Raw genomic sequence first — 52,619 nt, 5'->3', positions numbered from 1 at the left:
AAAAAATAACAGATAATATAAAATAAAGCATTTCATAGAGCATATAATAAAACAAGTCATAAACCAATCATTTATGCATAAAATCATGTATATTTCACAATCATGAATCATGAATCATTCTTGTCATGTATTCATGTCAAGTTTCAAAATATTGCTCCCAGATATTCATGCTAAGATCACTATTATACCCGTAACAGGGTCATGTTTCTTAATCAACAGAGTTCTTAATTCATATGCCAACTTTATACCCGCTGGTAGGGCCATGTTTCGTGTAGATGCTAGCTCCGGATGTCGACCTTCCCGAAAGAATTCGTTCATAGTTATCTGAGAGCCTTTGAAATCTTTATATTTTTTTTCTTAAAGCATACATATACATAGATAGAAACATAATAAAATTCATGCTTCATAATCGTGCTATTTTCATAAGATATATTCATGAAATCAATGCTCATAATAAAACATGCTTTTTCATATCACACATGCTAATCGTTATTTTATGAAAAATATGATTTCATCAACAATAATTTTTTGCATGAAAAACATGATTATTTAAAAATAAACAAGAAACGTAAGATCCACTTAGCTCGTTCATCTTAGATCTTCAGACTTCGTTAGAAGAATCAGCTAATCCTATTTAAAATATCAAATCATCATCAATTTCTATTCTATGAATATAATAAGATTAAATCATAAGAAAAGATGACTGTTGACCGGATGTGTCAGACCATCCAGATATCAAGGCAATTCAGGATCTTTGTTCTGAGGGTCAGATTTAAGTGACTTGATCAAGAAATCGTAGAGCACAGATCAGATCAAAATCAAGATCAATCAATAGGATTCATTAATAATAAATTTGAAAGATACTTGATATGGCCAAATGAGGTTGACATACAGCACGAATATCAAAACAACTTTGGATCATCTTGTTAGAATTAATATGAGCCCCTAAAAGATGAAGGCATGACTCGGTATAGGATTTATAGACCTTCTTAGAGAGAGAAAGTCGGTTATGAGAGAGAAAGTAGAGAGAGAATCTTCGTATCCTTCAAAAGTGACAATCATGATTAAGATCATCAGAGGTCATATCAGGATGACTTAATATGGATTAACTATGATCGATGTTATCAATTTCGAAGAAGGATCGAATCGGAATCCAATCTACTGCACGAATTTCGAAGCAATCTCAGATCATCATATTTTCATCTTAAGTTTATTCTAGGGTCTATAAAGCAATCAAAGAGAGAGAATGATTCTAGAGAGACAAAATCCATAAAAAGAGATAAAAGATCTAGAGAAAAAAAATAGAGAGAGAATTTAGAGAGAGAAACTGGAGAGAGAAGGTAAAGAGACAAGAGAGGAAAGAGAAAGAAAATTCTCTCTTTTTTTTCTATTTTTCTTCTTCTTCTTCTTTCTTTTTCTTTTTCTTTTCTTTTCTTTTCTTTTTCTTTTTCTTTTTCTTTTTCTTTTCTTCTCTTCCCGTGGTCTTCCCTGGCCGAAACAGGGGATCGACAGGTCCCCTCCTTTTGACCGGCCGTCCGGGCCGCAGCCAGTACGGCAAAGGCCGACGGCAGGGGGCAACCCTTTTGAGTTCGAAGAGGCCAAGGCCGATGATTGGCAGTGATCACTGACATCAAAAAATCAAAGAGATGAAGAGACCAAACAAGGGGTCCCTTCTCCGACAAAATCCGACGACACCTGTCGCTGGCAGTCATGCCCACAGGCACGAGAAAGAAGGGAGAGGAGAGAGGAAGAGGAAGGAGGGACTACCTCGAGCTCCGATGACCATGCCGGTGAGAAATCGCGGTGAGCACGAGTCGAGGGGCCGCGGCTTCAATCGGAGAAATCGGAGAGGAAGAGAGAAAGGAAGACCGGTGGGGGGTTCTTAGGAAAGGGGAAGGCCCTTTTATAGAGAGCCCTAGGACCTCTGGTGGTCCTAGGACTCCCGATCCCATCGAGGCTCATCGGAGAAGAAGACTCCTATCGGGAGTCTTCTTCCCGATTTCTCTCTTCTTTTTTTTTGATAGGCTTCTGGGCTGGACTTAAGACCCAAAGACCGATTATTACGTTCTACCCATCTTAAAAAAAGTTTCATCCTCGAAACTTAACGTACCCTTATTTTCAAATAAGTGTGGATATCTCATCTTCATATCATCTTCAAGCTCTCAAGTGGCCTCTCTCTCCTCATGATTACTCCAATGAATCTTCACATAGGGAATGATGTGTCGTCTTAGCACTTGCTCTTTTCGATCAACAATTCGGAGGAAAAACTCTTCATAAGTTAAGTCTTCATGAACTTGCAATGGCTCATACTTTACCATATTATTTGGATCAGGTACAAATTTTCTCAGTGGTGAAACATGAAAGACATTATGCACTTTAGATAAATCCGATGGTAAGGAAAGTTCGTAAGCAACATCTCCTACTCGGCTCAAAATTTCAAAAGGTTCAATATATTACGGACTCTGCTTGTCATGTCTCCCAAACCTTATGACACTTTTTGTAGGTGATACTTTTAGAAAAATATGATCACCAACCTGAAATTTTAATTCTCTTCTTTTTCTATCTGCCCAACTCTTTTGTCTATCCTGTACTGCCTTGAGTTTTTCCTTGATCAGATAGATTTTCTCTCTAGCATCTTTTTATTATTAGTAAAATCTTTCCTTATTTACGACTAACGTATTTCATAATATCTTTTGATTTAAAGAATTAATATTTCTAATCAATTCAGACCACCATGCTTTTGCTGCGCACTCTGATCTCAACTTATCAAATTATCTAAGTCTATCAAAAATAAAAATATCTTTGTATGTTAAATCAATCAAAGATAAATCCAACTTTCAGATTTCATATAAAATTTAGGATAAAATTTAAGATTTTCTTGTCATTACTATCTCTTAGGTATAGCACATCAAAATTAAATCTTCATCCACCTTCTATGTTTGAACTTATTATATAAGCTTCACCACTCCTCAAGAATCCAATATGTCTAGAATTAATTTGAGTTAACCTTCGATTTATCTTACAATCATTTAGACAACTTCCAAACCTACCTTTCTTTGCAAAAAAATTAATATCAAAATCAGCAAAGTTATCATGTCCTTTATCCATATAAGTTTAGCATTCTAATGTCATCAAATATACCCAACATAACATATCAATACCTCCCACTTCATTCCAAGGTCAACACTTCTCGTACTCAGATCAATCCTGCTGATTGAAATCCAAGATATAACTCGTAAATTCTATTATAGACATCATATGCCACTTATACATAAATTTCATCATAATACCTATTGATTCGAAATCAAATTATTGAATCCTTTCTTTTATATCTATCATGTTCCTCATGATCTTGACCTCAAGTTCAAATATCACTAAAGCCACAATCTCGAATAATGATAACCTTAAGCTCAAATACCACTTAAGTCATATTCTCTAGTGATCATAACCTAACTCTAATGATTATAACCTTAAGCTCTGATATTATTCTATCATATCCTAATCACTTATATCATAGTCCCCAAATGATCGTAACCTAAGTTCTGATACCATAAAATATCAAAACCCAAATTCAGGATATAAAACGGCCATGCTCTCGAGGGATGGAGCCCACGATAACACGAAGCCAATCCATTATAATCATCTAAAATCCATCAAATAAAAGAATCAATTTCTTTATTCATCAGATAATTAAACCAATATTAGTTCAAAGCATCTAAATCCAAAATCAAATACAAATCTATATTTCAAAATCCATAATTATTTACTATAAGTTCGTGATCATCATATATCTAAATCTCATCTACAAAATTTTCAAACTTGCATCGCAGATCTCCAAATCTGAATTTCTTTTGCCGGTCCTAACCTTATTCCTCTGTTCAAACAAAAAAAAAATAAAAAGAATATGAGCTATACTAGTCCAGTAAGTAGAACTTGCGCTTCCTTATCGGATCAAGCATAAGATTTTCATGATAATGTAATATTTAAAAAATAACAGATAATACAAAATAAAGTATTTTATAGAGCATATAATAAAATAAGTTATAAACCAATCATACATGCATAAAATCATGTATATTTCACAATCATGAATCATAAATCATTCTTGTCATGTATTCATGTCAAGTTTCAAAATATTGCTCTCAGATATTCGTGCTAAGGTCACTATTATACCTATGACATGGCCATGTTTCTTAATCGATAGAGTTCTTAATTCATGTGCCAACTTTATACCCACTGTCAGAGTCATGTTTCATGTGGATGCTAGTTTCGGATGTCGACCTTCCCGAAGGGATTCATTCATAGCTATCTGAGAGCCTTTGAAATCTTTATATCTTTTTTCTTAAAGCATACATATACATAGATAAAAAAATAATAAAATTTATGCTTCATAATCGTGCTATTTTCATAAGATATATTCATGAAATCAATGCTCATAATAAAACATACTTTTTCATATCACACATGCTGATCCTTATTTTATAAAAAATATGATTTCATCAACAATAGTTCTTTGCATGAAAAATATGATTATTTAAAAATAAATAAGGAGCGTAAGGTCCACTTACCTCGTTCATCTTAGATCTTCAGACTTCGTTAGAAGAATCAGCTAATCCTATTTAAAATATCAAATCATCATCATTTTTTATTCCATGAATATAATAAGATTAAATCATAAGAAAAGAGGACTGTTGATCGAATGTGTCGAACCATCCAGATACCAAGGCAATTCAGGATCTTTGGTCTGAGGATCAGATTTAAGTAACTTGATCAAAAAATCGTAGAGCACAGATTAGATCAAAATCAAGATCAATCAATAGGATTCATTAATAATAGATTTGAAAGATATTTGATATGGCCAAATTAGGTTGACATACAGCATGGATATTAAAGCAACTTTGGATCATCTTGTTAGAGTCAATATGAGTCCCTAAAAGATAAAGACATAACTTGGTATAGGATTTATAGACCTTCTTAGAGAGAGAAAGTCAGTCATGAGAGAGAAAGTAGAGAGAGAATCTTCGTATCCTTCAAAAGTGACAATCATGATTGAGATCATCAGAGGTCATATCAAGATGACTTAATATGGATTAATCATGATCAATGTTATTAATTTTGAATAAGGATCGGATCGGGATCCAATCTACTGCACGAATTTTGGAGCAATCTCAGGTCATCATATTTTCATCTCAAATTTATCCTAGGGTCTATAAAGCAATCAGAGAGAGAGAATGACCCTAAAGAGACAAAATCAATAAAAAAAATAAAAGATCTAGAGAGAGAAAATAGATAGAGAATTTAGAGAGAGAAACTGGAGAGAGAAGGTAAAGAGAGGAGAGAGGAAAGAGAGAGAAAATTCTCTTTTTTTTATTTTTCTTTTTCTTATTCTTCTTCTTTTTCTTTTTTTTTCTTTTTTTTTCTTTTTCTTTTTCTTTTTCTTTTTCTTTTTCTTTTCTTCTCTTCCTGTGGTCTTCCCTGGCCGAAACTGGGGACCGACAGCTCCCCTCCTTTTGACCGACCGTTCGGGCCGCAGCCGGCACGGCGAAGGCCAGCAGTAGGGGGCAACCCTCTCGAGTTCGGAGAGGCCAAGGTCGGCGGTCGGCAGTGATCGCTGACGTCAAAAAATCAAAGAGAAGAAGAGACCAAACAGGGGGTCCCTTCTCTGACGAAATCCGACAACACCTGTCGCCGGCAGTCGTGCCCACAGGCACGAGAAAGAAGGGAGAGGAGAGAGGAAAAGGAAGGAGGGACTACCTCGAGCTCCGATGACCACGCCGGCGAGAAATTGTGGTGAGCACGAGTCGAGAGGCCGCGGCTTCAATCAGAGAAATCGGAGAGGAAGAGAAAAAGGAAGATCGGTGGGGGGTTCTTAGGAAGGGGGAAGGCCTTTTTATAGAGAGCCCTAGGACCTCTGGTGGTCCTAGGACTTCTGATCCTATCGAGGCTCATCGAAGAAGAAGATTCCTATCGGAAGTCTTCTTCTCGATTTTTCTCTTCTTTTTTTTTGGATGGGCTTCTGGGCTGGGTTTAAGACCCAAAGACTGATTATTACATTCTACCCATCTTAAAAAAAATTTCGTCCTCGAAATTTAACATACCTTTATTTTCAAATAAGTGTGGATATCTCATCTTCATATCATCTTCAAGCTCTCAAGTGGCCTCTCTCTCCTTATGATTACTCCAATGAATCTTCACATATGGAATGATGCGTCGTCTTAGCACTTGCTCTTTTCGATCAACAATTCGGAAGGAAAACTCTTCATAAGTTAAATCTTCATGAACTTGCAATTGCTCATACTTTACTATATTATTTGGATCAGGTACAAATTTTCTTAGTGGTGAAACATGAAAGACATTGTGCACTTTAGATAAATCCGATGGTAAGGGGAGTTCGTAAGCAACATCTCCTACTCGGCTCAAAATTTCAAAAGGTTCAATATATCGTGGACTCGGCTTGCCATGTCTCCTAAACCTTATGACACTTTTTGTAGGTGATACTTTTAGAAAAATATGATCACCAACCTAAAATTTTAATTCTCTTCTTTTTCTATCTGTCCGACTCTTCTGTCTATCCTGTACTGCCTTGAGTCTTTTCTTGATCAGATAAATTTTCTCTCTAGCATACTTTTATTATCAGTAAAATCCTTCCTTATTTACAACTAACATATCTCATACTATCTTTTGATTTAAAAAATTAATATTTCTAATCAATTCAGACCACCACACTTTTGCTGCGCACTCTGATCTCAACTTATCAAATTATCTAACTCTATCAAAAATAAAAATATCTTTGTATGTTAAATCAATCAAAGATAGATCAAACTTTCAGATTTCATATAAAATTTAAGATAGAATTTAAGATTTCCTTGTTATTACTATCTCTTAGGCATAGCACATCAAAATTAAATCTTCATCCACCTTTTATATTTGAACTTATTACATAAGCTTCATCACTCCTCAAGAATCCAATATATCTAGAATTAATTTGAGTTAACCTTCGATTTACCTTACAATCATTTACACAACTTCCAAACCTACCTTTCTTTGCAAAAAAATTAATATCAAAATCAGCAAAATTATCATGTCCTTTATCCATATAAGTTTAGCATTCTAATGTCATCAAATATACCCAACATAACATATCAATACCTCCCACTTTATTCCAGGGTCAACATTTTTCGTACTCAGATCAATCCTGCTAATTGAAATCCAAGATATAACTCGTCAATTCTATTATCGACATCATATGCCACTTATGCATAAATTTCATCATAATACCTATTGATTCGAAATCAAATTATTGAATCCTTTCTTTTATATCTATCATGTTCCTCATGATCTTGGCCTCAAGTTCAAATATCACTAAAATCACAATCTCGAATAATGATAACCTTAAGTTCAAATATCACTTAAGTCATATTCTCTAGTGATCATAACCTAACTCTAATGATTATAACCTTAAGCTCTGATATTATTCTATCATATCCTAATCACTTATATCATAGTCCCCAAATGATCATAACCTAAGCTCTGATATCATAAAATGTCACACCCCAAATTCGGGACATAACATGACCATGCTCCCGAGGGATGGAGCCTACTTTAACACGAAGCCAATCCATCATAATCATCTAAAATCCATCAAATAAAAGATTTAATTTCTTTATTCATCAGATAATTAAACCAATATTGATTCAAAGCATCTAAATCCAAAATCAAATACAAATCCATATCTCAAAATCCATAGTTATTTACTATAAGTTCATGATCATCATATATCTAAACCTTATCTACAAAATTTTCAAGCTTGCATCGCAGATCTCTAAATCTGAATTTTTTTTGTCGGTCCTAACCTTATTCCTCTGTTCAAACAAAAAGAAAATAAAAAGAATATGAGCTACATTAGCCCAGTAAGTAGAATTTGTACTTCCTTATCAGATCAAGCATAAGTTTTTCATGATAATGCAATATTTAAAAAATAATAAATAATATAAAATAAAGTATTTCATAGAGCATATAATAAAACAAGTCATAAACCAATCATGCATGCATAAAATCATGTATATTTCACATTCATGAATCATAAATCATTCTTGTCATGTATTCATGTCAAGTTTCAAAATATTGCTCTCAGATATTCATGCTGAGGTCACTATTATATCCGTGACAAGGCCATATTTCTTAATCGACAGAGTTTTTAATTCATGTGCCAACTTTATACCCGCTGACAGGGCCATGTTTCGTGGGGATGCTAGCTCCAGATGTCGACCTTCCCAAAGGGATTCATTCATAGCTATCTGAGAACCTTTGAAATTCTTATATCTTTTTTCTTAAAGCATGCATATACATAGATGAAAAAATAATAAAATTCATGCTTCATAATCGTGCTATTTTCATAAGATATATTCATGAAATCAATGCTAATAATAAAACATGCTTTTTCATATCACACATGCTGATCTTTATTTTATGAAAAATATGATTTCATCAACAATAGTTCTTTGCATGAAAAATATGATTATTTAAAAATAAATAAGGAGCATGAGATCCACTTACCTCGTTCATCTTAGATCTTCAGACTTCGCTAGAAGAATCAGCTAATCCTATTTAAAATATCAAATCATCATCAATTTCTATTCTATGAATATAATAAGATTAAATTATAAGGAAGAGGACTGTTGATCGGATGTGTCGGACCATCCAGATACCAAGGCAATTCAGGATCTTTAGTCTGAGGGTCAGATTTAAGTGATTTGATCAAGAAATCGTAGAGCACAGATCAGATCAAAATCAAGATCAATCAATAGGATTCATTAATAATAGATTTGAAAGATACTTGATATGGCCAAATTAGGTTGACATACAGCACGGATATCAAAGCAACTTCGGATCATCTTGTTAGAGTCAATATGAGCCCCTAAAAGATGAAGGCATGACTCAGTACAGGATTTATAGACCTTCTTAGAGAGAAAAAGTCGGTCATGAGAGAGAAAGTAGAGAGAGAAAGTGAAGAGAGAATCTTCGTATCTTTCAAAAGTGACAATCATATTTGAAATCATCAGAGGTCATATCAGGATGACTTAATATGGATTAACCATGATCGATGTTATCAATTTCGAATAAGGATCGGATCGGGATCCAATCTACTGCACGAATTTCGAAGCAATCTCAGATCATCATATTTTCATCTCAAGTTTATCCTAAGATCTATAAAGCAATCAAAGAGAGAGAATGACCCTAGAGAGACAAAATCCATAAAAAGAAATAAAAGGTCTAGAGAAAAAAAATAGAGAGAGAATTTAGAGAGAGAAACTAGAGAGAGAAGGTAAAGAGAGGAGAGAGGAAAGAGAAAGAAAATTCTCTTTTTTTTTCTATTTTTCTTTTTCTTCTACTTCTTCTTCTTCTTCTCTTTTTTTTTTGTTTTGTTTTGTTTTTTTTTCTTTTTCTTTTTCTTTTTCTTTTCTTCTCTTCCCGTGGTCTTCCCTGGCCGAAACAGGGGACCGACAGGTCTCCTCCTTTTGACCGACCGTCCGGGTCGCAGCCGGCACGGCGAAGGCCAGCGGCAGGGGGGTCAACCCTCTCAAGTTCGGAGAGGCCAAGGCTGACGGTCGGCAATGATCGCCGACGCCGAAAAATCAAAGAGAAGAAGAGACCAAACAAAGGGTCCCTTCTCCGACGAAATCCAACGACACTTATCGCCGGCAGTCATGCCCACAGGCACAGAAAAAAAGAGAGAGGAGAGAGGAAGAGAAAGGAGGGACTACCTCGAGCTTCGATGACTACACCGGTGAGAAATCGCGGTGAGCACGAGTCGAGGGGCCGCAGCTTCAATCGGAGAAATCGGGGAGGAAGAGAGGGAGGAAGACCGATGAGAGGTTCTTAGGAAGGAGAAAGGCCTTTTTATAGAGAGTCCTAAGACCTCTGGTAGTCCTGGGACTCCCGATTTCTCTCTTCTTTTTTTTTTTTTTTTTTTTGATGGGCTTTTGGGCTGGGCTTAAGGCCCGAAGACCGATTATTACACTATATGGCTTGGTGCATCAGCAAGTAACCATAGGAGATTGTTGCCCATCGTACAGCTCACCAACTTTACTTGTCTCTAAGAAGGTCTCGCTCTGGGCAGGTTCAATTCATCTACAATACACGGCTCAACGAAGAGGTTAGAAGCGTTCTCAAGATGATTCTTTCCTTATCATCCAGTTAAGCATCATACTGATACCCCTTTTATGAGTGTAGTTGTCGACTAGCACTAATCCTCTCCCTTTCCAAAATCTCATGCATCTTGAAGTTGTTCAAAATTCTAGATCAAACAAAACAGATCAATCAGAATTTGCATGTGGAAAGACACTACTCTCTGCTAATGTTGCCATTTCAATATGCATTGGATTATATGTACCCAGTTTCCATGAAGATGGACATCAAAGACCTGAATTTTTGGCACCAAATGTAAAATTCGATTGGTAGCGCTGCACCCATTTAAACTACATCTGTTCATCAACATTTTGCAATATAGAGCCCTTTGGGATATCCAGATCCTGGAAAAAAATAAAACAGATTAGTTAATCAAGAAAACCTCAACATGGAAATAAAATAGTTAAACATGATATATGCATGAGTGCCCGCACTGTTTTTAGCCAGTATGAAGTATGAGTTGCTGAACCACATCAAGGAAGCAGATTTCAGGAGAGCAATAAGATTCGGATATGACACACCATCTGAAGTTACTGAACTATTACCAGCATCTCATCATGGTTTGATAGGAGTCCCATTTTACGACTCCCATCTTCTTGAATTAAAATTTGAAAAATTCGGATATGATACATGAACTGTAGTTTTTGAATTAATCGTAATGTCTCATCATGGTTCAGTACGAGTCCCCACCTCCATTTTTTGTTTTTCTTCAAAAGATTCTGCATATACCAAAGTCCTTTTTTTTGTTAGAAAACAGAGGGCATTGAATTACGATAAAACATATATTGGAAAATTCAATTTTCCAAAAAAAAAATAATTTTCAGGATAGTTTCCAAGCAACCGAACAGTCCATAAAAGAGGAGAATTAAAATTCAAAGTTGGCACAATTTCAAATGCAGTACCTTAAAATTCTAGAAGCAAAACATTGACAACCTTGAAGGAAGGGAAGTTGCACAGAGAGCGAGAAGGGTGGGAGAAAAAGGAGGGGGACATGGGATGATAAATAAGAGAATTTGACTAGTAGGTGACAATGCAGTTCGCAGATTTAGTGTTCAACAGGTGTCTGTGTGCTACAACATAAACTAAAGTCTATTATGAAGAGCTCAGAGTATCCAACAATGTCTGTGAGATTAGAAGGCCTGATCTATTGGGGTCGACAAAGAGCATACTCATTTCAGAAAGGTTAGAAACCAAAACAACGCATACTGAATATGTTTCCCACATTACTCTGTATATGAACTTCCCGCATTACCAGCAGCACATATACAACAACAATGTGTTATTAACATGGAAGCACAATTGCATGTCCCACAGTATTGGAATGCTCAAACATAATTGGATGACAAGTTACTTGAATCCTTGCTTTAGCAGTTCAAAAAGTCACACCTTGCAAGGTAGCTTATCAACCATAAAAATCATTTAAATAGTTTGTATTAGTCTCTGAAGCTGTGAACTATGGACAGAAATGAAGCTTGGAAGAAAGATGTGGTGGGATATGGATGTAGAAAAGATTCATATTTGCTGGAATGGGTGGCAGTAACTTTCATTTCTTCCATATATCAAAACAGCCTGATTTGCATCCACTGAATCAAGCTATCCTATAAGCAGAAACATACTAAACCAACAAACACTTGTTGGTGAATAAGTTTTGCAAAAACTTCATGTACCAACAAGCCACCCAAGACTGTTTTCTCTATGGAATCCACTCACTAAATGTAGTCGTGTGCATTGCCTTTAGAATCTTATAATGGATGATCCAGATTGCAACATTACAGATCAAAATGGCCCTCAACCATCCACATCAGATCTCTGGAGCAGGATTAGTATGAATTGTAAGATTGGGATTTGAATTCTAACATCTGGATCATAGATCATACGATCCTTTGGATTGTAAGATCCAAAACCAGATCATGTTTTGCATGCATGGATTCTCACAAAGCCTTTCTGTGTGAGGGTCCAACTCCTATTTTCCATTAAAAACAAAAACAGTTCAATTGCTATATCTTCATACCTTCTCTCTCTTACTCTCATGTCGATTCAGTGGTGCAAACTTAAATAACTAAAACAAAGCACAAACATTGCATATATCAGAATCCAATAAATTCTAATATGTAATGCATTTTTTTCCAACATGCCTATATGCATTTTCCCCATCTCAAGGTCTTCTTATTTTTTAGCATGTGTTTGTTAATCAGAAAGATTCAATTCCTTGCACTAGCATGTATTATTTATTCAAATATATCTCAGTCCTTCTTTTTCTTGGAAGAATATAAGTGCATGCTTACATCTGCAAATTTCTGCAATATACATATATAATCATGTGTGTATGTATGCATGTCATCACAAGGCTGAAATGTTGTCACCAAATTCATGCGGGGACCTTCAGGGTCATAATGGGAGCAACCTTATCATTGCACCAAGGCCCGCCTTCTGGTAATTCATATATCATATGATTAGATTATAAAGTGTTCTAAAAAAAAGTCAATAGGTAAACTTTCATAGTGTTCTAAACTTTTGATCGATTTGGTCCAGAACTAACTAGGCATTTTGAATGGCTTTCTACCTCAGTTGTTGGACTTACAATTGGGCGAGCGCTCATTAGCTTATATAGGTAGATGTAAAGTACTATTCTGGAGGGACTAGAATAGTTTGAGAGCAGCCACTGGCAAGTGGCCCAGACCTTTTCATGATTGGGAAATGCCCTGTCTTATGAGATCTGTAAACAAATCTGATAGGATAGTTTTGCAGAATAGAAAGAAAATTTGCTGTTGCTGCAGCCCAGAGGGGATGATTCTTTGTGCTTCCAACTTGTTCTGCTGCTACCTACTAACCACATGAAACAAGTGGAGCTCTTGGTCTGGCTTCAGCTCATGGATGGTTGTGGCTTGTGGGACCTGAATGGTACCCTTAATATGTCACTCTAGTGTAGCTTCTATAGAACCAGATCAGGCACAAGGAGTAGACGAGCAGTGCAGGCATGGGCTTGCATGGATTATGAGATGGAGACAGTCATACACCAATAGAAACAGCATTGTTAAGTCTTTTACTTTTTTGAAGGATCATATTAGTAAACATTGATGGGAAAAAATGTATAGATAGTTTGATTTGTCATAGCAAAAGAGCCAGTATTTGTTTGCCTTGTATTCATGCGTGCGAGCGAGTCTGGATATCATGAAAGACATTTATACACATATTAACAACTTATATCTACAATCATCATATCAGGCTTCATAAACTGAATTTCAGTTTATGATTGGCCATCAACCTGGTGTTGACTGTCCAACTTTTTTTCTGTGCTTGGAATCAGTGTTATGAAGCTGCAAGAATATATACATAAAATGTGTGACAGACTTCTATAATTTTTCCTATAAGAGAGAGACTAAAATATACCCCAATGACTTTGTTGTCTCCTTCGACTTTGTAATACATTATTAGGACGGGACCACCTAATTGTGGCTATCAATTTGTTTAACTCTGAAGGTGCTCAAGCAATGAATAATTTTTCACTGGAAAGGTAGTCATATCTATTTTAAACAGAAGTTTAGTTGCAACCAACAGAAATGATAGAAAACATAAACTATACTAAATTGGATGAAGAGTGATTGATTGGTTCTTTGGAGTTATTCTATTACCAATCATCATTAATTATTTCATTCAGTGCAAAATCGGAACCAGGGGGAATGTCTTTCCTATTAGGATTAGTGGATTACCTAATAGAGCATGTGCCCTTCTGATCATCTGAATTTTTATGGGTCTCCACACATTAGATTGGGCAAGTACTAGCCTCCCAAGCCTCACCAAATTTGCAGCCCATAAAAAATATAGTTGTAGAAGATCTTATTACATGCAATGAGGTCTCTCCATGTGCTTCATATAGTTTATTACCTCCGCATCAAATGAATAGTGAAGAGTACCAACATCATCCATTGAGGACCACATGACATTTGATTCCTCTCCTTGTTCTGACCCGACAACCGCCCACTGTCATCAATTTGACACATAAGAAAAAGATATTTAATGACCATTCATGGACGGTTCATCTTTGTAAAGGATTGAAATGCCCTTAATGATGCAAAGGAACAAATTATAAAACAAAGACCATACCCAACAAAGATGCACTTAAAGAATATGCAATTTACAGGTTCATGATTTGGTCATAGTTAGTTCATCAAAAAACAAAAAAGATTTGGTCATAGTTAGCCATTGGAAGTTGTGCTGTAACAAGAAACTGTTTTGTTGTGGAATGAGACTCTAGCTCTTGTTAGATTATGACGCCAAGGATGAAACTATGAGACATTAACATTGTTGAAGGTGAATTCAGTGGCCTTCAGATTTAGCAGGGGCCAGAAGCCCTCTCTGTTGCTCAAAAAGGTTTTTAAAAAAAAAAAAAACTCAAAAAACCTTCAAGTCTAGCAGTGAACTGCTCTTTAAGTTCCTAGAGATTAGCCTTGTTCCCATCTCTTGGCACATTCGAGGTTTGGCAGTCAAGTCCATCTAAACAATTTAAAAACTTTACAGCAAGTAATTAGTCAAGCCGACTTAGTGGGAGTTACATTGTACAATAGTGGTTTTGGGATTTCATGCTCCAACTCCTCCTTGTCCCTCCAACAAAATTCAAATTCCATGTCCACATGTACATTAAAAACTTCTAAGCGAAACAAAGGTGTACATGTATAACAAGTCATACAATGTACATCAAACACATTCTGAAAAATTATGTAACATGTATAGATGCATCTATCCACGAATATGTGAACTAAGAACTTGGGTCAGCCTCGTGCATCAGTTCACAGAGAGACATAAATACGTATCACAGAGATACAATTACTAGGAACCACATGCGTCAACCTCGTTCCAGAGACAATATGTAGCAAAGATAATTCCACTTGTGGGGACTAGCCAACTATCACGCATCTAGACATCCAAAACATTATATAAACCCTTACCTCTCTTAATCCAACCCAAGCACCAGCACCGTTCCCTCTATTGTAACATCCTCTAACCAAAGAAAGATGAAGGGAGAGCCCCAAGTCTCAGAGAAGGTGAAGCTTCTTATTGCTGTACTGGCACTCCAGTTCTGCTATGCAGGATTTCACATTGTTTCTAGAGCTGCACTCAATATTGGTGTGAGCAAAGTTGTGTTTCCAGTGTATAGGAACATCCTTGCTTTGGTCTTGTTGGCCCCTTTTGCTTACTTTCTAGAGAAGTAAGTCATTTCCTTCTTGGGCTTCTAATTTATTTGAGATTACTCACTAGTTTGAGATCCTTTTTTCGTCCTTTATTTTATTCAGGAAAGACAGGCCGCCTCTCAGCTTTTCTTTGCTTGTTCAGTTCTTTCTTCTTGCATTATGTGGGTAAGCTTAACAGAGTCTTCATCAACTAAAAGCAAAACCAATCTTTTGGTGCCTCCATTCTTGTTTCCAGGTTTCGAATTTATTCAATATATAACTATTTTTAGCGCTTGTTCATTTCAGGATAACTGCAAACCAAGGATTTTATCTCCTGGGTTTGTATTATTTATCTCCAACTTATGCTTCTGCCATACAGAATTCGGTTCCAGCAATCACCTTTGCTATGGCAGCTGCTCTAAGGTAAATTATAGGCACTTCCTAGCCCAATACTGATAATAGCCATCCCCTCATACAGTCTTGTTGGCCATTCTCTCTCTCTTTCTCACACACACAGGCTTGAGCAACTCAATATTAAAAGGAGATATGGGCTGGCAAAGGTGGTAGGAACAGTTGTTAGTATTGGAGGCGCCACCATTATTTCTCTCTACAAGGGCCCTCCTCTGCTACATCACTCCATCAAACTAGGAGCCATTTCATCTGTCGACCCAATACTTAACTGGACATTGGGCTGTGTTTATATCCTTGGGAATTGCATTGCTTGGTCTGGTTGGATGGTGCTTCAGGTTAGGCCCTCTTGAACTCATATTTCCATTCATGCATCCATATATTTACACAAGTTTCAATGTGAATTCCTGACAGTTAATTTCAACATCTGTCAATAGTTTCCCTGTAAACTTTCCTCTGTAAATACTTTATTCTAACAAAATGGGTGGCTCTGCTTCCCTTTACATCAAAAAAAAAAAAAAAGGACAGTTAGTTTCATCATACTGCTTATCAACTTCACTTAATACAATAGGTTCCTGTGCTAAAGAAGTACCCAGCAAGGCTCTCGCTCACCACATTCACCTGCTTCTTTGGGCTGATTCAATTCATAATAATAGCAGCCTTCACAGAGAATGACATGGAGAGGTGGAAAGTCCATTCGGGAGAAGAGCTCCTCACAATTCTCTATGCAGTAATGCCACTATATGCTCATCTTCACATTTTCCTCTTAATATGAACCGTCCTGCCCCTATCAGATGCTTATACTTCACTGTTTATAGGGTCTTGTGGCATCAGGGGTTGCCTTCTCTCTTCAGATATGGTGTATAGACCGAGGAGGACCTCTTTTTGCTGCAGTATTCCAACCAGTTCAGACAGTTGTGGTGGCCATCATGGCAGCCATTATGTTTGGTGATCAGCTATACTCAGGAGGGTATGGATGGATTGATTGAAATTAAAAGAAGAATAATAAAAACACATTATATGATTAAATAATATTGCAGTTCCTTTGAAGTTACAATATTTTTTTAATTTTGGATGATTGAGTTTTCTTTCTATTTCCAGGATCATTGGATCTATCCTAATCATGGTAGGTCTTTACTTTGTTCTGTGGGGTAAGAGTCAGGAGAAGAAGGCTGGGAACCAAGAGAAGGAAAAGGACCTGACAAGGCATCTCCTTGAAGAAGAGAACTCGCATAAATATGTTGCACCAGCTGCTGATATCCCATGAGAATAGCTTCCCAATGGCTAATATATGGTGATATGTATGGTGTTCTGTTGATGTGAATATTCTACCATTCCCAACACTAAGGTGTAAGCTTTATATGCTATTAGTTAACCACTTCTACTCCTGTACATGGTAATATGAGTTTTCACTGTTGTGGACCTTGTACAACTATTCTGAAAATGGAGAGATATGACTCAACATTGTATTTCCATTAACTTCTATCGTCATCTGCTATCTTGCGTTGGAAAAAAATAGTCCTTAATCATAGACATTTATTAGTGAACAAACAAGGTAATGCCATTAGAGGTTTGGCTCTTGAAATCACTATAATGGATGAGATTCCAATTCTCATGGATGGGCTAAACCAGAGAGAGGCGACTTGCTAACTGTTAATATACTACATCAAAAGTGAACGTTCATTGTTTTTTGGGAGGACTGACCTAAGCTTAGGTCTTAGTCAACCTTACCATAGCTCAAGCGTTGCAATGAGGACCTGGCATTGTCTCTCCAAAATGAATTTGACCATAACGGGCAGCTATCTGATGTCAAAAACCTTGTTGGATGTATAATGCTTTCAACCTTCAAGAAGAGAAGAAATGATGTCAAAGCTTTTGTTTGTCTATAAATTAGATGGTGATGGAGTATATGCTTAGGGAGTAATATATGCCAAAATAATAACATAAACTAGATTAAATGCAAAATGGAATGTTAGATGTCTCATATAGCAATGCACCTCACCCTTATTCTTTTGTAGGTGAGATCCAACCTGAACGATGAACTCACGATTTGATGGTTGAAATGCACAAGACAACTGATCCTCCTAAAACACACCGAGAAACAATAAGCTTCTCGTGGAAGCACGACCACTGATCAGTAAAAAAAAAAAGGAACAATTGAAACACCATAACCCTAAATGAAAAAAGGAAGAGGAAAGGTCGTCTCTTGGCTAATACAAGAAAATCTTCAAGTGTCGCATTAAAAAGTGAAAAATTCCAAAGCATAGCAGCAAACATGGATGCATGGAGGATGTATCTTTTGGTTCAAATTTTATCGTCAAGATCCTTCTTAATGGTTTCCGGGGTTGTGCATCTAAGTAAGATGAAGCAGAGAACTAAAAGTTTCCCTTCAAAAACTGGTAGCAAGCACACTGTGCTGCTTCAGTTCATCTCTGTCCACCATGTCCATATCAATCATTAAAGCTGTCTAACATGTAATGTGATTGATTTTTAGTTCAAACAACAACATACCAATAACTAACTTGATAAAACATATATAATAGAAAATATATAAAACAAAATTGCATGTCAGACATTGCACATCTACAACAGTAAAAGATACATCAGAACTTATTTTTCACGAATGGAACTAAGATCGATACCTTCAGAGACTTATTTCTACACCATCAAAATTACAAAGTACATATAATGAGAGCAGAAAAAGAATACAAGATAGCATCCTTGGGTTCAAAAAATCCCTGAGACAGAAACTATTTGCAACCGATTGAATGCCAACATCATCCTCACTTTCTTCCTCTTCTACTAGTACTTTATCATCACTAATCCCCCAATCTTTGTGGAGGTCAAGGCCTTCCAGCTCATCTGGAAAAGCCACAATTTTGTCAACATTAATTGCCATGGAGTCGTTGCTCCTTGGTTTTGAGGTCGTCATTAAGTGCATATTCAGTCTCACATACAGTAAGTCTTGCAATTTTATAGGATCTAACTCCTCTGTCTTTTCTGTATGCGGAACATCAAGCATCCATTTTCTCTGGAATGCTGAGGAGCTGCAAGGTTGGCTAAGCACTTTAATTGCCAAGCTCTGTAAACCAGGGACCGAACTGCCCCACATGTTCCACCAATCACACATTATGAATTTAGTGGTACAGCCTTGAATTCAAGAAATGAATAACTAAAGAATATAATTTTAATTGGGTGAGATAAATAAATAAAGAATTTATTGGCACAGTCTTTAATTCAAGAAATAAATAAATAAAGAATATAATCTTAGTTGTGCAAGATATGTGAAGAGACTTGACGGCCATAAGTCCAAAAATACGGGAATCCAGTAGATGATAATCTCTGAGTTCTTCAGCTATCTTCATTCTCTCATCATTACAAGATACCATTCTCTGAATAACCTTCTCTACTCCAACTTTAAGTTCAGAATCCAACTTCACACATCTGTCATGAAACAAATGAGGACTTAGATAAGCTGTTGCTGCATGAATGTTGCAACGTAGAAGATTATTCCATGCATCATCAATGACTTTCCAGAAAGGCATAAATTTAAAAGCTTCTTCCTTAAAAACTTCTTTGATTGCTTCTTTAGCTTTATGCATGGCCTTATATATGTATCCTGACGTGGATCGATTGCTATCTACCATCTTCATAACCTTGACAAGAGGTTCAATTGCATTTGTTAGCTCTTTTCCATCATGCCAGAATACATTGTCTTGTAGCATCTTTTGCACTTCTAGTCCTTCCAAACCTTTGCGCTGCATCAAGTCGCTCCATTCTGCTGTAGCAGCCATATTTTGTAAAGCCAGTTCTTCTTTCAAAATTGACTGTAAACACATGAAGTTTGTAGAAGACCTAGTTGCATTTGGCCTTTTCAGTTCACGGCTGTTGGTATGGGTTTTCATCAAACTCAACACTTGCTGACACTTGTAGACAAAATTGACAATCTTTCTACTACCTCCAATATAGGAGACACATGTTCAAGGGTATCTAACTCCTTTAATATAAGATTGATACAAAAGCTTGCACAATTAATCCTAAAAATGTTAGGGTACTTTTCCTCAATCATTTCACCTACAGATTCAATTGGGGTGTTATCTGATATAAACTGGACCACTTTCTGGGAGCCAATCTCATCAATAACTGAAGATAAGAAGTTAAAATATATATATATATTGTTCATCAGTTGTAGGCCCAATTATATCCAAAGACTTCAGACATACAATACCTTCAGGACAAGCTGCTAACAAATTCAAGTACAGCATAGCCCCTCCTTCTGTCCAAGAATGCATCAAAGTGCAACCAGATTTTTCCCATGTCCTCTTCATAGACTGAACATAGACATCAGCTTCATCCTCCAATTCCGGTAACCAATTTTGTCCGGGCCATTTCACTACTTGGAAGCTCATACCCTGGTCCAGCATTTGCAATTGCAGTGCAAGCGTCACGAAACCCAGGCGACCTTAACAAGCGAAATGGTAGGTTATTTCAAATTATGCATTTAATTATTGCTTTGTCTGCATCTCTCCTTCCCGTCTTCCTTCCCAATGAAAGAATGGGTCTTGCGGCAGTGTCATATACCCGATGCCCACCAAGATGGATAAATCCAGACAGACCATCGTAGCTGACAGCTCCAGGCTGTAAAACGGACTCCAAAGAACTATCACTCGATCTGGGAAAGCTCATGACCTTATGCCTTCTACTTTTTGCCTCCAATTCACGTACCGCTTTCAATGCCACATCACGAACTGAAGCTGGGACTGCTTTGCGTGGTCGGATATCTTTCAATCTAGTATTTGCAAAATGATACCACATACAAGTTACACCACCCACAAATTCATCTTGACAAAATTTGCATTGAACCTTCCGCCCATCCTGCACTATATGCTCCCACAACACATCTTTGCTCCTTGGCATTGTTCACTACAAAAGATATCAATAAAAATATGTAGATAAAAGGAATCAAAATCACAAAAGAAAAAACAAAAATAAAAAAAAAAACACAAAAGAAGACAGCAGCAACTAAACTGAAACATCAACAGCAACAGCAACACAACTACCTGAAGTATTCAATCATGAGTTCTTAACAATTTTTCCAGTATTTTAGAACTCACAAAAGACAATAAGTCATTACATTCACAATCCTATATAGCTAATTACTCTAAAATAAAGTATCCATGACGCATCAAATCACACTGAAACAAATGACTACGTGCCAGTGAACTGGAAACAGAAAATTGAGACAAAAAAAAAAAAAAGCAATATGTGGAAAAACGAAAAGATGATACCTGTAAGCTGAACTTCTAAATAGGGATTTAAGATGGGCCAAAGTATTAGGGTTACGGTTTTGAGATGGGACGGAATGGGAGAAGGGATTAGGGCTTCCCGTTGTGATGACTGCTGATCTCCGACGTTGGGATGGGAGTTGTTGAGATTAGAACTGAGTTTTGGGCTAAGCGTTTTAACATTGGAAAGATGTGAAAGCAGAGAATGGGGATTCCTCCCATCTCTTCCTCCTCCTCCTCCTCCGAATTTGAGTCCCCGCTGTAACTAATGCCGATCCCAGACCGCAGAAATAAGAAATTAGGGATTATGGTAAAGTTACGGTTACGGTTAGGGTTAGGGTTACAATTGGGATTGGGGAGAGGAGAGGGAGAGGGAGGGAGGGCGTCTCCGCCATGACAATGGGGAGCGGGCTTCGGCTGCGGGTCTCATTCGTTTGCGCAATATTCGGAAATCTCTCAATTACTCTCGCGCGTATTATTCGTACTTATATCCGAATAAAAAAAACAATCATGTGTTTTGGAATACGTAATTAAGTAGTCTATGTCTTCCGATTTTCAAGTCTAGAAATATTTTATGAATAAAAAAATTAAACCAACCGCAAATTTGTCTCTATTTTAATGAATTGTTGGTTCAAGGCGTAATTGCAAGACGTTGTTCTGGTGGAAGCATGGTTGTAATAAGAAAAGGAATTATTCTTAATTTATTTTACTAGCCAGGTGGTTCTCTAAATAAGTATTTAACAATTCAATTATCAAATATTTTCAATAATATTGGATACGATTTCTTTATGAACTGACGGCTAAAATTATGCATTACTTATGAATAATATCTTGTAAACTAGCAGTCGTGGCTGAAGGAAGCATGCTTGGGGTACAAACCCGCTTTATTATTATTATATTATTTTTGTTCTCCTCCTTTGTTTTTCTTATGTTTGAAGATGGAAGCGTTGCTGCTGAGTACGCTCCGACCCAAATGCCGAGTTAACGATGCCGTCGGAGAGGTCGATGGATTTGCTGTCCTGTTCCAAAAGATTAGCTTAAAAATCGCTACACCCTTCTTAGGAGAAGGGGATGCTTGGACGATGACTCTGGCACCATGCTCCAATCTAGAACACCGTAAACAAAAAAAATTCTATTTTATTAGAGGATATCTGATGAAGGGTTCTTCGAAGTCGACGTAACATCCAACTCTTATCCTCAATTTTGTACCAAGGATGGATTAGAAATAATGGATAGACGGAAGAAATGATGAATGGACGATCCAATCATCTTTTTGTTTGGTAAACATAAAAGGATATATGAAAATGATTTCCCCCTCTTTGCTATAGAAAAAATATAAAAAAAAAAAAAAGATGATATTATTATTAAACCACTTTTTGATAAATAGATATTATTATTATCCATTTATAATACTTATTTATACTTAAGAAAATAAAATAATATATATACTTAAAATCTATATAATTTATAATTATATAAAAATATAGATATTTAATTTTAATTTATTTTTTTAAATAAATAATTTTATAAATTAATTATAAAAGACTTAATTTAGTAATTAATTATATCTATTAATTACATAAATAACTAATTAATTTATAACTTAATTTGAATATTTAATTATTTTTTGCATAAATAGATAACTAAAAAATAGTAAATATAAATAGAAAAATATAAGATAATTTTAACTATTTAATTATAGATATGAAGTTATGTATTAAAATTAAAATAATTAGTAATAAAATTTAATAATATAGATAAAATAAAAAAATATTTGATTAAAATATGAATAATGTTTAACAAACATGATTTGAAGTTAATATACAATACCTAATTTGATATTAAGAGTTAGCAAGAAAAAAATAGATAAGCAATATATTTCTCACATCTAAACAATTCATTAAGTTTTATCCAAACATATAAATAGTAATATTTATGTATAATGAGCTAATGGTAATTAGGCAAAAGGTCATCTCAAATAAAATAATAAAAAGATTTATGGCAACTACATAAAAGATCAATCTAAAAAATAAAATGAGCTCTTAAATATCTAACTCTTAATAGTACTAATACCAAAGTTGTAAATGTAGATATGTAAAGCATCATAAACAGTCGATAACAAAATATAACATTAAACAATTTTCAAGTACTTCAACAAAATATTTAACTATTCAAGGATCTTTGGTTTCAATCATCGTTTTGTTCAATAATTTTTTATGCATATAAACTAAAATTAAAAAAAATAATAATTTTTATTGATTTTTAATTAAAAATAAAAATACATCAAGAAGTTCATGCTTAGAAACATTGATCTTTGACAGCTCATTGAACATTTCATCTTCAGCAATCTTTTTTTGTACCTTTTCAATAATTGCAACCTTCCTTATAGTAATTAAAAAAAAATTTTCAGCAATATAATTTACTTCTTTAATTGCTTCTATAGGAACGCCCCCACTCCCAAGCTCTTGTTCCATTTTTTCTATTTTGAGTCAAGAACTAGCATACTATATTTTTCTATTATAATCGATGAAAATCCAGAACTATCGAAAAAAATCCATTTTCCATCAACAATCATCGTACAGATAAATAATAAAAAAAAAAATCTATTCATAATAGAAGGCTTCACATCCAAATTAAAATAGAAAAAAAAAAATCTTACCTATAAGAGATGATAGGATGTTAATAATAAGAGGAACAGTAAAAAAGAGATGAAAGAGAAGATGTAAGGTATGGACTATTAAAAAATATTAGGATTTAGTTAAAACATGTGTGAGGGATAATTTTATCATTATAATAATTTATTTCTCACAAACCACATCCATCCTCCATGCATCCTCCCAAATCGAAAGGATGCAGATTTATGGGTCCAGGTGGATGGATAATCTATTTTTTTTTCATTCATTTTCTTTAAGATTTTCTGAACCAAATAGTAGATAGAGATCATCCATCCTTCCTCTCGTGATCTCAACCAAACACAAAGTTAGTGGATAGCAAAGATATTGTGAGAGCAATAGAGTGGCAGCATAAGAGGATAAAAGATATAAGAGCACTTGAAGAGCTCAAGAGCATTTATTTGGAGGATCCTCTGAGAGTTTTATATAGGTAAGGGAAAGCACATATTGCCAAGAAAATCAAGCATGCACATTGGCCATTTTTGCTAATAGATCGCATGTCTCGAATATTATGTTTGGATGTTTCATATATGCATCTCACTTGTTCATCATGCCATTATTGAAACCGTTCAGGATTATGGCCAACCTATCATTAGTTAAGAAAAAAGTTTAAAATTTGAAAGACTCTCTACATGCCTCTAGGATCAACCATGTGGTGAGATTATATTGGTCAGTTGGTGGCTTCATCACGAGCTTCTAGCCTGCCATGTCGATCATGATCAATTTCAAAATTCAAAAAATTTTATCCGCCACTACTTTGCAGCACTTTCTTTCTTCTTTGGGGAGGGGGGGGCTGGGGAAGGGGGGACAGTTATTGAAGCTTTCAAGGTTCATAGCTCATTCATCATTTCTGGTATTTGTGTATTCTAGACACACCTATTTCATTTGTTGTACAGCCTTAGCAAAAATGATCTTCTATTCTAGAAATATTTATTGACTTTCCATGATGGGTTCTTAGGTGCATATATATCTGAACTTAAATTCTATGAATTGGCGGCCTTTAAATACGAGTGATGATGAAACAAAATTACTTTCCTCCTTTCGTAACATTATTGGCTACAAACTGCTCCGATTTTTGAGGATAAAATAAAAAATGACCTTGAGCAATGTTTTGTTGCAGCATTTTTAAGGATATAACCACTACAGGCTAGGCTTTTTTTTTTTTTTTTTTTTTTTTTGATATTCATCCACTATCCCATAACTCCATAAAATTCATAAAAATGTGGTCAAAGTTTTTGTAAGGCAACATAGAACCACCATCTATTTGTGAGAGAGCTCCATCCCCTCTCATCTCTCTCCCTCTCTCTTTCCTTATTTTGCAAGCATAATGTGACCATCATTAATGATTTTCATTTTTAAGGACATCAAAAAAATATAGTTTTGTTTCTTTCCCCTTTTGTCTAATCTAAATCTTTTGACTTCCTACCAAATTTTTCACGATACAAAATGCCCCGCCCCTATGTCTTGGACAATACAGTTTCGTTGGACGAACACAAGGTTGATCAAGTTACACCAAATTTTACAAAATTCACCTCCAATTACCAACATTTACTCGTCCGGAGTCCTTGCGTCATCATGCAACTAGTTGACTAAATTAGTCGAGTCCAAAACTGCCCTCAGGTTTTGCTTGACCTATAAATAAAGACGTCGTCTTGCTTAATCCATACTCACATTAGATCCCCAAGGGACCTAGCTCTCAAATCAAACCAAGCATGGATCTTTTGAAAGCCAACCTAATCAACGTATGTGTGCACGGGGATCATTGCCGGCAAAGAGACTCACGGGGCTCACCTGGACTATGCGATATGTGGACCCCACAGGAAATAATTTTTTTTTTGCTTTATAGCTGGGAATGTGTCCAAATTCATACAGTTAACACGAGGAGGGTGGGGAGAGACACCATGCGGGGGTTGGTGAGCCATACCCCGTAACCTAACCCCAAACTCAAATCAACTGTTCCCCTCGGACTTTCTACATGTCCATCGCACTTCTATAAAGACAAGCCATAAGGTGACACACTAAACCTCCATCGGAGAATATCACCGGCTAACATAGAAGTTCAGGAGGAACACATGATCCGACCTCGCCTACCGAACATGTCCCGCAAGTTCCAATTTCCCTATTTGTATCCGTTCGATCACTATCTAGCGGCTGAGATAACAGCTCTGAAGAGAAGGGTATTTTAGTAATTTAATAGATCCATTCTACGATTTCGTCGTGGACAGCGCTTGCGGAGGACCCGATGAAGCGGTGCATGGTCTCTTACTTTCATCGAAAAAACTCCATGACAAACAACAGCATACCAACTAACTTCACTGTTTACCCTTTCAGAAGAAAAATTATTGGTTAGAACGGGACCACCAGCCACGTAAGCTTACTTTGTCGAAAGAAAGATGTACGTAAGGTTACTCGTCAGAATGTTCGTCCTGCTTTTTTGATTTTTTTTTTTTTGATTTTTCTTCTTCGTTCTCCTTTCGCTATATAAACACCCGCATTGGGAGGTGGGAGGGAGAGGGAGATGGCGTCGGTGAAGTTGAGTGCTCCGGCGAGCCAGTGGGTCGGCGGCCGGAAGCCGTTGGACCGGGGGGCGTCTATCCGCCCGGCGTTCAGGCGGGTCTCCGTGCCGGTGGTCAGAGCCGGGTCTTACACCGACGAGCTCGTCCAGACCACCGTGAGTAAATTACCTAACCCTCACCCTGGACCATCCTTTTCTCTGCTTCCTGTCTCCTTTATTTCTTTTGATGATCGCGAGATCCGGGCTCCGCATCGTTCGCTCGTGATCTCCCCCTTTGACCGGGATTGGATCTCTCGGTTACGCTTTTTAAGAAGCCGGAATCGCACTACTCATTTCGCTTCTTCGTGATTTATTTGATCGTTCCAAATTATTTTAGATCAATTTCGCTTTTTTTTTTCTTTTTTTGTTGATGGATCCTGATTAAATTTCTTTCTTGTGTGATGATTCGGTGTTTTGAATCTGTGTTCAATCTAGATATGGGCAGATTCAAAGAGGGTGCCTTTTTTACTATTTATCTTTTACTTTTAGTATGATTTTGGTGGTATCGATTATTTGTGTGAAAAATGTCATGTGAGTTAGGCAGTTCAAGTTCCTGTTTATAGTTTATATGAATGCAAGAAGGAAATAAATTTATGTATTGTTAAATTATATCATGTAAATGCTAATAGGTTGTTTATTTTAGTTCCTTTTATAATTATTGGCTGTTTATTAGTAATCTATGACTAGACAAGATAAAGAGGCGCAACAAGCAACTTAATTTCAAGCAATCAATTTATACACCATTTAGTTCAAGATCTATTTGTTTCTAGGAACATTTGCTAGGACTTTTGTTAGGAACGTTGACAAGGGAGACAGAGTAATTTTTGTCCCTTTAAGTCTTTTCTTCTGTAAAAGAGAGATAGAGATATAAATATAGAGAGAGAGAGAGAGAGAGAGAGATTTCTGGAGCATTTGTTCCTGGCTTTTTCGTTTCCTGGGATCTTTAAAATAAAATACTTGTGTTGTTGCTTGTTACTAGTTTTTAAGTTTCTAGAGATCTCCTTCATATATAAAAATTATGTTGTAATGGGGTTCTAAAAATGAAGCAAAATAGCTTTAGTGGCCTTGTGAGAACTATGTTTAGTCCTAAATTGATTATTCACTGGAGAGATCTTGGATACCTATACAAGACCAACAAATCCGAATAATATCTTCCGATTAGCTTTTTTGGATGAGGCCTTGGATCGTTACAAGTGGTATCAAAGCAAATCCAGTCCATAGCCTATGAGGATTGGGGGACACCGCAGTACGGGTCCATAAGAGCCAACCATAGGCTATTTGGACCCTTATCCTAGCAAGGATGCTCAGGCTTAAATGGGTGCAGGGGAGAGGGGTGGATATGTGATGATACATGTGGACATATGTTTAGTCTTACATCAGCAATGCACTGGATAGATCATGGGTAGTTGTATTGGACTGAATCCAAATAATACTTTTCACCTAGTCTTCTTAAATGAGATTCTAGATTGTTATAAGCATGTTCATCCAAAGCTAGTTAATGACAAGCAAAGACTTCAATCTTTCTATTTGTTTATTATCTCTTTTCCAATCTCTTTGTTCAAAACAATTGGGTGTAAATTTACTCTGGCAGCTTATTACAGAAGTTGAGTGATGTATGTTTATTTGAACGAGATAAGTGAAGTGAAAAGTTTTAGTTTCACATTTGATTGCCATGATACCCTTTAAAGCATTGAAAGGTGATTAACATGACACAAGAGAAAATCACGACCTCCTCAACTTCTCCCGAATTCCTAGCACTGAATCATGTTATAAATTACTTAAAAGTTTTTTTGAGTTACTCTACTGGAAACATAAAGTTTAGAGAATTAGAGAATTGAAGCAGGAGAGAACAAAGACAGAATGAATCATGCTGTCTAAGGTTTGAAGAAAAATAACCAAAGATAATCTATGAAATAGCAGAAGAAAAAATTGTCTTATCGAACTTGATCAACCTTTCTAGGAAGAATTTGAGCACATGGTTTAATGTGTTGGAGGTGATTTTGTACTGGCATGGCCTGAGTATGTCAGAAATCATTTGGCTTTCTAGAGCATTTTTGTCACTTGAATCCACATGGAGACCTCTTTTATAAATACTGAGAATGTGGTGCTATGTCACATAATGCAAGAGATTTCTATCACAAGGTTCGATCAGCAACCTTAGCAGTATTTGAACTTGAGGAGGACATTGCAAGAACTAGAAGAAAGGCCACTCTAGTTCTGTCTTAAAAACTGTGGAGAAATTTCTACTTCCCTGGGCAAGTTTCATAGTCTTATTTTCTGTGTCAGGTTGGCCTGCGAATCACTTGGTAAAAGTATATTATGCAAGAGCATGCCAGCTATCTGAGGTGGGAGTTGGGACTCTTAGATTTAGATCAACGATCTAAAAAGAGGTGGAGGATAGCATGGAAAATTGAAGGTAAATAGGGAAAAGTGCTTTGAAGACACCCATGGGGCATTTAACCTTTGATCATAATCCTAAGCGCTAACCAAGAAGGCAAATCCTTTTGAGGAAAGGGTTTGTATTCATGTCATGTCCCTTATTTTTGTTGTTATGAGTAGATGCAAATTACAGCAACTACTCTTTCATAAAGGAATGGACCTGTCTTAGAAAGCTCATAAACTATGGATCTACTGAGTTGGAGGACCAATTATTCACTTGAAATAATCCATCTATCTCTTTCCTTTGATATATACTAAAGGTTCCATGCATAATGATGGGATCATTGGAGGCCATGCCATGATTTTGATTTTGATCAAAATGAATGTTGTTATTATGCTGATAGCTTTGCTACATTTTATATGTTACTCTAACTATAAGAAAGGTTTAATGTGCCCAGATCTTCATTATGTAATGCAATTTCTTAACTCTATGTTCAACATAATTCTGTTCCACCAGTATTACATGCCTTGTACTATGCTCTTCTGTTCCCTGCTGCCCTGCGGAATAGATATTTTAGCAAATAAGGTGAGAATTATTGGACAAAGACAGCTAAGAATGGATAAACCTGGAAAGTTCTGAAGCCAACTAAGCATTTTTAGAGAGAGAGAGAATCTGTCATTTTTTTAGATATAAATGTTGAACACTTCTATTATGCTTTTCTCTTTTCTGTTTATCTCTGCAAGTATCTCATGAATATGTTATTTGTAGAAATCTATTGCTTCCCCTGGACGTGGAATTCTTGCAATAGATGAATCAAATGCTACATGTGGGAAGAGGCTTGCTTCGATTGGTTTGGACAACACAGAAGCAAATCGCCAAGCTTACAGACAGCTTTTGCTGACAACTCGTGGTTTAGGTGACTATATCTCAGGCGCCATTCTTTTCGAGGAAACACTTTACCAGTCTACAACAGACGGAAAGAAGTTTGTAGATTGTCTGTGTGAGGAGAAAATAGTCCCTGGTATTAAAGTTGACAAGGTACTTCTGCAACAAGGTTTTGCATCCATGCTTAATTTTAAACTTGCTGCTACTCTGACTTTAGAATTTTGTACTGATTCACATATATACTCTGCTTTTTTTGTCCTGCCAAGGGTCTGGTTCCCTTACCAGGATCAAATAATGAATCTTGGTGCCAAGGTTTGGATGGACTGGCATCAAGATGTGCTGAATATTACAAGCAAGGGGCACGTTTTGCTAAGTGGTTTGTCTAGATCCATTTTATTAGGCATCTCCTTAGCTCTTTCGTTAATCTGTTGTAGCTGCGCAATTGAAAAACAGCTGCTAACATGATCATGAATGTCTAATGTACTGCTTCAAAATTTGCAGGCGAACAGTAGTTAGCATTCCTTGTGGTCCTTCTGCCCTAGCTGTTAAGGAGGCTGCCTGGGGGCTTGCACGTTATGCTGCTATTGCTCAGGTATTGCTTTTCTCCACATGCATGTAAGAGTAGTCTGCAAGTGAGATTCCATAGGATGAAGCATGATGATCATTTTCAGTTCTCAACTGTATTGCAGTTTTAAGCTATAATGTCTTATTTCTTTTCAACTGTCAGTTGTGTCAGACCATTCTCTCTTTCTTTTTTTTTCAATGCATGCATTCATCTGCCTGCCCATGCATTTGTACCTGGTGTGGTAACCTGTCTTACTTTTTTAAAATAGGGAAAGAGAGGTTTTTGCTTTTCCAACAGATAATATGTTTCAAGGTGTATAATGCTTTACATCTGCAAAATCAAGGGTTTTAGTTTGTTGGGCGGTGGTAACTCCACTCGTTTATTCCATCTCACAAACTCAGAGTCAAGGAAACATTCTAAGGCACAATCCCTGATGCAAAGTTAAAGACTGCATTATGGTCCTAATTGTCAAGCTAGATTGACCTGAGGTGCACAGTGAAGATCTTAGTTGTCAGCCCGTTTCATAGGAGAGTTTAAATGCTTGCAGACAAAATATTTGTGGAAAAGAAATGAAAAAAAAAAAACACTCATTTCAAAAGCTTGCATGCTTCAGACTTTCATAAATCTATATTTAGTATAATACCAAACTTTTGCTGGAGATTTCCAGGCTATTGTTCAGCGAGCAGAAAATTTTCTAACATGATTTCTCAAGATCAAGCTTGAAAACTTATAGGCTCATTGATTCATGTGGTAGAGATCCCTTCTGTGAATTTGCACCAGCAGTCTCATCTGTAAACAATTAGACATCCACTCTCCTCATTATCATGCTTGTTAAGTGTATCTTTCTAATTGGTCAGTATTTGTTCTCATTGCTACCATATTTGCAGGACAATGGGCTTGTGCCAATAGTGGAACCTGAGATTCTCCTTGATGGAGACCACCCTATTGAAAGGACCCTTGAAGTGGCAGAGAATGTCTGGGCTGAAGTATTCTACTATCTTGCCGAAAATAATGTGGTGTTTGAGGGCATTCTTCTGAAACCGAGTATGGTGACTCCAGGTGCTGAGCACAAGGAAAAGGCATCTCCAGAGACCATTGCCAAGTTCACTCTCAAATTGCTGAACAGGAGGGTACCACCTGCAGTTCCTGGAATCATGGTAGTCCCCAAAACCACTTTCTTTTTCACTGTCTTCTTTCTTTTTAATCATATCCATAACATGTGTGACATTTCTTGTCTTGAGACGTCATACATGTTCAAAAAATAATATCACCAAGCAGCATCATTCTTTGGTGAGCACTGGCCTTACAAAATGTGCGCATCAAACAAACATGTTTTAAACAATCAGTGACTAGCCTGCATTGTAAGCAGTCACTAGAGATGTTGCTGTACTAGGATAATAACCATCATCAATTTGCAGTTTCTGTCAGGAGGGCAGTCCGAAATGGAAGCAACATTGAACTTGAATGCAATGAACCAAGGCACCAATCCATGGCATGTCTCTTTCTCGTATGCACGAGCTCTTCAAAATACTGTCCTGAAGACATGGCAGGGGCGTCCAGAGAATGTGGAAGCTGCACAGAAAGCACTCTTGGTGCGTGCTAAGGCCAACTCTCTTGCTCAGCTTGGTCGCTACTCTGCCGAGGGTGAGAGTGAGGAGGCCAAGAAAGGAATGTTCCAAAAAGGCTACACCTACTAAGGCAGGTGATCGGCACTCTCAACGGTTTCATCTGGCACCTCTATCTTAGTCTAGGTATATAGTTATTATGGATTTCAGTGAGTTGTTGTCAGTGAAGCATTGTTTTTGTTCCAGAGGGTCTACCAAATGACCACAATAAGTACTTGTGAAGGCTGTTTGTCTTCATTGTAACCGTGAACTGCAACAAGATATCTTATGACTACTGGCTTGATTGAACAAATTATATTTTGCAACCATAATATTAAGGGGTGTCATTATATTCGAAAACTCAATAGCTCAACCTGATTATTTTATAATAATTTGATATTAATTTCAATTAAGTTTTCGATAACCTTAGTGAACAAATTTGGATTTTATATCTAGGATTGGATAGTTAAACTCGGATTTAGTCGGTGTTTGAATTTGAAAATCGAATAGCCCAAGTACTAAGAAAGCAAATGATATACATGTAGTATATGCAACGGTAGGAATATAAAAAGGGAAAAATGGCTGCATAACATGTATTAATTTCTTTTCTTCATATTTGGATATTCTTTTTCTCATGCTCTCCTTAATTCTTGCCGGTTGATATTTTAGTTCCAAAATCCAAATCGATATTTAGATTTTTTTTCCATTTTGATCAAAACATAGATAAAATTTAAAACTAGTTCAGAACTGATCTTTAAAAAAAAAAAAAATACATTTACTTTCCATATTGTACTCTTTTCATGTTACAGTGGGAATTTGTTACTAAAATCATGCGTTAAATTGGACTAAAATAAATTCAAATCTGTGCTTGAATCTGATCATTACTCGAGTTTATATGCGAGTTTGAAGTTTACTCATTTTGAGGATCTGAACCTGAACACGAACTCGATATTTCTTATTCGGTTTCAATGTGGATACAAAAATATATCTGACCGAATGAAACCTGTTTAAAGCTTTACAAATGTCACTTTCACCTTCAATTATGTTGCGGGATGTCGAGACCCGAACTCCGGTCCATGAGACCATTTTGTGCATTTATTTAAATTATAAGACGATATATTTAAGGCATTCAAAGAATATGGTTTGTATTCCGGTACCGTTATCTTTAAGCCTGATAGATGAGAAATTGTATTTTAAATTGGAGCGATAGTTCCCAAAATGTGATCGGCCCGGATTCTGATCGACTAGTCCAAGGCATGAGTTTTACGTCTTGTTAGGTGTCTAGGGCAGTCAGTACAGCCTTCCTCCCTGGCCACAACATAAAGTTGAATTCGTTGTTAACCATTCAATATTTGAAGTTACCCCCATGGACCGAGTAAAAAATTGATTGGGCGACCAGTATGCAGGATAAAAAGAACGGTGATGGCTAAGAACTGCTTTGAGTGACACTAGCCTTTTAAACTACGTTAGAATCAAAGCACCTGTTCATTTTAGTGCCGCTTTTGGACTCGGCACCATCTTGAAATGGATGTCTAGATCCAAGTTTGGGCATTAATCCCCCAGAGCTTTAACTGAATTTGTGTGTTTATCCTTGCCTGCATTGATGATTAAAAACATATACATGAAGGTAAATCAACAAACCAGAAAGAGAGAATCCATTTGGAGCAGCTTCCTTTGCCAGCCATTCTTGAAGACATCAAGCGGAGGACCATGCTTTATAGTTTTGAGAGTGAGCAATTTCCTCCTGCACTTGCAGACATGAGAAGATGAAATCTCATGTTCATTTTCTGCAAATCAAACTGCATTGACCATGCACCAAGAGAGAGATATTATCTCTTTCAAAAAAAGAAATTTAATGTTTATTTTTAAGACTGGTAGATAACAGTGCATTCAAAAACATTCAAAGATAGCTAGGAGTCAAAAGGGTGAAGATGAGCTTAGTGAGCCACCCTTGCCAGCCCAACACCAGCTAAAACTCCAAAGAATTTGGGGGGACAAATTATTGCATGCACCAGGTGCAAGTGAACCAGGGCAAATCCCGGAGCATATGCACAGTGGATAGCGCGGGATCGGGAATTGGTGAGTCCACCGTGGGATTTGACACGGTCCAATAGCACCTGGTGCATGCAATGCAATATGCAGGCCGGGTTCAAGACCATTTGAACATCAATGCTCATATTTAATTTCACTTGCAAGACAACGACATATATATATGTGGATGACCTGGCAATGCTGATGTCTACGAAAATATTGGGAAACATAATCATGAGATATATGATTAAAAAAAAAAAATCATGAGATACAAGATAAAAAATGGAAAGCAGAAATGTAGCCAAGGCTCTGAAGAAGCCATATGTTTGTTTTTACAAGACAACCCAAGCAGTTCTGCATTGAAATGCCAATTATTTGATTCTGTTCAGCAATGTATCTAGATCAGAAAATAATACTTTGAAAGTTGAAACACCAAGCATGTAACAAAAGCGAAAACAGCAATAGCTTCAGTTGCATCCCAGTACTTCATGGCAGCAGAGTAAGGCAAAACAGTTTGTACAGAAGTACAGGGATTAAAGGACACATGAAAACCATGAAGCCAGAATATGCAGGCATAGTAAAACAACCACAACTACCACTCTCCCAACATTTCATTCCATACATTAGAAGGGTTTTTAAGCTAAACAAAACCATCTAAGGTTCCAAACAACCACAACAGTTGGCATATCTCCATTCTACCTCACAGTGATTATGTCATCAATCTTCAAGATCATCCTTACACATTCAGTTGCTAGTGTAATTGCACTAGTACTAACCAGTAGTGGCTGCAGAACGTTCTCCTCCAATATGTTTGTTATCTGGCCCTTCCTCACATTAATCCCAGCACTGATCTCACCCTGGGCATGCCGATTCCTTAGCTCTGTTACGATGGCTATTGGCTTTAGCCCTGCATTCTCAGCCAAAGTGTAGGGAATGACCTCCAGTGCCTCTGCAAACTCCTTTACACAGTAGCTCTCCATCCCTTGCAGTTCCTTTGCCCATGCTCCTAGTTGCCTTGACATCTCAATTTCCGGTGCACCTCCACCAGCAATCAGAAATCTCTTATTCACCAAGCATCTGACAATGGAGCCAACAAAAAAAAAGGATCAGATTCAATTTAGATGTGATAAAATGAACCAAATTTTAAAGTGTTATCATTGAAAGCTTGGGCATTTTTTTAATAAGTTGATCGCAACTGATAAAATTTTTCATGGATTCAAATAATTCATACAACTTGTTGTGAATAAACATTAGGAAAGGGATTGATATACTAAAAATAGGATATCATATATGTGTGTGAGAAAAAAAGAATCCTACAAAGCAAACATAATCTGTAATTATAAATTCAAGAGCAATTTTGAAGTATGGACATGTACATGACATGATATGCATATGCCAATATGAGAAATCATTAAAAAAATAATAATAATACAGCACACCAGGGATGTGACAAAAAATAATAATAAATAAATTTTTTTTTGGCACATGTAAAAAGGCAGTCATAAAGCATAATGGGCTATAACAATAACATAGTCTAATCTCAATGCGAGAATATCACCATCGCCAACACAATCATCTATTCATCATTCAAATGCATATACTACAATCAGCCACACATTAACATTGGTATCACAAGTTCAAAAATTAGGTAGCCGTCATTTAAAGGTAGGGCTGGAACTAGGTTGGGCCATGCTCCTATCCGAGCCCAATCCGAAATAAATTTTCAAACTTCGGGCTGAGCTTAGGCCCGATTTTTTGAAAAAAAAAAAAAACAAAAAAAAAACTGCCCGAATCCAGCCCGAGCTCGATTAGGCCAACTCGATGCCCCCGCCTTCGCTTCGCTGACCTTCACTCTAAGCTCACCAGCATTGCCGCTCATGCCACCCCCAGCTCCATCAGCAATTGCTGGGCACTCCTCCACCTCAAGTCCCTCTCCGACGATCGCTACTGCGCCGACCCCTTCATTTCCAAATTTCAAAAAGTAAAATTACCCCGTTTTCTTCAATAGAAACACATCAGAATAGATCAAAAATATTTGTCACTGGTCATTTCAGTGGCATAAAGGAAGCTATTAGATTCACCCAAAAATGCTTAAAAAGAAAATGAATCGAAAAAAAATCACTGCCTCGCAAAAAAAAAAAGAAAAAAAGACAAAAAGAATCAAACAAAGATCACTTCGGTGAAAATTTAAGATGAGATCTAAGCAAAATCAAGAAGAATAGCTCCAACTTAGCCCACATTTTCTTTGAGATGGCTAAAGAAAAGAGGGGCACTACAACTCTAAAGTAGATCTAGGGCAAAAGAGGAAGGCAAACCCTAGACATAGAATGATAGAAATATAGAATGGGGGAAGGAAACTGACCTGGGAACGGAAGAGGAGGGGATGTATGGATCTCCACTGGTATTACCTCTTGGAATTTGTTAGAACAGCTGGAAATTGGATGTAGATGAAGCCAAGCAAGAGATTGTGTCCCGCACCCACCCTCCCCGAGCCTCCCAATCTTCCACACTTGCTCCTCCGCCAGCCGCCACATGTTCACATTGATTGCTGCCGCCGCCACTACGTACTCCGCCCCGATCTCTGTCAATGGTGCAGGAGGAGGAGGAGGCGGCGGCGGCGGTCAGGGGCTAGTGCTCTTCTAGATGGAGTTGGAGGCAAAGGGACCAACATCGAGAGGTCTAGAAGACTGAAACACAAAATAGGGCTTAACGCCTTAAGCCTTATATATTTGACTAAACCAGTTAGTGTTAATTGAAGGGTCGGGCTAACTAAGGTCGGATAATCGGACTAAACCAATTTGAGTAGGGAACTGCACTTGGACCGGATATTCGGACTATTAATCGGACTGAAATTCAGACTCAAGCCCGGACTTGGGTCGGGCCAAAAGTAAGCCTGAGCCAGGCCCAAAGACAAAACAGGCCCTATATTTAGGCTCAAGCCTGGTCTGAACTATTTCGAGCCTAGCTCGAAGTCCAACCCAAAATCGGACCGGCCTGAGTCCAATTCCAGCCTTTTTTAAAGGTTAATATTAATCATTTTTCTAATAAAAAAACAAAGCCATCCCTATCATTACCGGAGGTATGCGGGAAGCATCCAGAGACTCTTTACTCATTTTTAAAATAAAATGCTTAAGATTAATATCCAACACATATGCTAGCGACATCCAACAATCATTGCTATCATTGCATGTATTTTTAAGTACACATGCTTTGTACTGCAAGAAGAAAAGAAGGGCCTCTGTTGGTGAACAAATAAGGTGAAGAGGGACACGATAGAACGACTGAGCACCTGCAGGTGCAATGCCCTTAAGAGATAACCAGAAAAACAGTGAGCATTAAAAACAGAATAGAGCCACTAGGTCCAGCCACTGAACATCATATAAATACTTTAGGTCATGTAAATCCATAAGAATGCAGCATCATGCCCAAGAAAAAAAAAAACACCAACCACAACCTTCTACCGAACTCATGTAAATCCCAAAAAATTGTCCACTAACCATCACCTTACTCAGTAAGGACAATTTGACAACAAAACTTCAGATTCCTAGATTTCCAGATGGCTTAAAATATAGATGGGGACTTGCATTATTAAAGCAAAGAGCCTCAGAATCTGTGAAACAATAGATGAATCTCCAAAAATAAGTGCATAGGAAAAAATAGCAGTCAACCATCTTTATGCAGTTGGACATGTGCAATAGGATTTGGTGAGTAATGCTAGGGATCAAAAGGCATCTAGGCTTCCAAATGAACCCTATTCCTCAAATTAGGGTTCCTCAAATTTAAAAAGAAATGGGCATCCCAGCGCATGAGGCTGCTGCCACTGTGACACCCGTGCAAAGAGACTGTTTCTATATTTCAAAACCATAACCCCTAGGTCACAATGGAGCGATCTAGCCATTATGCCAAGGCCCACCCTTACCCTATTAGTCAATATGCATCAATAAATCCTAAAAAACAACCTAGATCACTAAGTAACCTTCCCTTGATCCACACTAAACATGTGCGGCCCAACATTCTCGATCCAATACCACTTAAGCAGTCTATAGCAAAGGAAACACAAAATGAAAAAACACCTGGCACAAGGTATGCAAAGAAAGGCTTGAGAACAAACTCTTACTCGTAAACCAGACCCCTCCATGAATTTTGATGAAGCAACAATGCACAAGGCACCATAACGAAACCAATATAGGCAAGGGAACAAATACAGACATGCAACTAGAAGGGAAAACAGACCGACACAGAAAGAGAGAAAGAGAGATACGTGTGTATTGAGGGGGGAAAAACAAAATGAAATCAGTGAAAAACATCAGCCTTTCAGTTTTATTCGAGCATGTCATACCTTCAAATCTAAACACCAAATGTCTATCAAAACATATTTGCAACCAAGGATACCAAAGCATGAAGGTTATCATCTTTATGCAAGCCTCTAAAATGCAATTTTGCGTACCTGATGATATCAAGGGCCTCGCTCAGACTGCACTAGAGGGTATCAGAATTTATGAATGATTCTTTGGCGGTCACATTCATGAAATATTAGAAAGATTCCATCATAGAGACGAGAATTACTATCAAAAGTGAAAAATGTCATGAAAAAGTAGCATGACTTTAATGTTGTTTACAAGATAAGATTATGAGAATTTGGCATCTGCATGGTCCATCAGTTTTAGCGAATTCTAATGCCTTGTAAGTTATGATGATAGGAATTCTAATCCTTGGAGAGAGAGATCTTAAATGGAAAGAATATGATGTGTTGGAGGGTGTACTTCAACTTTAGTGCTTTTGGTGAGCTTCCCTAGGCTCTTCAGGGCCTTCTATTAGATAAGTTACTGTCAATTTACTTAATGTAGAGAAGTCATTTCATGCAATCTTCATTCTTCACCAAGGAAAGGGATATGTTGACCAATAAACAGGATCTTTTCCATCTTTTTGGCATAAAGTATATCAATGATCAAGGCTTTAAAGAAGAGAAAAGAACAAGTCAAAATGCAACAACAGAACTATTATGATGAAACCAATAACAAGAAGATGATGGATGGAAGAGTCCATGCACATTAACGAAAAAGCACTCTCTATCAATGAATGTATTCCCTCAAGCAGGCTAAGCTCATTGTCAATAACTCATATTCATATCCATGTTAATCACTTCTTCAAAACTCTTTAATAGAAATTACGAAAAAGTCATCCAACACAATCATCAAGATTTCATGACATGCTTTGCTATTACTGGCATGCAACTATAAATGAAACAAGATTTGATTACGACGCCGGATTCTAGAAAGTGGTTGAATAAATTAAACAATGATAATCCAATGAGTGATGCTACCAAAAAGTAGGAGAAAAGATAATTCTTGAAATTTAGGTACCATCACATAAAACCTCTAAAACTAAACCACTTTCTTGCCCAAATTCCTAGACCCCGACTCAATTGATGTCTTGAACATGATGCAATGTCAAATAGGGAAGATTATTAATTCCCATGTAATGTACAAAAGTGAGAAAGAATCCTGCCTAAGGCATGTTTGATTGGGAGGAGTTTAACTCTGGAATGGGAATAGGAATAAGTGACTCCATTCCAGCCATTCTGTTGGAGGAAGTCTCATTTTCATTCTAATTCCAGGGGCCAATGAGAATGCCCCAATCCCCCAAAACTCAACTCTACTCTTTCCTAATATTCAAATTTCATTCCGATTCTGACACCAATTCCAATCATGAACCAAATGCTTTGGGAGATATGGCCTTCCAATTCCCATTCCAATCCATTCTAATTCCCATTCCAATTATGATTTCAATTGTGATTCCAACCACGAACCAAACACACCCTAAATCTGTTCCAACCACCAAAGGATAGTACCACTATCTAGGAACATCATCCAACTCCAAACTCACCATTGCACAACCATTTATCATGAAAAACCTAAGCAAAAGAATCTTAATTAAGATCCGACTTGAAGATAAAGTTTGGATATAAACCTGAACGAAAAAGTTTTTGTCATAACAATGCATCAAGGTTGCGTTTGGTAGCTAGCAATCTATCCAGATTGCTGGTAATTTAATGTGATAATCTGGATTACTGCGTTTGGTACATTTTTTGAGTGGTAATCCAAAATACCTTGGCAATCCAGGTTGCCTCATGGGACGCAATATGGATTGCCTTGGGGAAGGGTGACTATCCAGATTATCACTTCTTTAGCAATGTTGTAATAAAAATTTTGGACAAAATTATTTCTTAAAAAAATCATACAAAATCCATTGCCCAACCATCCCTCTCCGCATGCGCCCCTGGCCTGAGGCTCCTCCTTCTCCCTTTGCTTGTCCGCCGCTCCTCCACCCTTGTCCCCCACCACCCCCCGTGGCTCCTCCACGCCTATCCCCACTACCTCCATGGCTCTACATGCGCCCGCCCCCTCCCAACCTCTCCAATACTCGCGGTTCTCTACACCCCTCAGCTCGCCATTGCTCTGTGCCACCACCACACCCACATTACTCACATTACTTCTCACCAAGAAAAAGAAGAGCGTCAGGATAAAATTATTGGAGGTATTTTGAAAATTTGATTTTACATTATCGATAATCTTATTGTCATACCAAACATGTCAACCAAAACTTTCAGTAATTTTACTGCAACATTATCTGTGTATACCAAACACAGTAATCAACATTACTGGCAATTTAATAATGGCAATCTATCCTAAAAGCAATCCATATTACCTTCCAAGATTGTCCGGCGATGCACCAAACGCAACCCAAAGGAAATCATTGAGCATTTCAGACTAGTGGTGAGTGTAGATTGCAAAATATTCGAGAAAGAGGCTTACATAACAAGAGCATATATGATGACTGCATCGATGAACATATTTGAGTCTATATGGTAATGAATGCAATTCTTGTTCAACATTTGTCTTTTGAATTAACAATACTCACAAGCTAAGTTGCATATAAATTCATTAGCATCTATAAGTATGGCAAAAATGACATTGTAGACCCATACAAGCCTTTTCTCTAGGCACAAAAAATCAAGCAAATAATGAATTCATCAAAAGTCAAGAGACTCGAGACAATAACCATCTATTTCTAGATATTGTTTGAAATAATGGTGGAAAAGATGCTGACAACTTAGGTATGGACTATGCGACCACACTTCATCATATACATTGCATGCAATGTTATTTGTTTTTTAAAAAAAAAAAAATGCAAACTGCCCCATGATATAATGTTCCTTACCCATTTCAAGTAAGCACCTATGCTAAACTGTTGCTCCCCCAAGTATACTAACTTCTATTCACTATTAAAGGACCCCCATAATTTCAAGTTCACATTTCTTTCCCTTGTTCTCCCATCACTCATATGCTCAACATAACGTCAGACCAATTCCCATACAAATCTCACAACACCATGGCATCACTTGTGTCACCCTATGGACAGCCACTAAATGACTACAGCTCAAGGAGAGACTCTGAAATAAAATCCTGAGCACATTAAACATCTCTTAAGAAAGACCCACCGAGACCTCTCAAGCCTTCCAACACAAAACCTCCCAAACCCTTCTCGCATCCCTCCGCAGAGCCATCAACAACCCATTCCATCAATGTAGCAATCGTGAGCACCAAACACCCCAATCAAAACCCTTATTGCCGCCACTCAGCCTCAGGACATTTCCCAACAGAAAATACAAAAAAAAATAATTTTTGGGTCGATTACTGACTGATTCAAATAAAAAGCATCAAAAAAGGGGAAGAGTTCTCGGACAGAGCACCTGACAACACAGAGGGCATCGTGAAGGCTCCGCTCCGCCTCGTCAATGACGAGCTGATTCGATCCCCGGACAAGCACAGTCGTGGTCCTCCCCATGTTCTTGATCCCCGTGATCTTCACAATCTTCCCATCGCCAACCGAGACCTCCTCCACCAAGTCAGCAAATCCCAGCTTCTCCTCCCGGAAATGCTCGATATTGGCGATAGGCAGGCAGTTCAGCGTCTTCGTGATGAACTCGATCTCATCCCTCTCCACATCCTTGACCACCAAAATCTTGGCCTTGGCCAAGTAGTGCAACGAAAGGTCGGTAACAGCATCCCTTAGAATGCTCTTCTGGATGAGAAGCACATTGCAGCCGGTAGCCTTGATCTTTTTCACCACGCCAAGAATATAGTTGCGCTCCTCCCTGAGGATGCGATCCATCTGAGTGTAGTCGGAGACGACAATGCTCTGCTCGATGTCGGTCTTGGGTGGGGAGATCTGGAACTGGATGACGGCGATCTTAGCATTCTCCACACGGGTAGGGCCTCCGGCGGCATGGCTGACCTTCTTATCGAAGACAAGGCCTCTGACAAGCTCGGTGTCATCTACGGTGCCGCCGAGCTTCTTGACGATCTTCACATCGCGAAGGTCGACGAGATCGGGGTGGGCGGGGTCGACGACGGAAAGGACAGCGTCGACGGCGAGGGGAGCGAGAAGGGAGGAGTACTGGCTGACGACCTTGCTGTTAAGGGAGGTAGCGGCGGACTTGACGAGGGAGTCGCGGTCGGAGAGGTCGAGAGGGATGGCCATGCCATGGAGGACGTCGACGGCGCGCACGGAGAGGCGGTGGAGGGCATCGGAGACGACAGTGGGGTGTATGCCGGCGGAGAGGAGGGAGAGGGAGCGGTGGAGGAGGGAGCCAGCGAAGACGACCACGGTGGTGGTGCCGTCGCCGGCGGCGGCGTCCTGGGAGCGGGAGAGATCCACGAGCATCTTGGCTGCAGGCTGGAGGACCTCCATCTTGTTGAGGATGGTGGCGCCGTCGTTGGTAATGATGACCTCGCCTGAGGCAGAGGCGATCATCTTATCCATGCCCTTGGGGCCGAGGCTGGTCCGCACGGCATCCGCCACCGCGCGGGCGGCGACAATGTTGGCCCGACGGACGTCGTCGCGCCGCTTGTTGTCGACGTAGCTCTCCGTCTTCGAGGACGAGGAGCGGGCTGGGGGGGCGGACGCGGTGACGGCGGCCGCCATGGGAGCACCAGCAGGAGGAGGAGAGCGACGTCGACGAAACCCTTGAAGAAAGGATTGTTCTAGAACCCTGATAAAACTGGACGGCGAGGGAGGAGGGAATGTTGGGGTTTCGAGAGAGAGCGGGGTGAGAGAGAGAGAGAGAGAGAGCAGGTGAGGTGCTGGTGTTGCGGTCTCTGGAATGGCCCAGCGAGCGGTGGGCCAGAGAAAGAGTGCCTTCAACGAGTTCCAGGATAGAGTATCATTTCTCATTAAGCTGAATATTTAGAAGTATTTTATTTATTTTTTCAAATTATTCAGTAAAACTTACAAATTTTTACATTGTTACAAAAAATACGTATAAACATTTTATACATTTCCTTTTCGAATAAAAATGGGATGAATATCAGAGGTCAAGAATTCAGGATTTCTTGTCTCGATAATGATGTTGAAATATAGAAACTGCTTACTATATATATATATATATATATATATATATATATATATATATAATTATTATATTTTTATAATTAAAATTTATTTATATAGATAGTTGAGAATATGAAGTGATTTTAAGAATTTGAATAAATATTATTTTATTATTTAAATATAATTATTTTTTTAATTTGATTAAATTTAAAAAAAATATTTTTATATATCCGATCCTGTGCAATGCGTGGATCTTCGACTAGCTCTATGTATAAAAAAATTAGGTGGAATAATAAAAATTGAGACTTAAAAATATAAAATAAAGATTTTTTCCATTGACTTTAGCAAAGATGTAATGGTATCAACCTGTCTTTTCACTAATATATATATACAAGACTTATATTATTTGAAGACATGCCAAAAAGATAAAAATAATATTATTTTTAATTTAGATAAAAGATATATTTATAGATTCTTACATAGTATCAAAATTTAATATCATATTTCAATCATATTTTTTTATTTTTCAATATAAACAAAATATTTTTTTATTATATATATATATATATATATATATATATATATATATGTGTGTGTGTGTGTGTGTGTGTGTGTGTGTGTGTGAATGCACATGCATTAGAGAGTGTGAGAGTGTGTGTATATAGGGTAGGAAGCTCCATTAAAGAAGTCACACTGGACCGGCTTTGCATTAATATTGCACCAACTTTACACAACCATCCCTAGTTGCATCATAGTGAATCATTCATATTATAGCATGAATATTTATAAAAAAAAAAAATTGATATTTGCATGTTTTCCTAATTTCAATTGAATAAAATTAATATATAAAATAAAAATATTTAGAAAAAAATTAAGTACAATAAGATCTATGATATTCCTGATAAGTATTTTTTAAAAAAATAAAAAAAATTATCATAAATAATATTTTTATATTTAAATATAACTTTACAAATAATAATATATTTTCAATAAATTAACCACCCCTCCTTCGTAACCTTTAATTGATGATATTTAATATATATTTGAAAAATTTGCTCGATCGAGAATGTAACTTAATTGACTTCAATATGAAATTATTTTTATATTAATTTTAATAAATTTTTAAAATTATCAGTGCCTATAGCATATCCTGATGCTATAAATATTTATGTACTTTGGTATCTACAACTCAAGTGCTAAGATATGTTCATATATGGTCATCAATTTAGACTTTACATGTATCACCCATGATACTTTGATACCATTCTTTTGACCTTGGCACAAATTTTAAGGTTGGAGTGTTTTCGGCATGTAATAATTTTTTCTTTTATATTTTTATTTTATCTTTAACATAATTGTTGGGACTATTCAATTGACCTCCGATTCTGACTCTACATTGGCCTTATAAACACAATACTTCGACTAACAATCAGTTAACCGACCGACAGTCGGCTATTATCAACCAATAACAGACAACCATGATGATTCAGTTAAGATCCGACTGATGACCATCGACATATCAGAATCACTGTTCGATGCTCATTTGGATCTCCATAACTGCCGACCTACTACTATTACCGATTTATATAGTCAGCTTATCTTCCCACGATTACATGAGATCAGAATGTGCGGAACCTACACATCTAACCATTATTAACGGTTATTGATTATATGTCATGGTCATTAGTGGACATAAACAATCTATTAACTCCATAATTATGGTCCGATAATTTAGCACCATAAAAAATGGGACCATGTGCTCGACGGTTACATCAGAATCATTTATAAAAAGAAGATAAATAAACAGCATGGGTAAGATAATTCTGGACTAATACCCTGCTATTTCGATCACTCTTTGTCTACTGTTTACCAACCCCCCACTGATTTAAGCATCGGAGGGTCTCCACTGGATACAATTTCGGTCAGTGAGGACTTCTTTTACAGATGCTCTTCTCCGACGATAAGTGCAACAGGGGATTGATCACAATAGATTGACGTGCCAGGTAGGAGGGAGAATACAATCAACCATGCCAAAAATTAGAGCCCAGCATTCAACAGGTTCAACCAGGCAGTTTTTCCGTCGGAAAGATGTTCCTCCCCCACTTCCAGTGGCAGAGCCCAGTTCTTCGTGTCTTGTGGTCACTACGGACGCGCAAATTACTGCACTTATACAGCAAATAAAAGTATTAACGGAGGTGATCCAAAGCCTCCAACAGCAGTAACAGCTACCGACGGAGGAGTCGATAGCTCAGACAGTGCCATCTAGGCATAGCCGCCATCCATCACGGTATTCACCCTCCTCTTCTCCAGAGCAATGACCGTCTTGACACCCTCACCGAGATGGGCAATCACGTTTTCGGCACTCCCATCATGCCACCCATTATTCGCAGCGCTCTCCCTCTCCTTCTCGTGCACATGCTATCAGGAAAGGGAAAAGGCCACAGACACTTTCTGCCTCTCCATCATCAAGCTCTTCAGGGGGTTCTACCCTTGGAGTTTCTCAGCAACGGCGGCTTGATGATTATGAATGTAAGTTCAAGAAGATCGACTGTCAACTCGTCCGACTTCAGATGAAAGGTCGGAAGTCCTCCAACGACTATGACTTTCACACTGTCTAGCCGCTCTCTCAGCGCATCTTAGACGAACAGATTCTGTCTCAGTTCAAAATGCCACAAATGGAGCCATACGATGGCTCCACTGACCCGATCGACCACTTGGAGAGCTATAAGGCTCTCATTATGTTTCAGGGGGCAATTGACATCCTCTTATGCATTAGCTTTTCGATAACTATTCAGAAAACTGCTCGAGCCTGGTATGCTGGGCTTCAGTCGGAGAGCATTAATTTTTTTGAACAGCTCGAACAATCTTTTGTGGCCCACTTCAGCACTAGCCGAAGGCCGCCACGGATATTAGACAGTCTTTTCTCAATTAAACAGGGTGAGACAGAGACATTGAGAGATTTTGTATGACCATATTGGCCATGAAGAGAGGTCTGAGAGGATCAAAATTCACCTACTCTCTAGACAAACTCTCCTTTGGACGTATGCTGAACTTCTAGAGCACGTGTACAAGTACATTCGCACGGATGAAGCTATTTCTGACCGACGCCAGACAAATAAAAAAGGTCAGAAGAAGAAATAGAAAAAGAGTGAAGCTCTGGTTGAATCAAGTCGGCTAATTACCAATAAGCGAGCTTCACCTCGATGACGAAGTCCGAAGCCGAATAGCTATGGTAGGTATGACTCCTATACTTCTCTTTTTACTCTCCGTACGCAGATCTTGATGGAGATCGAAGGAGAGAAGTATTTATGATATCCTCCGCCAATGAAAGCACCATCGAAAAGCCGTGATAGAAAGAAATACTGTTAGTTTCATTATGATCATGATTATGATACCGAACAGTGTATCCAGCTCAGGGATGAGATAGAGACTCTGATTCGATAAGGCTACTTCGAAAAATTCTAATGCGATCGCCCAACTCAACCTCCTATCGACCAACAACCTCAACCGCAAGCTGAAAAAATACTCAATAATCGACCAACAGCAAAAGTAATCAACATGATCATCGGACGACAGAAGAATTGGGGGGCAATTTCTGAAGAAGAGTCAGAGAAGAAATGATGACTCGACAATGTAATTATTTTTTCTAAAGAAGATGTTCGGAGAATACAAACTTTTCATGATGATGCTGTCATTGTCTCGACAACGATAGCAAACTATTATGTAAAAAAAATTTAAGTGGATAATGGAAGCTCAACAGATATTCTGTTTTACTCGACTTTCTTTCGAATGCGACTACCGACTGATCGACTTAGGAGAGTCTCGACATCATTAGTCGGTTTCACTGAAGACGCAGTTATCGTGGAAGGAGAAATTACTTTCCCACTAACTATCGAAACAGATATACGGCAGAGCACTGTTCATTTAACATTCACTGTTGTCTGAGTTTTCTCGACTTATAATGTCATACTCAGACGATCTGGACTTAATGCTCTGAGAGCAGTAGTCTCGATATATCATCTGCTAGTCTGATTTTTCAACAAGAAATAGAGTCAGAGAGATGCATGGAGAGCAATAACTTGTTCGACATTGCTTCCAAGTCTCCACCCAAAATAATCAACCTGAAGACTCTTTGTCCGTTGACAAATTGGATCAAAGAGAAAATAAAAAAAGAGATGAACCAGTCAAGCAACTGATTTTCATTTCACTAAAAGAAAAAGATCCTGAAAAGACGGTCCAAATTAGATCGCAGTTGCCTGATCTAGAGCGACAACAACTAATAAGTCTACTAAGAGCGAACATCAATATTTTTACTTGATCAGCTACTGACATGCCAAGCATCTCTCTGGATGTAATAATCCATCAACTAAACATTGATCCAAAAGTTAAACCGGTGAGACAAAAGAAAATATCTTTTACTCTTGAAAGGCAGAAGATCATCGACGAAGAAATCGACAAACTCATCGCAGTTGGCTTCATCAGAAAAGCTAATTATTCTGATTGGCTCGTTAATGTAGTAATGGTGAGAAAGGCTAACAAAAAGTGGAGAATCTATATTGACTACACAAATCTAAACGAAGCCTATCCGAAGGATATTTTTTTTTGTCAAAAATTGATCAATTAGTTGATGCAACTTCAGGGCACCCACTCTTAAGCTTCATGGATGCCTTTGCAGGCTATAATCAGATTCGGATGGTATCTGAAGATGAGGAGCATGCAGCCTTCGTAACCAACAAAGACATCTACTGTTATAAAGTAATACCTTTTGGTTTAAAGAACATCAGAGCTACATATCAACAGCTAGTCAACAAAATATTCAAGGCACAAATTGAGCAAAATATGAACGTTTATGTAGATGACATGTTGGTGAAAAGTTCTCAAACTACTGATCAGGTTCAGGATCTGAAAAAAGCCTTCAGCATACTTCGACGACATCAAATGAAGTTGAATCCGACTAAATGTGCGTTCAGAGTAACTTCAAAAAAAAATTTTGAATTTCTTGTATCGCAATGAGAAATCGAGCCAATCTCAAAAAAATAAAGACTATCATCAATATGAAGCATCCAAGCTCCAAAAAAGAGATACAATAGCTCAATGGAAGGATCGCCGCACTCGATCGGTTCATCACAAGATCGGTAGAAAGATGCTTGCCTTTATTTAAAATCTTAAGACAAACAAAAGACTTCACATAGTCAGATGAGTGTCGACAGTCCTTTGAAGATCTAAAACAATATCTGGCGTCTCCACCGCTACTTACAAAATCAAAAATTAGAGAAATTTTGTATCTCTATTTGGCAACTTCAACAGAAGTAGTTAGTTCGATACTCATTTAAGAAGATGAAAACTGAATTCAACGACCTATCTACTACACCAGCAAAATGCTTCACAATGCTGAAATAAGATATTCAAAAGCAGAAAAGATGGTCTATGCTCTAATCATATCATCGCAGCGACTTCGTCCATACTTCAAAGCACATCCCATTGTCGTCTTGACAAACCAACCGTTGAAGGCAATTTTGTACCGACCTAATACTTTAGGTCGAATGGCAAAGTGAACAATAAAACTCAATGAGTTTGACATCCAATATCGCCCACAACCATTGATAAAGGTGCAAATTTTGGCTGACTTCGTCGTCGAGTGTACAATACCTAATAAAAACCTTGAGGATGAAGCTAACAACAAAATAAAGCAAGCTACAACTCTTGAGCCTGACTTAACGTTGGTATGGGTGCTATATATTGATGGAGCATCTAACGCACAAGGCAATGGAGCTAGTCTCATCCTCACCAATTCCAAAAGAGTTGTAACTAAATATGTCCTTCGACTCAACTTCAAAGCTTCAAATAATCAAACCAAATATGAAGTACTCTTATCCGGCTTAAAAATTATCAAGAAGCTTGACATTGACAGTCTGAAGATCTTCACCGACTCACAGTTGATTGCTGGGTAGGTCAAGGATGAGTTTGAAATCTGAGATCCTATTATGATAAAGTATTTTCAGAAGATAAAAGATCTTATGTCAACTTTAAAGTACTTTGAGATCTTTCACATCCTAAGAGCAAAAAATATTCGAGCTGACGTACTTTCGTGACTCACAACTACTTCTTTCAACTCGCTGGATCAAATATTTATCAAATATCTTGAATAGTCGAGTGTTGATAAAGTCGAAGAAGTACTACAGATTAATGATGAACCAAGCTGGATGAATTCGATTATCCAGTACTTGACTGATGGAACTCTACCTATGGATCCCTCAGAAGCTAAATGACTCAGATGAGCGACCTCACAATATATTCTGATGAATGGCCAGCTTTGTAAGAGATCGTTCTCTCTTCTCTTACTAAAGTGTTTGAGACCATCAGATGCTGACTATGCACTCAGAGAAGTACATGAAGAAATTTATGAAAATCACTTGGGAGGCAAATCTTTGGCTTACAAAATCTTACGACAAGGATATTACTGACCCATCATGAAGAAAAATGTAGCTGAACTTGTTTGAAGGTATGAACCATGTCAAAAATATGTAAATATATAACACTAGTCGGTCAGTCAGTTGACATCAATTTTTGCACCATGGCCCTGTAGTGAAAATTTTGGGCAGGGGCAAAATGGTAATTTTAAAACTTTTTCAAAATTACTATTTTACAGTGAAATTATTAATTAATCTCATTAATTAATACTAATTAACCCTACACTAGGATCTAAATATGATACAACAGCATGCATTTAAATTTGAAATTCAAATTTGAATCAGTAAACCTTTTACAGTACTGTGTTCAGAACACATCACCTTTTGCGGGTAGTCGATCACCATAATCTGATCACTGTCGGGGGGCTCTGATCATCATGTCACAGCCACATAAGTATCTGGCCTCTGCGGATCATCCACACGAAGCTCCCGTCTGATCAGCTCCTCACGAATGCTAGTTCGTGATTTCATCCTTTTGATGGCAGATGTTGATCGAACTCTTTCGATCAATGTGTGCCGACTCCTCGAATACTCTGGATCATTTGCATGATTGCTTAAGATGCTGATGGATCTCTTCCTAAAATTTGGTGGACTCACGATACTCGTGGCACACCAATCTCACTTTCCAAACCCTAGGTAGAAACCCTAGGGTACACACTAGAAACCCTGCGCTCAATTTTCTTTCTTTTCTTTCTTTTTCTCTCAGAAGGTTTTGGACCTTCACCTTGTGCACAAACTTTTCTCACACCCCAAAGTTTCTCTCCTAAAATTTCTACACACGTCCCACCTTTCTCCTCTTTTTAAAACAACGTCGAACGTGTCTTATCCGCGTGAGAGGATAAAGATAAGTGGTTGCACATTTGAATTCAAATCCAATTTGAATTCAAATGCAAAACCAACTCATCCCTATCCACTTGTGCGTGAGAAGAGAAGGGGTGTGAGTTGATTTGTGCATGGAGAGTTTACACGAGAAATATTTTCTCGTATAAAATATGGGGCGCACAAGATAAGACCATGGCGCATGGATTAGTTGGTTGCTCATTCAAATTCAAACTTTCTTTTGAATTTGAATGGCCAACCAACTTATTTTTATCCAAATATTTGGCGCACAAGGGTAGGCGTGGGATGGCTTCTGTGTGAAAAAAATTCATGAGAAGTTGCTTCTCGTGAATTTAAATATGCACAGAAGAAGTGAGGTGGCGCAGGGAGAAAAGTCAAGGTGGTTTGAACCTAATTGAGCCAACCTAATCTAAATAGGTTAAGCACAATTAGAATAAATTAAATCCAACTTAATTAGGCTTAATTAGGCTTAATAAAATCCTAATCAAATTAAGAATTAACAAAATCTAACCCCTGATCAAATCAGGGACTAAACCACCTTAGCGATTAGGTCAACATTTAACCTAATCGGGTCAATCCAAACTGAATCCAATTCAATTGGACTTGATCCAAAAATAATTACTCAATCAAATTGAGTTAATTAGCGATCAAATTACTAATTAAACCTCTCATAAATATTGAATCCAAATCCGATGGGCAATCAGGCATCAAAGACCATCGATATGAAACCCTGATCAAAGAGTTCAAATTTCAAATTCAAAATTTAAAATTCAAAATTTTGACCCCGGTACCCAAAATGTGTGGAACTCATGATCAGAGAATTCTAATTCTCAATCATAGAGTCCCAGACACATAAGACTTGTTGGTGCGAAAATCTGCTTGCGCCGGAGAAGCTGGAGTCGGGGAAGCCGCGGTCGCCGTCGGGACCTGCAAAGGAAGTCTAAACCGGAGGTGGGGTTACTCCGGCAAGATCCTCCGACGCTCAAGTCAGTTCTCTGCCTCAACAAGAATAGAGTGCTCGAACGGAGAATTTAGCAGAGTTTTGAGATAAGAAATGAGCTTAGAGAATAACGTATCTGGATCCCCCTTTTATAGATGGAGGAGGCAACAGATTGATGGCGACATTTGTAACCGTCTGGTAGTGGGCTGCCCATAGTCAGGGAAATTTATTGCGAAGGGTAGTGGAGTAGACCCGTGGCTATTGTCATGGCCTGCCACGTAGAGCCTGTTGCAGGTAGTGGAGCGGCGTCCGTTGCCGCTAGTTGTCAGGGAGTAGTGGAGTCGCGCAGCACCTGCCGCAGGGAGTGGAGCAGAATCATGGCCGTTGACACAGCCTGTCAGAGAGTAATGGGTCCGCCGCAGGGGGTGATGGAGCCGCACGGAATCCGCTACAGGAAGTGGAACAGGATCATGGTTGTTATTGTGACCTGCCAGGGGGCGCGGATCTGTTGATTGAAGCTCGGCAGCGGTCGGAGTCCGACCTCTGTAGAGGTCCGGGAGGGGTCCTCCTTGCGGTTGGGGTCGTGGGTGGAGCCCGACTTCCGTGGGAGTCCGGGCGGAACCCTCTCGGAGCCGAAGTTGCGGGCGGAACCCGGCTCTCGTAGGAGTCCGGGCGGAGTCCTCCGCAATCGAAGTTAAAGGTGAAGTTCGGCTCCCGTAGGAGTCCGGACGGAGCTTACCAGCAGTTGATACCGAGAGCGGAGCCCGGCTCCCGTAGGAGTCCGGGCGGAGTCCTCTGCAATCAAAGTTAAAGGTGAAGTCCGGCTCCCGTAGGAGTCTGGGCGGAGCTTACCAGCAGTTGATACCGAGAGCGGAGCTCGGCTCCCGTAGGAGTCCGGACGGAGTCCTCTGCAATCAAAGTTAAAGGTGAAGTCCGGCTCCCGTAGGAGTCCGGACGGAGCTTACCAGCAGTTGATACCGAGAGCGGAGCCCGGCTCCCGTAGGAGTCCGGGCGGAGTCCTCTGCAATCAAAGTTAAAGGTGAAGTCCGGCTCTCGTAGGAGTCCGGACGGAGCTTACCAGCAGTTGGTACTGAGAGCGGAGCCCGGCTCCCGTAGGAGTCCGGGCGGAGTCCTCTGCAATCAAATTTAAAGGTGAAGTCCGGCTCCCGTAGGAGTCCGGGCAGAGCTTACCAGCAGTTGATACCGAGAGCGGAGCCCGGCTCCCGTAGGAGTCCG

The 52,619-nt window shown here is 38.1% G+C and overlaps 3 protein-coding genes and 1 long non-coding RNA gene across 13 annotated transcripts; 2 read left to right on the top strand and 2 right to left on the bottom strand.

The window, feature by feature from the left end:
• Positions 1 to 14,569: 14,569 nt before the first annotated feature.
• LOC105048475 (uncharacterized) lies at positions 14,570 to 21,560 on the bottom strand. 2 transcript variants are annotated; one of them, XR_012142441.1, is made up of 4 exons: positions 21,053 to 21,560; positions 17,767 to 20,687; positions 16,357 to 17,607; positions 14,570 to 16,262 (listed from the first exon to the last, which is right to left on the bottom strand). It is a non-coding gene; the product is annotated as an uncharacterized lncRNA (long non-coding RNA). The 2 variants fall into 2 exon arrangements; XR_003801320.2 differs by lacking the exon at positions 14,570 to 16,262 and having other exon boundaries at positions 16,311 to 16,652; positions 17,496 to 17,607; positions 21,053 to 21,556.
• LOC105048563 (WAT1-related protein At3g18200) lies at positions 15,201 to 17,031 on the top strand. The gene is made up of 7 exons (XM_010927904.4): positions 15,201 to 15,394; positions 15,480 to 15,542; positions 15,663 to 15,779; positions 15,874 to 16,102; positions 16,336 to 16,494; positions 16,583 to 16,734; positions 16,866 to 17,031. The coding sequence occupies exons 1-7, from the start codon at positions 15,201 to 15,203 to the stop codon at positions 17,029 to 17,031; spliced, it is 1,080 nt and encodes a 359-aa protein (XP_010926206.1).
• A 4,642-nt stretch (positions 21,561 to 26,202) lies between the features above and the next one.
• On the top strand, positions 26,203 to 32,022 carry LOC105048474 (fructose-bisphosphate aldolase 1, chloroplastic). Its single transcript, XM_010927780.4, has 6 exons — positions 26,203 to 26,392; positions 29,424 to 29,693; positions 29,807 to 29,916; positions 30,042 to 30,132; positions 30,993 to 31,262; positions 31,524 to 32,022. Exons 1-6 carry the CDS (start codon positions 26,240 to 26,242, stop codon positions 31,800 to 31,802), a joined length of 1,173 nt encoding a protein of 390 aa, XP_010926082.1. The 5' UTR covers positions 26,203 to 26,239; the 3' UTR covers positions 31,803 to 32,022.
• Positions 32,023 to 34,315: 2,293 nt separating this feature from the next.
• On the bottom strand, positions 34,316 to 42,915 carry LOC105048472 (T-complex protein 1 subunit delta). 9 transcript variants are annotated; one of them, XR_012142437.1, is made up of 4 exons: positions 41,494 to 42,915; positions 36,103 to 36,427; positions 35,528 to 35,699; positions 34,641 to 34,817 (listed from the first exon to the last, which is right to left on the bottom strand). XR_012142437.1 is itself a non-coding variant. In XM_010927779.4 (2 exons), the coding sequence occupies exons 1-2, from the start codon at positions 42,726 to 42,728 to the stop codon at positions 34,436 to 34,438; spliced, it is 1,617 nt and encodes a 538-aa protein (XP_010926081.1). In that variant the 5' UTR covers positions 42,729 to 42,906; the 3' UTR covers positions 34,316 to 34,435. The 9 variants fall into 9 exon arrangements, 1 of the variants encoding a protein (XP_010926081.1); XR_003801321.2 differs by having other exon boundaries at positions 35,587 to 35,699; XR_012142439.1 differs by having other exon boundaries at positions 35,604 to 35,699.
• Between the last annotated feature and the right edge of the window lie 9,704 nt (positions 42,916 to 52,619).

Source organism: Elaeis guineensis, chromosome 7, assembly GCF_000442705.2.
Source record: "Elaeis guineensis isolate ETL-2024a chromosome 7, EG11, whole genome shotgun sequence".
Lineage (NCBI taxonomy): Eukaryota > Viridiplantae > Streptophyta > Magnoliopsida > Arecales > Arecaceae > Elaeis > Elaeis guineensis.
The sequence above is the reverse complement of the archived record's forward strand: the minus strand, read 5'-3'. Positions and strand labels throughout refer to the sequence as shown.

Bases quoted from the DNA above. Each gene is read 5' to 3' on its own strand.
- LOC105048563 (XM_010927904.4), top strand. From the start codon at position 15,201: ATGAAGGGAGAGCCCCAAGTCTCAGAGAAGGTGAAGCTTCTTATTGCT. The intron at 15,395-15,479 runs GTAAGTCATTTC...TATTTTATTCAG, and splicing joins TTTGCTTACTTTCTAGAGAA to GAAAGACAGGCCGCCTCTCA. The intron at 15,780-15,873 runs GTAAATTATAGG...TCACACACACAG, and splicing joins GCTATGGCAGCTGCTCTAAG to GCTTGAGCAACTCAATATTA.
- LOC105048472 (XM_010927779.4), bottom strand. From the start codon at position 42,728: ATGGCGGCCGCCGTCACCGCGTCCGCCCCCCCAGCCCGCTCCTCGTCC. The intron at 34,818-41,493 runs GTGCTCTGTCCG...CTCCATTGTCAG, and splicing joins GATGCCCTCTGTGTTGTCAG to ATGCTTGGTGAATAAGAGAT.
- LOC105048474 (XM_010927780.4), top strand. From the start codon at position 26,240: ATGGCGTCGGTGAAGTTGAGTGCTCCGGCGAGCCAGTGGGTCGGCGGC. The intron at 29,694-29,806 runs GTACTTCTGCAA...TGTCCTGCCAAG, and splicing joins CTGGTATTAAAGTTGACAAG to GGTCTGGTTCCCTTACCAGG. The intron at 29,917-30,041 runs GTTTGTCTAGAT...CAAAATTTGCAG, and splicing joins GGGGCACGTTTTGCTAAGTG to GCGAACAGTAGTTAGCATTC.